The 71,892-nt window shown below is 32.2% G+C and overlaps 7 protein-coding genes and 2 long non-coding RNA genes across 11 annotated transcripts in view; 6 read left to right on the forward strand and 3 right to left on the reverse strand.

The window, feature by feature from the left end:
* The first annotated feature begins 18,836 nt into the window (after positions 1-18,836).
* Positions 18,837-24,670, forward strand: LOC126718786 (glutathione S-transferase U10-like). Of its 2 annotated transcripts, none has more exons than XM_050421138.1 (2): positions 18,837-19,266; positions 24,278-24,670. In XM_050421138.1, the coding sequence occupies exons 1-2, from the start codon at positions 18,943-18,945 to the stop codon at positions 24,653-24,655; spliced, it is 702 nt and encodes a 233-aa protein (XP_050277095.1). In that variant the 5' UTR covers positions 18,837-18,942; the 3' UTR covers positions 24,656-24,670. The 2 variants fall into 2 exon arrangements, with proteins under 2 accessions (XP_050277095.1, XP_050277096.1); XM_050421139.1 differs by lacking the exon at positions 24,278-24,670 and adding an exon at positions 19,549-20,045 and having other exon boundaries at positions 18,843-19,266.
* On the forward strand, positions 21,410-23,791 carry LOC126718792 (glutathione S-transferase U10-like). Its single transcript, XM_050421145.1, has 2 exons — positions 21,410-21,768; positions 22,464-23,791. The coding sequence occupies exons 1-2, from the start codon at positions 21,448-21,450 to the stop codon at positions 22,821-22,823; spliced, it is 681 nt and encodes a 226-aa protein (XP_050277102.1). The 5' UTR covers positions 21,410-21,447; the 3' UTR covers positions 22,824-23,791.
* A 5,038-nt stretch (positions 24,671-29,708) lies between the features above and the next one.
* On the forward strand, positions 29,709-30,896 carry LOC126718788 (glutathione S-transferase U10-like). Its single transcript, XM_050421140.1, has 2 exons — positions 29,709-30,079; positions 30,394-30,896. The coding sequence occupies exons 1-2, from the start codon at positions 29,756-29,758 to the stop codon at positions 30,754-30,756; spliced, it is 687 nt and encodes a 228-aa protein (XP_050277097.1). The 5' UTR covers positions 29,709-29,755; the 3' UTR covers positions 30,757-30,896.
* On the reverse strand, positions 29,766-40,145 carry LOC126718796 (uncharacterized). Its single transcript, XR_007653050.1, has 2 exons — positions 39,999-40,145; positions 29,766-29,927 (listed from the first exon to the last, which is right to left on the reverse strand). It is a non-coding gene; the product is annotated as an uncharacterized LOC126718796 (long non-coding RNA).
* LOC126718790 (glutathione S-transferase U10-like) lies at positions 39,791-40,818 on the forward strand. The gene is made up of 2 exons (XM_050421142.1): positions 39,791-40,150; positions 40,286-40,818. The coding sequence occupies exons 1-2, from the start codon at positions 39,827-39,829 to the stop codon at positions 40,646-40,648; spliced, it is 687 nt and encodes a 228-aa protein (XP_050277099.1). The 5' UTR covers positions 39,791-39,826; the 3' UTR covers positions 40,649-40,818.
* Positions 40,819-42,846: 2,028 nt separating this feature from the next.
* On the reverse strand, positions 42,847-45,453 carry LOC126718795 (60S ribosomal protein L34). Its single transcript, XM_050421147.1, has 4 exons — positions 45,279-45,453; positions 45,022-45,101; positions 43,219-43,328; positions 42,847-43,114 (listed from the first exon to the last, which is right to left on the reverse strand). The coding sequence occupies exons 1-4, from the start codon at positions 45,355-45,357 to the stop codon at positions 43,021-43,023; spliced, it is 363 nt and encodes a 120-aa protein (XP_050277104.1). The 5' UTR covers positions 45,358-45,453; the 3' UTR covers positions 42,847-43,020.
* Positions 45,454-48,125: 2,672 nt separating this feature from the next.
* LOC126718798 (uncharacterized) lies at positions 48,126-52,410 on the reverse strand. The gene is made up of 5 exons (XM_050421149.1): positions 51,883-52,410; positions 50,477-51,768; positions 49,232-49,642; positions 48,743-48,972; positions 48,126-48,648 (listed from the first exon to the last, which is right to left on the reverse strand). The coding sequence occupies exons 1-5, from the start codon at positions 51,975-51,977 to the stop codon at positions 48,394-48,396; spliced, it is 2,283 nt and encodes a 760-aa protein (XP_050277106.1). The 5' UTR covers positions 51,978-52,410; the 3' UTR covers positions 48,126-48,393.
* Positions 52,411-64,360: 11,950 nt separating this feature from the next.
* LOC126718800 (uncharacterized) lies at positions 64,361-66,495 on the forward strand. The gene is made up of 2 exons (XR_007653052.1): positions 64,361-64,903; positions 66,180-66,495. It is a non-coding gene; the product is annotated as an uncharacterized LOC126718800 (long non-coding RNA).
* A 2,590-nt stretch (positions 66,496-69,085) lies between these two features.
* Positions 69,086-71,892, forward strand: part of LOC126718799 (TATA box-binding protein-associated factor RNA polymerase I subunit B) — a 10,399-nt gene continuing 7,592 nt past the window's right edge. For both annotated transcript variants that reach the window (XM_050421151.1, XM_050421150.1), the window contains exon 1: positions 69,086-69,991. In XM_050421151.1, the coding sequence (XP_050277108.1) occupies positions 69,370-69,991 (622 nt within the window). In that variant the 5' untranslated portion in view covers positions 69,086-69,369. The remainder of the gene's footprint in view (positions 69,992-71,892) is intronic.

The following is a 71,892-nucleotide window of genomic DNA, read 5'->3' on the forward strand; positions in this document are numbered from 1 at the left end:
TTTTGCAAACATGGCTACTTCTGTGCATCAATTCTAGATAATACAGAGAAGTTATTTTTTGCTGTTGGAATGAAGCAATTAGTATGGGGATTGTTCAAATTTCTGGTAATGTTTCCATTGTTATAATGCACAATAATGATCCATTAGTGAAAAGTGAAAATTGGAAATAGTAGACACCGATAATGAATCCATTAACTAACTTATTTTGATCATTTACTTCATTAGCTTCATCGAAAACTCTTAGAACAATATTTAAAATTAAAGATTTTTCCTTTAGTTTTTATAAAAATTTCTATTCTGTTTGGTTGTGTGCTAAGTTTTTAATTCAAGTTTTTCATTTAAAATGTGTTTTTGATGTTCAACCTATGATCCTCCAAATTAAGGAGGCGTTATGGAAATTTCTTTGGTTATGATGTTGCTTATGGTCAAAGGAAAAATGAGAGTGACTCTCCCAGCAACTCCCACAAGTCCCATGGTGAGTCACACAAATTCCCACACTGTTTCCACAACATATAGCATAGTGACTCCCTCAATGACTTTGGTGAGTCCAAACAATGACTCCCTCAATGACTGTGATGAGTCCAAACAAGTTCCTGTACATACAATTTGGTGAGATTTTTTATCTTCAAAGAAGCATAACAATTATCATGGAATTTATTATAGCATAGGAACTATAAAGCAATCTGCTATAAATTATTATTGCATAGCCATGAATTTTGATTATATATATATATATATATATTATACCAATCAATAATTGGTGCTTTTGAATGCTTCAGATTCTATCCTCAATTTGTTCGGTTATCATGGATAATCTATTGTTTCAGGTTTAGGTTATTCATGATTCTCAGATTCAAAGTTTGAACTTTTGAATTAAGTTTACTGTAAATGATTGCATCATTGTGGTGTCTTTCATTGCTTTGAGAAGTAAATTTTGACTTGAATGAAATAAGATGAATTGAAGTTTATATGAATGAAATAAGATGCATGTGGTAGCGTTGTCAATTGCCATTACTCTGTATTCTATACTATATATTTACTCTACAAATGAATATAGCTCTTCATTATAATGAATGGTCTTGGTTGCTGAAAGTGGAAAAGCACTACAGACAAAAATCAAAACTACTATCTTTATTTTGAACTCATATGTGCTCAATATGATTGTTTTATATTGGTCATGGTGAGCAAAGAAAACACAACTTATTTTTTATTTTGTATACATGCATGCAATGAATATATGAACAAGATGGCTTCAGTCAGTTTGCTAGATAATGTCTTCTAACTCTTTTTCACATTGCTTCATTGAATTAACATCTCATGTTGATGGTGTTTGATGATGTGTAAAGCTATAAGATGTTGAAACATAAGAAACTCTAGGATCTTTTATTTTTAGTTTTGCATAGTAAGAGCATGCAACTACAAAAGGCAAACCCACCCACACTCTAAAAGGACTACAGTGTAGGGTGAGTTAGGTTGCATAGATTTTTCTTCTCCAAAAAGGAAAAAAAGGGCGCTTAGATTTTGGCCAAATGTGACTCTTATTTACTCGAAATCATTGGCTAAAACTTTTTCACTTAAAATTGTTCATATGCAAGTTTAAAGAAAAGAGATGGGACTCTAGAAGGAGGAAGCTTGGATGAAGATTGTTAGGTGAATGATCTCCAAAATCATATAAGTGTAGAATATATTTATGCAATGAGGTTTATTTGTATGTAATAATTTATAATAAAAAAATTACGTTAATTTATATGTAATATGAAGTTGTATCGATTTGTTGGTGCAAAAGTGAATGCAAATTTTGCATAAAATTCTCTCATTGCCTTGAATTTAAAAAAGAAAAAGAAAAAATTACCGTCTTTATTTTATATTGTATTCTCTTTTTTCTTTAAGTTTATTTTTATTGGGCTAATTAGGCTCTTATTGATATTTGATTTTCTTTAAACTCATATTCCATGTTAATTAGAATTTAAAGGTGCATGTTTAAAAAGAATAAAAAGAATATATGGGATTCTAGAATGATATTTATGTTAAAATTTGAAAATCCATTATTTTTTATGATGGCATAATAGTGTTTTGGGTTTGACTATAGTAGATAGTGATGGTGTTACAAAAAAGCACCATCTCCTAAACTCGTCCATATGGCTCGTCCATTGAAAGACCAATTAGGACGAGTTAAGCACATGAGGTGATCAACCCAAGTGTCCTTAATGACCTCGTTCGTCTTTGGACAGACGAGGTCCCATGAGAAGCTTGTCCATCCTCATAATTGTTTAGATGGACGAGCTCTACACGAAATTTGGAAAAAGTAAATACACAAGGGAAAGTCGTCCCTAATAGCCTCGTCCGTCCTTAATAAAGGATGGATGAGTTCATTGGGTTGGACTACTATGTGCCAAGTTCTACATTAACTACTATGGAACACAAGTCCAACTGAGGTAACTTCCATGGCAGTTATGGAACTTACCCCCAAATCCTCCGGACTCCTCGACAATAGGAACGGTTATTAAACAGATAACCGTTTCACACATGCTATATAAGCATTCTTCGATGAGAAGGTAGGGATTCATTCGAACATTTATTCCAGAAATTACTTTCTTCTTACTGGGAATTACAAATTCATTGACTTCATCGGAGGACTTTTGGCCGGTCCCTACCGGTCTCCTCTGACTTAGTTTTTGTTTTCAGGATCAAGCCCTAAGATCATCAGCGCCCGAGACTTATCAACCTACTAATTTCCAAGGAATCATCAGATAGCATGCTTGATCCTAAGAAATCACGATTGTTATTTTTTAGACCTTAACAGTAACAAATTGGTCTCTTCAATTTTTGGAAAGTTTTTCTAAAAGCATTTCTAAGCATTTAGATTCATTTATATTAATTTATCTTTAATGCAGTCACACATTTGTTTTATCTCTGTTATTATAAATACTAGCTTGTAACCCCATGCATATGCATGGATACACTTAAAGATATACAATAAGATGGATAATATAATTCATATATATATATATATATATATAATTTAAATATTATTGATAGTCATGTTTATATTTTGGTAACTCTTTTAAAAATTTTGTAAGGACATTATTAAGTATAAAATGTAAATTGTCCATGTTATTTATTTATTTATTATTGTGAAGCACTTTTTTTTTTAATGATTCATTTACTCTAAACTCTTTGCCTTTTGTATTTAATAACTCATTGGATGAATATTTATGATGTGATCTCACATTTGATTCTAAAATTAAGAAATAAAACTCTTTAAGAATAAATAATTTAGGACACATGGCGCAAAATTAGAACTCTAATTTGGAATTCTAATTTGAGTTTCTTTCAATTTCACCTATTATTATATATATAGATATGTGATTTTAAATTTATGTATCCCGTGTATCGTACGGGTTAGCGACTAGTATATCTAAAAGTTGAAGCATAAAATTTATTGTTGCTATGCTTTTGTTGAGCCACATTAACGGCCACATTAGCCACCTATTTCCATCTATTTCTCTCTTATTTTTTACTCTTCTTCTTTTATTGATTTCGTACATTACTATTACATTTCCTCTATTCTTTTCTCTTCCTTTTATGTTGGCTCTTTTTATCCTCATCCCCTTAATATAAATTTTCTATTCTCTCTTGCACTCTATACATATTTTTCCCACACAAAAGAGGTTATTACTCTCTCTCTCTCTCTCAAACTTTTTTTCTTTCTTTGATGGATTTGTTTTTTTAATTTTTTATATCTCTACTTTAGGTTGATAATTTTTTGTTTTTTTTTTTTTGAACTCTACTTTGGGCTAATGCAATTTGGTTCCATGTTTTTAAGTTGTTATCTTTTTCTTTTCTTTGATTATTAAATATTATCCTATTGCATTATAAAGATAGTTCATAATAATGTAGCTATTATCCTATTACATAGTATAGCTTGGATAATTTGGTGTTTATGAGTCATGACTATATCTTTTATTTTTACCCTTCTTTTCTTATATTGTTTTCTATAAATTTGTCATTCACTCTAACATTCTCTCCTAAAAAATGTGATTACTCTCTCTCTCTCTCTCTCATTTATTCTTTTTTGCAACTCTACTTTAGGTTGGTGAATCATCGTATCTTTTTATAACACTATTTTGGGTTAATACTTAGTTTGTTAGGGTCATATTTTTTATGTATTAGCTAATCCTTTCACAAAACATACTTTACTTGTAATTGTGTAGATCTAAGTTGGATTTAATACATCAAAAAGTGTGTGAAATTTACTTTACAAGTGGTATTATTAAAGACATGAAAATTGATCCAAGAAACAAGTGTGTTAGGACATATGTGGAACTTGTTAGAACATATGTTATTGTATATTGGCTAATCCTTTGACAAAACGCACTTTACTTTTAATTAGGTAGATCTAGGATGGGTTTAGTACTTCAAGAAACAAGAGTTCAAGTCTAGTATTGAAGCCATGCAAATTTGTCAAAGAAACAAGTGAAGAAGTGTTGTTCATTAAAGCTCGACAGATAAATATCTGTCGAGGTTTAATAAGGAAGCTCGACAGCTGCTCGACAGAAGCAGTATTTATCGAGAATTACGAAATTCAGATTTTTAGATCTGTTTTTCACGCATATCCAAGTTATTTGCGTAGAGTTTCTTTTCTCACAACCCTAGACATATATAAGGATTATTTTAAAGGCCATCTCGTGTGATGCAAAGTGATTATTCAAGCATATTGTGATCGGAGACAATTTACCCTAGTTCATCATCTTCCTTGTAGAAACTGCTGCATCTTTGCACCAAGGGTTTTGTAACCAAGGAGCTTCTTGATCTTCATTGTCTGGATGAACTGAAGAACTTTGCAACCAACATCTTTCTCAAGTTGGTGTGTTAGTGACGTACTTGGATCCGTGCATCGATTTATTAGTCACGTACTTGGAGCTGTGCATTGAAAGGAGAGATTATCACTACATTACAAGTCCAATTGTGTATTGGGGTAAGGGTTCAACTGTAGATTAGTATTAGGTACTAAGATTCATTTTATTTGTAACCATTTGTTTTGATAATAGTGGATTCTCAGGAGTGGTGACCTTAAATTCACCCGATGGGGTTTTGTCTTAGTAGTTTTCACCATTCATAAACAAATCACTTGTGTCAAATTTATTTTTTGTTACATTTAACTTAGTTGGTGATTTGTTTGTGCTACCATGCTTATTGCATATAATTGAACTTAATTAATTCAATTGGCTAATTAATTGGTTAATTTACCAAAGGGGCCAATACATTCTTGGCCTATCAAAGTGAAGAGAAGTTGTTTCATTAAAGATCGACACTCGGCTCGACACTAGCATCTATCAAGGATTAATGAAAAACTCGATCTATCAAGACTCACAACTTCAAAATTCTCAGATCTCAATTTCGGCTCATGATGACTTGAATGATTAGGGTTTCCTCTCTACAACCCTAGTCATATAAAAGGATTATTTAAAAGTCATCAAGTATAGAAACAGAGACATAGAACTCATATACTTTGTGAGAAGCTACTGTGTTTGTGTGCCTTAGGATTTTGTTATTGGAGCAAAGGTTCAACTGTAGATTTATTTTGGGATAGGCCAATGTAGTGCTAAGATTCCTCATACTTATTATTGGTTAGTAGATTCTTGGAAGTGGTGACTAGAAATTCACTCGATAGGGTTTATGCCTTGCGAGAGGTTTTCTCCATTCGTCAACAAATCACCATGTCAATTTAATTTCCGCTGCACTTAGTTTATTTGGTGATTTGTTATTGCCTTTATGATTTGCATGTAATTTGACTTAATTAATCAATTTGGGTAATTGAATTAATTAACTAGGGTCAATCTATAACCCAACATAGTTATTTTGGAATTAAGAATTTGAATTTATATCAAAATACAATTTTGGCTATATATTTAAATGTGTGTGTCAACTATATGAGTAATATTAAATGTAATTTTGTAATGAGTTTTAATTATCATTATAACTTCCTTTAAGAGAATGAGAAATTTGAATAATAATATATTTTATAGCAAAAAATAAAAGTCTATGTCTTTATTTTTTATATATAATTTTTATTTTGAAAATCTAATTTATAAGTGGATAAAACAACTTGAAAATCAATTGAAGAGTGACCCTATTTTTTAGGCAATGTTTTAGTGAGAGTTAGAGTTGTATTTTTACCAGATTGTCCTTTGGTTTTATCTCTACTTAAACATAGGGGTATAGGGGCATTTTTGAACAAAAAAAAAAATGAGGATTCCAAATAGGGAAAACCCCTTAAATAATAGTATAGATAATGCACCATAAAATAATTTAGAAAAATATAGACCACCTCAAAAATGAATAATATCAATCAAACATGTCAAAAATAATTAAATAATATATTTGTAGAGATGGAAAAATGGAAAATAGTTTTAGAAATTGTTTAATTTTTAGGGAGAATAAATTACCTTCCACAAAATTTAGAGAAAAAATCATATATTATATTATAATTATAAAATAATTATTTGTCCCCACGAATCGCACAAGTCTGCAACTACTAAACATAAATAATAATAATAAAATGAACATACCAAAAACAATAATAAGGAGGAGAACTCAACATTTTTCTCTTGTCACCCTATTTGCTTATACAAATGTTTATTTATTTATTTACTTATTTTTTGTATTGTAGTTAAAAACTAAGGTCAAATTTTTTTTTTTTTTTTACTCGATGGATGGTCTCTAATTTGAATTTAAAATATTACAAAAAAATATTTTACATGCTACTAACGGGAAATATAAAGATTGAAAGAATCACTAATATAAATTTGTACCAATAGATGCATAGCTCTCAAACCAACCAGACTCACATCTATTCCATACATACATATTTGAACAATGAAATTATTATATACATATTTTCTTTATTAACCAAATACAAGTTTTAGTCATTTTGCACCATAGTGAGAACTATTAGCGTGTTCCAGTGATATAAGGTGCAAAAGGGTGTAATGATCAACAAGGGTATATGTGAAAATGGTATGTATAGTACTATAGGATGTAATGATCAGCGATAACGATGTGATAATCACCCTGGTGGTTGATTAAGAAGTATAGTCGACAAGGTGTAGCTGGTTTGAGAAAGAAATATATGTACGATTTCATCCTTAATTTCATTGATGTTATTAGTGCTCCATTAAAATATATTTTTAGGGTTAAAGATTACATAAGTACTCCAAAATTCTCAATAGCCTTCAAAGATAGTTTCTTGATTTTTTTTGTTTGATTTGCAATTTTATTTTACCATGTTATATAGGCTTGAGCTATTTTTTTGTAGAACAATAAGACAACTCAATATAGTGGTTTTGTAATTACAAGTTTTGTTGTTTGTACGTTGTATTTTGTATTTAACTTATTAATTTATGTTTTCAATGTGCAATCGTCCATTCGAAATTGTAAATAATAAATAAAATTAATATATGACAAAATAAATTCAAAACATACTTAATAGAAATTTAGCCTTTTGTAGATATGCTTTTCTTTACAATACATTATTAAGCTTGTATTCTATGTATTAAGTTGTATTCTATCTATTACGGATATCAATCTAGTTAAGATATACATGAATAATATGTTTACAAAAAACATAAACATAACAACAACAATAATTAGGGCAGAAACTCGAAAAAAAAAAAAAAAAAAAAATCCCATGATCTTATTGAATTGTAATTTTTTTTTTTTTTTGGTATTGTTTATTAAAAAATAGGATCAATTTTTCTCTCTCTTTTTTTCCCACAGATATCAATCCAGTTAAGATATACATGAATAATATTATGTTTACAAAAAACATAAACATAACAACAACAATAATTAGGGCAAAAACTAAAAAAAAAAAAAAAAATCCCATGATCTTATCGAATTGTAATTTTTTTTTTTTTTTTTTGGTATTGTTTATTAAAAAATAGGATAAATTCTTCTCTCTCTTTTTTTCTAACAGTGGAGGGTCTCTAATTTGAATTTAAAATATCACCAAAAAAAAAAAAAGGTTTTACATACCACTAAATGAGAAAAGTAAAGATTGTGAGAATTACTAATATAAATTAGTATTAATTAACCCAAAAAAAGAAAGATACATAAGCATTAACAAACATGGCGAGGCTTCATAATCATCAATCTTTGTTTTTTAAAGTTTTTAAAGAAAAACTTTTATCAAATGGAACAGTGATGAAGGCAAATGTGAGTTCAAAAGCATCCTACGTTTGGAAGAGAATTCTAAAAGAGACAAAGATGTTATCAAAAGGGGCAAAACTTATTGCACACACTCTGTTGTACACACATTTACACACACATAGAATGTAACTTGAAACTACGATTTCCAAGAAGAGCATCTTACTTAATTGGGAATGACAAATCAGTGTGAATATAGTTCAATAGTTGACTTCCTTTGAAATCTCATCCACGTGTCACTTCTACCGTCTTACATACCATCAAAGGAAAGCTAAGGTTAGTTCTTTGATTGATTCAATTTCTAGGTGTGGGTTGGATGAAAAAATTAATGCCACCTTTCTACATTTTGAAGCTACAATGATCAAACAAATACCACTAAACCTTAGTTGGCAAAAGGATGTCTTGATTTGGGCATTAACCCAAAGCGGTGATTTCTATATAAAAGAGAGTACAAATTCTTGTGAAACAGAGAGCCAATATTCATGTATAAAATAAGAAGTTCTTTCTAAAAAGAAAGTGAATTAAACTCTAATTATCGAGTCCAACCTCTTGAATTTCTTTTTTTTTTTTTTAGAGAATAAAGGACTTTATCGAAGAAGAAAAGAAAACTGCACAAAAGGGTCGGCCTCCTTTACAATCACACCTTTAACAGTAGGAGAACTACCAAAATAAAATTGACTGTGAGACCATTTAGCTAGTTCATGGGCCGCTGTATTCATTTCAAGATAGACCCAGCTAAAGGATACAGAACCAAGATCAACATATGTAGAGCTAACAGCAGATACAGAACCAAGACCAACCTCTTGGATGTCAACAATGTAACTCTCCCCCTTATACATGAATTGATAGCATTTAACCCATGGTATGATTGGTGTCGTGGCCATGCCCAATGAGTTCACTATTATATACTTTTTTTGTGTGGGGGCAAATTAGAAAGATTTATCTAACAGGTAAAACCCCTCTTTAAATTACAATGCTTCTAGGATGTGCTTCTTATGGCTTGAGGCACAGTACAACTGAGAAGAAAACTTCACTTTTTGTTGGGATTTATTGACAAACCAGACATGTACTTGAACTCTTCAAGGCTTGCTGTCACTAATTTAATTGAGGATTATTCAGTAGCAGCGAATATTAAAAGATCATCTGTAAGCTTAGGTGAGTTAACTTCAAATCCTTGCAATAAGGTGCAACTTGAATTAGCTACTCTTCTGAACCTTGTTTTGCATTGTTCTAGTGAAGACCTCCAGGACAATGACAAAGAGAAAGGGGAAAGTGGCCCCCCTTGATTGAGGCCTTTGCCTCCCTTGAAATAGCCAATCATGCCCCCATTTAGGCCAATTAAATAGCTTGTGTTTGTGAAGTACTTCCTCACTTAGATAACAAAATTAATTGGGTAGGCAGCAGCTATCAAATACATCAGGATAAATAGTCACAAAGTGACAAAAAACTTAAGGCTTCCTCAAATCAGCTTTGAAGGCACATCTACTAAGGGAATTATTCTTATGATAACCCATTACAAGTTCATAGGCTAGCAACAAATTTTTTGAGATGTTTCTTCCCTTTATAAAAGCTGTTTGATTAGAGCTTACTGAGAAACCCAAGCAACCTTCGAGTCTATAGAAGGATTTTAGTAATACATTTGTAGACTACATTACAGCATTCAATTAGTCTAAAGTCAGCTATTGTTGAGGGATTTGGGACCTTAGGAACAAAGGCAATAGGGGTTGAGTTTACCTCAAAGGGAAGCTTTCTAGAATTGACAATAGGATGTAATGCCAGCCACCACATCAGGTTTGACAGTCTGCTAGACCTGCTTCAAAATTTTGTGCAATGAAGCCATCTGGTCCAGAGGCTCTATCATCTCCTGTGAAGAATAGAGCCTACTCAATTTCATAGTCAGTAGCCTCTGCTTATAGCCATGAACTCTGATTCTTAGTGATATAGCATTTCCAGTTCCAAGTAGTCCTTGGCAGAAATCCACTACTAACCGCTTAATTTGCTCTGCATCCTCCAATCTTTTTCTTTTATTATCCTGCAAAACTTTGATACAATTCTTTGATTGCTTAATTTTAAGAAGGTGATGAAAATATGGAATTGTTTGGATCACCCGGATTAAGCCATTTGTTCCCAATGGATGTCATACTACATATAAGCTTATTGTCACCTTTTGACAATTACAATAGTTCTCAAAATTACTATTATCTAGGTGATATATGTATACCGTATTATTTACTTACCAAACTAACAATAAATTTCCTTTTCTTCTTTTTTTCCCTCTCATTGATATTTATGATATGAATCCAAATTTTCTGTTCCACTTTTCTGCTCCACTCTATACTCCACCAATAAAAGCTTGTCATGTGTTAACATAATTAATTAAATACTATCATTATTGACTTATTAATATTATCATTATTAATTAATGGTAGTATTTAATTAATTAGGTGAATACGTGGCAAGTTTTTATTGGTGGAGTATAGAGTGGAGCACGAAAAGCGGGACAGAAAATTTGGACTCAATATTTACTACTTATGGTAGGTGATATCTAATCCTAAAATAAAAATAAAAATTTGCTTTTTGGCCCCCTAAAATAAAAATTTTAACACTTTAATCCTAAATTTTTTTAAAACATAGTTGAAATAAGCTTGAATTTAATTATTTTAGTGTTAGTTTCACAATAATTTTACAATAAAGGTTAAGTGACAAGTTGTAACTGGTTTTTATCTAGACACACAACGGACATCACTTTTTTACATACCTTTAGCAACTTGTCATCTAGATTTTGTTGTAGAAGTGTTGTGTCATTTTTAAAATTGCTCCTTCATTAAAATAATTAATTAATTAATTAAACTTCTTTTTGGAATTTGGCTTACTTTGCCATTGACAGATAAATGAAACTATTTTTTCTTGCACTTTCCTTCTTCTTTAGCAAAAAATTACACCACTTTTAACAACAACAAAAAAAAATAAAGAATTACACCCCTTGTACAACCAACCAATCTATATCTACATCTATGATTTTTTTCATCATTTTCTCTATCTCTCTTTCTCCTTTCTCTGTTTTCTTTCTTTCTAATCAAATAATTTGATAAGTGCTCTACAAATTTCCAAGTCCAAGAAATCTTTTTGTGCTTGCTCTATTTCCAAGAGAATAAGCACGTGCATAAAAAGTCATACACTTCAAAAGCAAAAACTTATATCAGTTATTATTTTTTTATTAGTTTCATGTTTGCTCTCAACCCTAATTTTGGGTGTGTTACAATTCTTCTTTATCATATGTTTTTATTTATTTGATATTACATATAAATATAATAAATTATTATTAATTTGACAAAAATGTATGTTCAGTTATTTAATTATATTTATTTATGCATTCAATGATGGTTGTCTTGCTGATCTTTAAACTATTAATAATTTTTTTAGACTATTGTAAAATATAGTTGTATTGTATACTAAATTGCATTTAGAATACTATTTTAGATTAATGTATTGAATATGAAAGTTGTATATACAAGAAAAAAATCATTTTTTTTACACCCCCAACAACAAATTCCTAATTCCAACACTTAGAACCCCTAGAAAAAGAAAGAAAAAAAAAATCTTGGAGCTGCCACTAATTGCAGCATATGAAAAATCAAAGATTAGGAAATACTAGATATATGGCCCTAAAGCTCAATGTGAGCAGCGCATATGAAAAGGTTAAGGGAGTTATGGATAAAATGGGCTTCAATGAAACGTAGGTGGCTCTTAGGAGAGAATTTATTACTTCTATATCATATTCAATTTTGGTCAATAGACAACCACGATGTTTTATAAAACCAACAAGAAGAATCCATCAAGAGACTCCCTCTCTTCCTATTTGTTCTTATTGTGTATGGAAGGGTTGCATGGGCTTGTTAGTAAAACTGATACAGATGGTGACATAAAGGGTGTATCAATTAGTCGTTAGGGCTCTAGATTGACTAACTTTTTTTTTTAAGATGATAGTCTACTATTTTACAGGGCTACCCCAAGTGATTGTTGAAAAATTCAAAACAGTCTATCTTCATATGAAATAGCCTCGAGAGAACAAATAAATCAAGAGAAGACTAATTTGTTTTAATAGTTCAACCCCTAACAAAAAGGAAAATGTTAATTAAAAATTTATTAGGAGTTCCGAATATAAAACAATTTGAGAGGTATTTAGGTCTTCCATCTCATGTGGGAAGGAATAAAAGGGAGAGTTTCACAAATATAAAAGAGTGAGTTTAGAGAAAGTTGCAAGGATGGAAAGAGAAGATCTTGTCACAAGTGAGGAGAGAGGTTTTAATAAAATCTGTTGTGCAGGCAATTCCAACTTTCACAATGAGTTCTTTTAAAGTCCCATTTAGCCTTTGTCAATATTTTAAAGGATTAATCCTAAAATTTTGGTGGGGCAACCTGGTGAGAGGAGAAAAACTCATTGAGTGAAGTGGGAAAATATTTGCAAATCTAAGATGCTTGGTGGTATGGGGTTCAGAGTTTGTCAATGTTCAGTGAGGCACTTTTAGCAAATCAAACATGGCGCCTACTTCCTAATCAGCAATTCTTGTTTTATAGAGTTTCAAATGAAAAAAATTTCCCAAATGGAACAGTAATGTAGGCAAAACAAGTCAAAAGGATCCTATGCTTAGAGGAGCGTTCTCAGAAGTAGAGAGATTATCAAAAGAGGAATATCTTGGCAAATTGGGAATGACAAATTAGTCCGCACATGGTCCATGGTAGCTGGCTCCCTTTGAAATCTCATCCAAAGGGAAACAAAGGTCATTTTTTTGATTGATTTGGTTTCTTGGTGCTGGTTGGTTGAAAAAATTGATGCCACCATTTTTATATTTTGAAACTACAATGATAAAACAAATGCCACTAAGCCTTATTTGGCAAAAGGATTCTTGGTTTGGCCATTAACCCAAAGTTTTGATTACTTGATGAAGAGGGTACAAGTTTTTGCAGGAGAAAAGAGAAAGCCAATATTCTTGAATAAAAATTAAGAATTTCTTAAAAATAAAAGTGGATATATATATATATAAAAAAAAAAAAAAAATTGAAGCACAATATTTATTGTTTCTACTTTTATATTGAGCCACATCAGCAATCACATCATCCACATATTTCAAACCATTTCTCTCTTATTTTTGGACAAAATTTAGCTACAAAATTAATAGTAGCCTAAGGCTACAACTTTACTTTATAAAATAAACATTATTACATATTTTGAAAATCTAACCATCAAATTGTATGTTCTTTACGCTCTTAATACATATGTAAAATTTTGTATTAATCGAATATTATTTACTATATGATTTATAAATAATTTTAAACTATAAAAACTTGCAATTTAAACAATTTATTGATGACATAACTATTGGTCTTTAATTTTCTAGAAAATTTTCAAGCATGGAAGATATAAAAAGAAAATGTAGTTCAATGATGGATTTATCAAAATTCACCTCCAATAGAAAGATATTGAGTAATGTTATAACTTAAAGCTATAACCAATTTTGTAGCTAAACTTTTCCCTTATTTTTTTACCCTTTCTTTTTTATTAATTTTTTACTTTACTGTTACATTTCCTCTAACCTTTCTCCCTCACTTTAACATTTTCATCTATTTACTGCTCTCAACCTTAATGCCACTCTTGCTCTATCCATTTGACTTCATTTTATTTTGGTTCTTCTTATCTTCGTTCTCTTACTATAAATTTTTTATTTTCTCTTGCACTCTATACATATTTTCCCCACACCAAAAATGTTATATCTCTCTCTCTCTCTCTCTCTCTCTCTCTCTCTCTCTCTCTCTCTCTCTCTCTCTCTCATAACTTTTGTTTGATTAATACTTAGTTATTTGGGAAGTTAAAATTTGAATTTATATCCTAATACAATCTTTGCTATGTATTTACATGTGCCTGTCAACAATTTGAGTAATATCAGTTGTAATTTTGTGATGAGTTTGATTATCATGATAATCTCTTTTAAGAGGTTGAGAATTTGGAATAATATATTTGAAACTTGTAAAGATTATTATTTTTTTTTTTAATTTTTTTTGAGAATGTGAAACTTGAAGAGTTTATTTGTACAGCAAAGAAAAAAGAAAAATATAATGCACTATAACATAATTTAGAAAAATATGGACCACTTCAAAAATGAATAATATCAATAAAACATATACAAAATAATAAAATGATATATTTGTACAAATGGATAGATGGAAAATAATTTTAGAAATTTTTTTTATTTTTTATTATCTTCCACAAACTTTAAAGAATAAATTATATATTATACCACAATTATAGAATAATTATCTATTTCAACGCATCACATAGATCTGTGACGACTAAACATAGATAATAATAAAAACATAAACATAAACATAACAACAACAATAATAAGGGCAAAAACTCAACATTTTTTCTCTTCTCATCCTATTTGCTTATATAAATGTTACATTTTTTTTTTTTTGGTATTGTTTATTAAAAAATAAGGTTTTATTTATTATTTTTTTTTTTTTTACTCAATGGAGGATCTCTAATTTAAATTTAAAATATTAAAAAATATATTTTAATTACCACTAACAAGAAAAGTAAAGTTTGTGAGAATCAATAATATAAATTATTACCAATTAAAATAGATATATAGATCTCAAACCAACTAGACCTCATCCCCTAAGCTAGATTCTTCTAAATGCTCGACTCGTATCTATTGTGTGTGTGTGTGTGTATATATATATATATATATATATATATCTGAACCATGGAATTAACATATACATATTCTCTTTATCAACCAAATTGGAGATTCAAGCATCCAAAATATTATTGCATACGTGTACCTTGTAACATTGGAATGCGCTAATATTTATTAACCATAAAGGAAATTCAGGCATTTAATACACTAACATACCAAGTACCACAAATTACTTTGTACCTCTAGAATATGCTAATATTTTTAGCTCTTTAAGTTTTAAATATATTATTCAAAATTCTCAACCTCTTAAAAGAAATTTTCATGATAATCAAAAACTCATCACAAAATTACACTTGATATTATTCAAATTGTTAATAGACACATGTAAATGCATAGTGAAGATTGTATTATGATATGTTATTTGGTTAATGAAGAAGGTATGTATATAATAATTCAATGATTCAAATATGGGTCAGACATCTAAAAAAATCTACTTTAAGGGGGTAAGTCCATTTGGTTTGAGAGAAAAATATATGTAGGATGTCATCCATAATTTCATTGACATTACTATTGCTCCATAATTTCTAGGAATAAAAATTACATAAGTACTCCAAAATTCTCAATAGCCTTGAATGACAACTTCTTGAGTGTTTTTATTTGATTTTCTATTCTATTTTTCTATGTTATATAGGCTTGAGTTATATTGTTTTGTAGAACAATAAAACTACTCTATATGGTGGTCTTGTAATTAAAAGTTTTGCTAATTTATGTACTTTGTATTTAACTTGTTAATTTATGTCTTCATCATGCATTCATCCAATCAAAATTGTAAATAAATAAACAAACATTAATATATGAGAATATAAAATTCAAAATAAACTTAGTAGATCTTCATCCTTTTTGTAGATGTGATTTTCTTAATAATACATTACTAAGCTTGCTCTATGTATTAAATTATATTATATCTATTATGGATATCATTTCATTTATGCTACACATAAATATAAATAATAAACAAAACATAAACATAACAAGAATAATAAGGGCATAAAATCAAAACACAATCTCATGATCCTATTAACTTATACAAATGTTATGTTTTTTTTTAATTAAAAAATATGGTCAAACTTTTATTTATATTTTATTTCCTTGATGGAGGGCTTCTAATTTAAATTTTAAAATATCACAAAAATAAACTTTTTACATACCACTAAATATCACAAAATGCAAATTACTAAATATGAATTAGTATCAACTAATTCCAAAAGAAAAAACATAGAAGCATTAACAAACATGGTGAGGCTACTTAAAAATCAACAATCCCTGTTTAGTAGAACTTTTAAAGAAAAATTTTTCTCAAATATAACGGTGATGGAGGCAAAGAAAGATGAGTTCAAAAGCATCCTATGCTTAGAGGAGCATTCTAAATGAGGCAAAAATGTTATCAAAGGGGAAAAACTTATTCACACACTTTGTTGTACACACATTTATTTAGGAATGACAAATTAGTCTGTATAAGCTATCTATATTTGTTATTTGAAAGTGGTTTAAATTTAGTATTTTATTTCTTAAAGAAACATAATGTATTTTACATTCAATTATTATATAAGATGGAATATTTTGTAAACAATATAATGTGTTGTTGAAATTTGTTCTAGTACTCTTTACAAACAATTCATTCTCCATACGTCTTGAATGACCTAAAAAAGAAATCAAATTAATATAACTAAATTCATCATCTATATTAGAAAAATAAAATAAAATACTTAAATAACATAAGAAAAATGTAATTATATCAAGAACTTACCTATATTGTGCTAAGAATGTGACATAATTGTCAATGAACAAAGTGGACCGAAATAGACCAAACTAGACCGAATAGACCAAAATAAACTATAAACCAAACTAGATAGAAATGAAGCAAAGTAGACTGAATGAACAAAAGTGGACCAAAATGGACCAAATGAACCAAAGTAGACTGAAATGGACCATAGTAAACCAAATAGACTGAAATGGACTGTAATAGACTAAATGGACCAAAATGGACTAAAGCGGACCAAAATAGACCAAAAATGGACCAAATAGACAAAAATAAACCTAGTTGGACAAAGATAAACCAAAATAGGCTGAAATAGACTGAAGTTGACCAAAATGCTATGATGATGTGGGTCAACTGAAGCGTGATAATAATAGATGTAAGGTTGAATTTTATCAACCATCTTGTTAGTTTTATTCCGTGCCAAATTTGCTTGTATTTTAGCAATTAGTAACCGTGTATTTAGGTGGGAATCATGTAAAGGTAGTGTGTGAGAGAGTGTGAAGAAATGCTCAAGATTGTGCAAAGAAGCAGGGACTCGCAACTAGATCTCGTGGGTGGCTCGCAGCTTGCAAGCCGCCAGAAAGTTGCACACGTGCCAAGCATGCCAGAAGCTGAAGAGTCGCGCCAGCAATTGCACTACAGGACAAAAGTCCCAGGCTGGCCAGGCCATTAGCTCACAACTTGAACTTGCGACTCAATCCAGTCACGAGGTCAAGTTGCCAGAACACCTTGTTTGGGAAAAACTGACTTTTCACATTTCTTCTCACCCTACTATATATTTACCCTTATACTCACGATATTGAGAGAGCTTCTAAAGAGAATTTTGAGAGAGAAAACCTAAAGAAAAACAAGATTGATTCATCCACAATCTTTACATAGAGACTCTTCAAATTCCTTTACTCTCTTCCCCTCTATTGTCAAATTCTTGAGAGGTACATTACCAAAACATTTTCTCACCATACCCATATCTGTGAGGAGGACATTTGGTGTTTGGGAAGCAGTTAAGAAGGGACCAATTTCATATTGGTAGATGCTATGGTCAAATAGCGGAATTTGGCAAGCTAAAGAAGAAATAGGTTCAGTGTAACCTCGTTGGAGTAGGAGCTTGGAGGGCTTAGGTACATTGGGTAGATTAGGCTTGGAAGGTCTTCTGCTGTTCATGTATCCCAACTACATTCTTTAGTGGATTGTTTACCGCTTGGAGGTCGGCGGAGAGGTTTTACGCCGAGGGTTTCGGTTTCTTCTTCGATAACACATCAAGTGTTGTCCTTGTGTTTGCATCTCTCTTCCCTTAATCTTTTCCATTTAATTTCTGCTGTAAATGTAATTTTATTTGGTTTAGATTGTTCATCAATTCTGTTTTAAGCTTATATTTATATTCCGCATATTAATTGTTTGACATTAAGCTTGAATTGGTAATTTGTAATTTGGGGGTCTAAACATTCATAGTGTTTTATACACTAATTGAACTTTCAATAGATACTACACTTCAAAAACATATACATAAATGAGCATAGCCAAGAGCCTTATAGCTCAACTGACACCACTCAATATATCTAACAAAGATGCTCATGATTTGAATCTCTCTTCCTAACTATCAAATTAAAAAGATATATTAATTATTTATTTATTTAATTTATTAAAAAAAAAAAAAAAAAAAGAAGCAAACAAACACACCAATATGAGCGTGCATGATCACTCAAAAACAAATGGTAAAAATTCCTTCGACTACAAGAGCACTCTCCATGGCTGATTTTTCCATGTGGACTCAATAGAAATGCTTTTTTTTTTTTCCTGAAATTGGACGAAGGCCAAAAAATATAGGAGGTTTTTACTCAATGTGACCTTTACAATGACTTATTAGCTGCCTGGGCTCTCTGTAAGTTCATTTCCACTGTATACACATTTGGCTTATCTTTACTAAAAACCATTATAATAATGAAGGTCAATGATCTCGCGTAAGCCTTTACCTGCTTCTTTATCCAATTAAAAAAAAAAAAAAAAAAACATAATCATGTAAACACATGGACCTGAGATCCCAAATGGGGGGTCAATCTTATCCATTTCCTTGTCAGCTTCCTCAACCACATATGAAAAGACCAAATAAAAAAAATTTGTTGACTGACCAATATGATGAAGATGATTGGAAGAAATTTCTCATATGAGCTCAATAATTAAGGCTTCACGGTCTAATAGAAAGCCAACTGAGAGAGAGGAATGGAGGAGAAGAAAGGTGAAGTTGTCCTGTTTAGAACATGGTCCAGCCCAATCTGCACTAGAGTTGAGATAGCCCTCAAACTAAAAGGCATATCCTATGAGTATGTGGAGGAAGATTTGACAAACAAAAGTGAGTTGTTCCTTAGCCTCAATCCAGTCCATAAGAAAGTACCTGTGCTTGTTCACAATGGGAAATCCATTGCTGAGTCCCTCGTTATCCTTGAATACATAGAAGAGTGCTGGAATACCACCCCAAAACTATTGCCTGAGGATCCTTACCAAAGGGCAAAACTACGCTTTTGGGCCAACTATTATGATCAAAAGGTGAGTTCTCTCTCTCTCAACTCTAGTGTTCTAGTACGCTAAACCCGATATGAACACGAGATATGTTCAAAATCGAGCAAGTATTGATCTTGTATCCTGTCCAGTGCACTAAAACATTGGACAGAAGCGCTTTGACTCTTGGTTAACTAATTCAATAAAAATTAAATTTAATTTAAAACAAAAACAAAAACAAAAAATTGTATCCCCCTATTTGTTGATTTGCTACTGCCAATTATGTAGCTTTTGTGTTCAAACACTAATAAAAGCATTTTGTGTCATCAGATTGTGCCAAGCTTCTACATCATCATCGTGTCCAAAGACAAGGAGAGAGAGAAAGCCATTGAAGACTTGAGCCAATTGCTTAAGGTGTTTGAAGAAGGTATTGAAAAGGATTTTCCAGGGCAGTCTCCATTCTTCAATGGCGAGATCCTAGGTTATCTTGGTATCGTTATTGGCTCACATGCATGCAACTACCAAGCTTTTGATGACGCCATTGGTGTGGTACTCATATCAGAAAAGAATCCAGAGTTTCTCTCGTGGATCAATGCTCTGAAGAACTGCCCTCTGATGAGGGAGACACTACCACCTCATGACAAATTGGTTGCCAAGTTGAGTGCTAGACTTAAGTCTACTTAAGTTTAATATTGAAGATGGTTGCACCTTTTAATTGTTTGGAATAAATCCTTGTCTCTTAGCCAAATAAAAAAAATTAAGTGTAAGCAGAACTATGATCCTACTGTTTGGTTTCTATAAAGGGTTGCCTATGTTTTTTGTTTCTACTGCATGTTCACTTCTTAACACTAGATTTGGCTCAAATGTAAACTAGAGCAAATGAAAAAGGTTGGCTAAAATGCCTTTTACACTTAAATTCGTGGTTGCATCTAAATCCACAGAGTTTGATGTATGTTTAATTGGAAGAAAACAACCTAGCTGACCAATATGGTAGGTGATATCTAATAAGGATAGTTAACTAATTGTAAGTTTAACTGAAAGAAAACAACCTAGGTGACCATTATATAGGTAATACTTAATAAGGAAAGTTAACTAGTTGTTAGATAATTTCTCATCACAACACTAGAAGATTGAAGATGAGACATGGAATTGTGTGGAAGGGTTCAAGCAAGCCCATGTATATTATCAAAATATGTTGGACATGTACTTGGAGCCTTTGTTTTAAGTCAAGTATAAACTGGACTCAAGCCCACTCCAAGACATTGCAATTCGAGTTTAATCATGGATAACTTTTGATTGTTAGCCCAGTTAAGGTGTAAGCCCAGTTTTTTTTTTTTTTTTTTCTTTTTCGTTTTTAGCTAATGTAATCCCCTCAATCTTTGTCCTACAAAAACTAGGTAATTATAAAAAGATATCATAGTCTGAACTGTTCAAAATATGTTGGGCATGTACTTGGAGCCTTTGTTTTAAGTCAAGGATAACCTGGATGCAAGCCCACTCCAAGACATTGCAATTTGAGTTTAATCATGGATAACTTTGGATTGTTAGCCAGTTAAGGTGTAAGCCTAGATTTTTTTTTTTTTTTTTTTTCTTTTTCATTTTTAGCGAGTGTAATCCCCTCAATCCTTGTCCTACACAAACTAGGTAATTATAAAAAGATATCATGGTCTAAACTGTTTAATAAGGACTCGGCTTAGATGCACTGGACCTATTAGGTTGATAACATATGGCTAAAAATGGACACATTTCACTATTGTGATAGGTCCAATGTAATTGAACATTAGACTCAAATTTTGCCCATCAGATAATAAACTAAAATCTAAGATCTCATGTAATACATAAACCTAAAAACCATTTTATCAATCATTTAATAATATGAGCATATAACAATCTTCTTTTGCTCTTTCTTAATTTCTTGTCACCCAAGATGACGAAGGCTGCTATGCCACTTTTCTTATCCCCTATTTGACTAATAAAATCTAGAACTAAATACAAATTCTTAGGACTTCTTCTCCAAGATTTTGTTCTAGGAACATCTAGTCCAACTCTAATAAAATTTTAAATCTTTCTATTGTCACCATTGACTATAGTGCTCTCTGACCCACCAAACACCACAATTGCAAAAGATCTCACAAAAGTAACTCTATAAATCAATGCCTCAAACAGCCATACATGCATTACACACCAATATTTAAGATACAAGACAGAGAGAGAGAGAGAGAGATCATAATGGAGAAGCAAAATGAAGTTGTTCTGTTTGGCACATGGGCCAGCGCCTTCTGCAAGAGAGTTGAGTTAGCCCTTAAAATCAAGGGCATACCTTATGAGTACGTAGAAGAAGATCTAACAAATAAGAGTGAGTCACTCCTCCACTACAACCCTGTACACAAGAAGGTACCTGTACTTGTTCACAATGGCAAACCCAATTCTGAGTCACTTGTAATCCTCGAATACATAGATGAGTGCTGGAATAACACACCAAAACTACTGCCAGAGGATCCTTACCAAAGGGCTAAAGTTCGCTTTTGGGTCAACTTTGTTGATCACCAGGTGGGTAGTACCTAATTACTTATGCTATTACTTTTTTTTATAAAAAATAATAAGTAGCACTAGAGTCTATATATTTGTCATTTAAAAAAAATTGTAAAATCATTTGTTTAAACTTCAATTTGTCCATATAGAAGTTTAGAACTATATATTAATAGACTTAACAAATAGGAAATTATCAACAAAAGAAAAAATTGTATCCCACCGCATGCCTAATTAATTATGATACCTTATCTAGGTATGAATATGGTGATAATAACTCTACTTTAAAAATAAAAAAATAAAAACAAACAAACAAACAAAAAATAAACAAATATCTAAAAAAAAAAGGGAAGTGAACGAAATTTATAAATAATATATATTCCAATCATTTTCCTCTTTCAACCCTCCTCCTCTCTGTTCCCTACCTCTCCTTCTGTTCCAAACATATTCTGAATAAGAATAAAAAGTCTCAAGTCCTCCTTAAAAGAAGAAAGTATTTCACATATCAAATATATGCATCATTTCTCACATAATGTGTAGGTCCTACTCCTACACACTTGTATAACTGTGGGATTTGCACGCAATAAGAGGATAAATGCACGTATATCATTACTCTGAAGGAGCCTAGCTTGTATAACTTCAACTATTATTTATTGAAAAATTGGGCTCTCTTTATGATTTTAAGTAAATGCTAATTACATGCACCCTGTTAGCAGATTATGGCAAGACTCTTACCCATCATCATGTCTAGAGGCGAAGAGAGAGAGAAAGCAATCAAAGAATTCAACGAGTTGCTAAAGGTGTTTGAAGAAGGAATCAAAAAGGATTTTCCAGAAGAATTTCCTTTCTTTGAACGCAAGTCCTTGGGATATCTTGATATTGTTGTGGGCTCTCATTTTTGCAACTACGAAGCTTTTCATGAGGTTGTTGCTGTGGTTTTTAGCCCTGAAAAGAACCCAGCAATTATGGCATGGTTGGAAGCTCTAAAAAACCATCCATTGATGAAGGAAATGCTCCCACCTCATGACAAGTTGGTTGCTGAGATGAGAGGAAAGTATTTGGGCCAATCTCCTTGAGTTTGATCCTTAGGCTAAAGGAAATCCTAAATATACTAGCTACTTAAATAAAAGGGTTATGAATATCCTATGGTGTTTATCGAATAATGGATATGTAAAAAAACCACTTCTTATTGTATAATTTTTTTTTAATGAATAAAAGACATTATTAACAAGTGAAAAAGTAAAACACTATAGAGGATCAAGCCTCAATCTTGATAACAAACTCAAAACAAGAGGGATAGCTACCCAAATCAAAAGAGCCAAAAACATTACACTTAAGAGACCATTTAGCTAAAGTATGAGCTGCTACATTTGCTAAATTCTTGACATCGGCATTTCATTGTTACGATATAGTTTAAGTTTTAACTATACGAGCTTGTGGTGTATTTCAATTGAAAGTTTAGTAATAATGACATTTTTTTTTTTTTGGTAGTACTCCATATCTGTCCCCCTCCCCTACTAAATACCTATATGAACGTGTGTGATCCAAAAATAAATAAACATTCCTAGTCAAGAGAACTCCATATGGCTGAGTGGAAATTGTGGAATCAGTTAATAGCTTGGACGAAGGCCTTGGTTTACTTCCACTGCATTCACATTAGATCTTGGCTCATCTTTACTACTATAACAATTGTAATGCTGAAGCCTATACATTTTTCCTGCTTCTTTATCTAATTATAAAAACTGTATAACACATGGATCCTAGATCTCTAATGGGTCAACCTCATCAATTTCCTGGTCAGCTTCCTCAACCAAATAGAAAAAACTAGTTGACCTAAAAGATAAAGATGATTGAAAGATATTTCTCATATGAACTCTTTAAATTAAGGCTTTTCAGAATCTAAAAGAAAGCCAACTGAGAGAGAGAGAATGGAGGAGAAGAAAGGTGAAGTTGTCCTGTTTGGAACATGGGCCAACGCATTCTGCACTAGAGTTGAGCTAGCCCTCAAACTAAAAGGCATACCCTATGAGTATGTAGAGAAAGATTTGACAAACAAAAGTGAGTTGTTCCTTAGCCTCAATCCAGTCCACAAGAAAGTACCTGTGCTTGTTCACAATGGGAAATCCATTGCTGAGTAACTCGTTATCCTCGAATACATAGAAGAGTGCTGGGACACTACCCCAAAACTATTGCCTGAGGATCCTTACCAAAGGGCGAAACTCTGCTTTTGGGCCAACTATTATGATCGAAAGGTGAGTTCTCTCTCTCAATTCTAATGCTCCAATGCACTACTCGCGATATGAACATGACATATGTTCAAAATCAATAGTCAAGTATTGATTTTATATCCAGTCCAGTGCACTAAAACATTGGACAAAAGCCTTGCCTCTTGGTTAACTAATTCAATAAAAATTAAATTAAATTTAAAAAAAAAAAAAAATTGTATCCTCCTCTCTGTTGATTTGCTATACTCATACCAATAATGTAGCTTTTGTGTGCAAACACTAACAAAATCATTTTGTGTCATCAGATTGTGCCAAGCTTCTACATCATCTTCGGGTCCGAAGACAAGGAAAGAGAGAGAGCCATTGAAGAGTCGAGCCAATTGCTTAAGGTGTTTGAAGAAGGTATCGAAAAGTATTTTCCAGGGCAGTCCCCATTCTTCAATGGGGAGATCCTAGGGTATCTTGGTGTCGTTATTGGCTCACTTGCATGCAACTACCAAGCTGTTGATGAGGCCATTGGTGTGGTACTCATATCAGAAAAGAACCAAAAGTTTCTCTCATGGGTCAATGCTTTGGAGAACTACCCTCTGTTGGAGGAAACACTACCACCTCATGACAAATTGGTAGCCAGGTTGAGTGTCTGGCTTAAGTTGTTAACGTGTATTAGGGTATGTGGGTTTTAGGCCCACCTTGTTTACTTGTATAGCACACTTACTTGTACTGCACATTCTGCCTCCTATATAAAGGCACTTATGTATATTTTATTACTTGAGAAATACAATACAATCATTCAGTATTTCTAACATGGTTCGCACTTTGGTTGACAACCTCAAGTTGGTCTCACATCCACCTTGAGTTTGAGGGGGGCTATTAACGTGTATTAGGTTATGTGGGCTTTAGGCCCACCTTGTTTACTTGTATAGCACATTTACTTGTACTGCACACTTTGCCTCCTATATAAAGGCACTTATGTATATTCTATTACTTGAGAAATACAATACAATCATTCAGTATTTCTAACATAAGTCTACTCAATTTTAATATTGAAGTTGAAAGAAAGGGTTATCATGCATTAAGCTCTGATTGAAGATGGTTGCACCTTTTAATTCTCTCTTAGCAAAATAAAAATTTTAAGTGTAAGCAGAAATATGATGCTACTGTTTGGTTTCTATAAAGGGTTGCCTGTGTGTTTTGTTTCTATTGTATACTTCTTAAAACTAGAGTTGGCTAAAATGTAAACTAGAGCAAATGAAAAAAAGTTGGCTAAAATGCGTTTTACACTCCAAATTTGTGGTTGCTTCTAAATCCACAAAGTTTGATGTATGTTTAATAGGAAGAAAACAAGCTAGCCGACCAATATGATAGGTGATATCTAATAAGGAAAGTTAACTAATTGTAAGTTTAACTGAAAGAAAACAACCTAGATGACCATTATATTGGTGATAATAAGGGAAGTTAACTAGTTAGAAAAATTCTCATCACAACACTAGAAGATTGAATATGAGACATGGAACAAAGGAAGGGTTCAAGCAAAACCATGTATATTGTCAAAATAAGTTGGGCATCTACTTGGGTCCTTTCTTTTAAGTCAAGTATAACCCAGGTGCAAGCCCACTCCAAGACATTGCAATTTGAGTTTAATCATGGATAACCTCGGATTATTAGCCCAGTTAAAGTGGAGGCCCAGATTTTTTTTTTTTTTTTTTCTTTCTTTTGTTTTTAGTGAGTGGAATTCCCACTATCATTGTCCTACACAAACTGGATAATTATATATAGAAAGATATCACGGTCCAATCGGTTGAATAAGGACTTAGTTTGAGTACACTAGACCAATTGGGTAAATGATATGTGGCCAAAAATAAACATGTGTCACCATTGTGATGGGTCTAATGCAACTGGACACTTGACTCAAGCTTTGCCCATTAAATAATAGATTAAAATCTAAGATCTTATGGAGTACCTAAACCTAAAAACTATTTGATCAATCCTTTAAGGATGCGGGCCAAAAGTGTTTGATACGAAACATGTAAGTCATTGTACATGTAACATAGTTCTTATGCTCTTTCTTAATTTCTTGTCACCCAAGAAGACAAAGGTTGCTATCATGCTAGACCAATTTTCTTATTCCATATTTTACCATTAAAATCTTGAAGTATGTACAAATTCTTTGACTTCTTCTCTAGTCCAACTCTAATAAAATTTCAAATCTTTCCATTATCACCATTGACTAAAGTGTTCTCTGACCCACCAAACACCACAATACAGTGCAAAAGATCTCATAAAAGGAACTCTATAAATCAATGCCTCAAACAGCCATACATGCAATTCTTGAAATATGAAATTTTCAACCACAAAAAAGAAAATTGTTACTTAAAAAATGTTGAAGCAAGATTTATTAAAGAATATAAATTTTGGGCAAGTTTGTAGGACCAAAAAAATGCCCTCCAAGATTAAAAAATTCAATTATAAGAACAAATAGTGCAAACAAAAAAAAATATATATATATATATATATATAAGGATGATATATATGAAAAAAAATACTAAATAAATCCCACACTCACATCACGTGCAAAAGATGTGGGGTTGTTTATGGCAGCCTAAGCTTACAGTCCACACCAAAAAGAAAAAAGAGATACATAGGCAGAGCATTTGCAAGAAGAAAAAAGAAAAGAAAAGAAGAGAGCGAAAAAAGAAAAGAAAAGGAGAGAGCAAGTGAAGAGGAGGAGCACGTACGCAGCAATAGGTTTATATATGAGATTTTATTAGTCCCTTTCTTCTCTAAATTTCTCTCTATACCTCTTCCTTAAAACTAAATTTTTGTTTGGTAAAACAAATAGAGTGAAGTTTCATGAGAAGTTCTTAACTCCATATATGAAACTTGAAGTTCTACCAATCAAACAAACAAATAAAGTTTTTGACTTTACTACTTTGAATCAAATTTATGGAATCCTTGATTCTACCATTATATGGAGTCCTTGATTTTACCAATTTAAAAATTGGAGTCTTCGACTCTCCTCCATTTAAACAAGTTGATGGAATCTTTGGCTCCACCATTATACTTAGTAATTCCACCAATTAAACAATTTGGAATTATTGATTCTACCCATTTAAAATAATACACTTAATGGAGTCCTTGACTCCTAAAATTATTTTAAATAAAGTGGGGTTTTTAATTCCTTCAAAATCCAATATGACTAATTCTTAAGATTCCTAATTCCTTAAACAAAATTGGAGTTTCCAGTTCACAAAATAAAAGGAACATAAAATTGATGTGAGGAAATTTTTCGATTCCCAATTTCTAAAACATGTTCATAAAATTAAAATTGCTTCAAAGGAGTTTTCTTTCCCTTAATTAAATTTGGAAACTTCAATCAAAATATCATTGCTTGTTAAAATTCCTACAAAGAAGCAAATGAAAGAAAGGGAAATTTACTCAGACATTCAATTTCTCAAAAAGAGAATCCTTGGTTCAAAATCCATAAAAACATGGGTCCTTGATTTATCTTTGAGATTAAAATAAATTATCTCACCCAAAACAAAATTAAGTCAATACTTAATTAAATACCAAGTCTTTGACTTAAACATCCATCATTAATATCGGAAAAATCATATTTGAGGATTTTAAATCTAAAACCTCAATTTAAGAACTACGAATTAGCTTCTTCCCCACCACCAAGGGTACATAAGCAACCTAAATAAATTATTAGGTGCAACCACAAATGAATAAAAACACATATTCCTCCAAACATAAAAATAAATAAACTTATGTACAAACGCAATGTGGTTTGAATCAAAAAATTTTTCCTTGAAACAAAAGATTGTAACTAAGAGATACGTTGTCTTAAATGGTCACAACTTTATGGAACTACGAAGCTTTTCATGAAGTTGTTGCTGTGGTTTTTAGCCCTGAAAAGAACCCAGCAATTTTGGTATGGTTGAAAGCTCTAAAAAACCATCCATTGATGAAGGAAATGCTCCCACCTAATGACAAGTTGGTTGCTGAGATGAGAGGAAAGTATTTGGGCCAATCTCTTTGAGGTTGATGCTTAGGCTAAAGAAAATCCAATCATATACTAGCTACTTAAATAAAAGCAGGGGCAATTGTACGTTATCTTCAAGGATTCAAATGAACCTCCTGACTTGGAAATTAAAAAATATTATATAAAAAAAAATTTATTAGTTTGATTTACATTTAAAAGTATTTTTCACCTTTGATCATAGCTCAATCCAAAATCAAGTAACAACACAGATCAGCCAATCCCAAAACCCAAAACAATACAAAATGCTATCACTTTCTCTCTTCGATTTGATTTCTAATCTCATTCTCATGAATCTCATCTCATCTTTTTTTTTTTAACTATCTAAATCAGTATCTCTCTTTATTATAAATTTATATTATATATGTGTGTAATATTGATTGTATACACTATTTATTTATTTTGTCATAATATTATTTGTGTGAATTGTAATGTGTGTGAATGTGTGTGTGTTATAAAAATAATATAACTTTATATAATTTATTAATTAGAAAATACAGAAAGTTTGTTACATGTGTGCATATTGTTAAAAAAAACAAATGATGTTTCAAATATTTGATTGGTTAAGTAGACACTTAGTATATTATTTATGTATAAATGAATGTGGCAATATGGATCAATAATTAATACAATGCCAATGGATTTAGTTTTGTCATTTAGTTTAAATATTTTTTATAAAAACAATGAAATATTTTTTATAAAAAAAATGATAAATAGGAAATAACAATTGAATAAAAATAAAAATGTTGTACAAACTTAAGAAAATAAAATGGTCACAGTTATCCATATTAATAATAAATAATGACAATTAATAATGAACTATCATATAACTATTTCAGAACATGAAAAGTCTTAAAAGGAAATTGTAAAACTTCATATATTTCTTTAAAAAAAAAAATTCATGTATTTGCATTTTTTTTTTTTTTTGTCCATAATTCAATAAATTCAAATTCTATTTTTATTAAATTATTATTAATTTAAGTTTCTTAATGACACCCCCGAAAAACAATTCTAGAGCCGCCACTGAATAAAAGGGATATGACTATCCTATGGTGTTTATCGAATAATGGATATATAAAAAAGCCACTTCTTATTGTATAATTTTTTTTAATGAATAAAAAATTTTATTTAAAAGAGAAAAGATAAAACTATATATACAAAAGAACATACTTCACTTCTAATAACAAACTCAAGACAAGAAAGACAGCTACCCAAATCAAAAGAGCCAAAAACATTACACTTAAGAAACCATTTAGCTAAAGTATGAGATGCTACATCAGCTAAATTCTTAGCATCATCATTTCATTGTTACGATGTAGTTTAAGTTTTAACTATATCAACTTGCAGTGTAGTTCAATTGATAGTTTAGTAATAATGACTTCTTCTTCTTCTTTTTGGGTAGTACTTCATATTTGTGACATGAATTCACGTCCCCTCCCCTACTAAATATCTATATGAACATGTGTGGTCCAAAAAAATAAATAAACATTCCTACTTCAGGAGCACACTATATGGCTGAGTGGAAATAGTGGACTCAATTAATAGCTTGGACAAAGGGCCGAAGGTCAATAATCTTGCGTAAGCCCATACGTTTTTCCTGCTTCTTTATCTAATTATTAAAACTGTATAACACATGGATCCTAGATCTTTAATGGGTCAACCTCATCAATTTCCGGGTCAGCTTCCTCTTTAAATTAAGGCTTTTCAGTCTAAAAGAAAGCCAACTGCGAGAGAGAGAGAGAGAATGGAGGAGAAGCATGGTGAAGTTGTCTTGATTGGAACATGGGCCAGCAGTGCCTGCACTAGAGTTGAGCTAGCCCTCAAACTAAAAGGCATACCCTATGAGTATGTGGAGGAAGATTTGAAAAACAAAAGTGAGTTGCTCCTCAGCCACAATCCAGTCCACAAGAAAGTACCTGTACTTGTTCACAATGGGAAATCCATTGCTGAGTCACTAATTATTCTTGAATACATAGAAGAGTGCTGGAATAGCACCCCAAAACTATTGCCTGAGGATCCTCACCAAAGGGCAAAAGTCCGTTTTTGGGCCAACTATTACGATCAAAAGGTGGGTTTTCTCTCTCTCTCTCTCACAATTTCGATGCTATAGTTTTTTTTTTTTTTTTTTTTGAGGAAAAACGGCAGATTATGTGTATTGAACACGATATGAACATGATATATATTCAAAATTGGTTTAGTGTTGATCTTGTATCTCATCCAGTACACTAAAACATTAGATGGAGACCTTGCCCCTTAGGATAACTAATTCTATAAAAATAAAATAAACAAACATTTGTACTCTCCTTTTTGTTGATTTGCTACTTCAACCAATTATGTAGCATTTGTGTGCAAACACTAATAAAAGCATTTTGGTGTCATCAGGTTGTGCCAATCTTCCACATCATCTTCAGGGCCAAAGGCAAGGAGGAAAGAGAGAAAGCCATTGAAGACTTGAGCCAAGTGCTTAAGGTGCTTGAAGAAGGTATTGAAAAGGATTTTCCAGGGCAGAACCCATTCTTCAATGGCGAGAGCTTAGGGTATCTTGGTATCGCTATTGGCTCAAATGGATGCAACTACAAAGCTGTTAATGAGGTCATGCATGCGGTACTCATATCAGAAAAGAACCCAAAGTTTCTCTCATGGGTCAATGCAATGAAGAACTGCCCTCTGGTGGAGGAGACACTACCGCCTCATGACAAATTGGTTGCCAGGCTCAGAGTCTATCTCGCATCTACTCAAGCTTAATATTGAAGAGGAAAGACAGGCTTACCATGTATCAAGCTCTGATTGATGATGGTTGTACCTTTTAATGGTTAGAAATAAATCATGTCTCTTTGCCAAAAAAAATTAATGTAAGCAGAACTATGGTGCTACTGTTTGGTTTCTATGGGTGTTTTGTTTCTACTGTTCAATGCTTAAAACTATATATGTTAGAAAGATTTCCATTAAAGTTAGAAGTTGCAGCTTGTTAAAATTGCAGAGAGAGAAGAGACTTTTCACAAGGATGCCTTTCAATAGTCATTGTGATTGTATGGCTGTAGGTTTTTTCTTAAGCTAGAAATCAGTGTATATCCAGCATGTAGCCCTTCTTAACATTCCAATCAATTATCAACTCACAATGTTCCCAGACTTTAAGGGCTGACCAAGGAAACAATCCAAGGAAGTCAATCTCACAAGAGGCTGTACAGATTTAGCCAGCAGAACGATATATTTCAATATCGGTGTACCGTTTCGGGTTTATCGCTATTTAAAATATATATATATTATTTGTATATATTTTAAAAATAAATAAATTATTATTATTTTTTTATTTATAACTTTAATTATTTGGTCAAAGTTAATTTGTTAAGCTATTAAACTTGTTAAGCTTATAAGAGCACTAGCATTGAGGTGTGTAAACACCTTTCAGATGCTATTTTACAACCTAAGCCACTCATAATCCACTCCATCCGAGTTTGAAAACTTAAAAAAAATATGCAACCTTACTATTCATAGATTGTAAAAAAATATATATTATTTTAATATGTGGTGTGTGAAGAGAAAAAGTGAGTGAGGGAAAAAGAGAGAGAATAATACTTTTTATTATTTTATTAGATAATTTATATTATTTTATTAGGTTATATGTAAAAATAAAACTGAGATGTAAAGTGAGTTGTAAAATGGGTTGGTAAAATAGATAAAGTAGTATTTGAAAATGTAAAATAGGCTTTTTTTTTTTTTTTTTTTTTTTGCATTCCCGAATGCTAGAGATGTAAGTTTAATATAAAAAATATGAACAAAGATAAAAGTATAAGACAAAAAAAGAAAATAAAAAAGGAGTAGTAGGTGAGAAATGAGATATTACGCGAGAGGGAGTTGGTAGAAAAAGATTAAATGATTAGAAAAACTAAAATGGTGGGTGATAAAACCAAAGAACACAAAATTTTTTCCATCTTTCAAGTACCTTTTGTTAGCTTTTTACTCTACACACGTTAACTTACTGACTAGCCCAACTTCCCATTTCACACAATTTAGAGGCCGTTTGGTAACGTTATTTTAGTAACGTTATTTGTATTTTTTAGAAATATATATGAGTGAAAAAGCGTGTGAAAATACGTGTAATATTTTTTAAATACTAAAAAGTATTAGTTAAAATGCCACACCAAACAGCCCCTTAAACTTCCAAGACTCTCTCTATCGCACGTGAATTGCTATATTTCTTTTCCCACCGCATAAACTTTCAGATTTTTCTCTCCAACATGGGACTATTTCCCTTCCATTAGCCAAAACATGTTTTCAGATTTGATCTCTCTCCCTCTTTCTAAGATCAGGCATTCAACTTTGTTTCACTGCTTCAATGTCGGTGCCGCTATTCATTGTCAACCAGATTCGCTATCACTCGTGCCAGATTCGCTATCACCAGTGTGAGGCCAAGATGAAGAGATCCCAAATTGGTGTGAGGAGGAGAATTTCTGGGTTACTGTGTGTGTTAAATCGACCTCTTTTTCTTTCTTTTTTTTTTTCGGGTCTTTTATCTAATTTTTGGCCGAAACCCAGTATACATCCCGGTATAGTCGAAACAGGTCTTATACAGCCGGTATTTAAACTGGTACAAAATACCAACATTTCTATACTAGTGTACGCACCGATACAAGATATACCGGCCAATACGGTATGAAATCATCTCCCTTGAGGCCACCCCAACAGATATTAAGGACGACGAAGTGCTTGCTAAAATGATCAAGAATGCTAAATAAAATTCCTTTTTTTTTTCTTTTATTGCCCAAAATTCCAAAGTTTACAAAAATAGCTTCTACAGTTCTACTAGTCCTCTACAACTAAAATTCATTGTCATCTTTTACACACCTAATTACGATTGAATTTGTACTTCAAAACCAAGCACCACTCATTGAAAATTTGCAACATAACTCACATCAGTGAGGAATTGTACCTAAAATAAATAATCGTTTGAGTGAGCGGAGAGATAGCCTTTGGGAGTAGGGTTGTGGCATCACACATTGGAAATCATCAGGCAGAGGTGATTGAAAAACATTAACTGTAAATGGCAAATCAATGCCTATGAGGCATCTGAGCCAGACATATTAAAAAATTTTAAGTGTAAGCAGAACTATGATGCTACTGTTTGGTTTCTATAAAGGGTTGCCTATGTGTTTTGTTTCTACTGTTTACTTCTTAAAACTAGAGTTGGCTAAAATGTAAACTAGAGCAAATGAAAAAAGTAGGCTAAAATGCGTTTTACACTCTAAATTTGTGGTTGCTTCTAAATCCACAGAGTTTGATGTAGGTTTTATTGGAAGAAAACAAGCTAGCCGACCAATATGATAGGTGATATCTAATAAGGAAAGTTAACTAATTGTAAGTTTAACTGAAAGAAAACAACCTAGGTGACCATTATATTGGTGATACTTAATAAGGGAAGTTAACTCGTTGTTAGAAAAATTCTCATCACAACACTAGAAGATTGAAGATGAGACATGGAACAAAGGAAGGGTTCAAGCAAACCCATGTATATTGTCAAAATATGTTGGGCATCTACTTGGGTCCTTTCTTTTAAGTCAAGTATAAACCAGGTGCAAGCCCACTCCAGGACATTGCAGTTTGAATTTAATCATGGATAACCTCGGATTGTTAACCCAGTTAAAGTGGATGCCCAAATTTTTTTTTTTTTTTCTTTCTTTTGTTTTTAGTGAGTGGAATTCCCTCTATCATTGTCCTACACAAACTAGATAATTACAAATAAGAAGATATCACCGTCCGAACGGTTGGATAAGGACTTAGTTTGGGTACACTAGACCAGTTGGGTTAATTAATGATACGTGGTCAAAAATAAGCACATGTCACCATTATGATGGGTCTAATGCAATAGGACACTTGACTCAAGCTTTGCCCATTAAATAATAGATTAAAATCTAAGATCTTATGGATTACCTAAACCTAAAAACTATTTGATCAATCCTTTAAGGATACAGGCCAAAAGTGTTTGTTATGAAACATGTAAGTCATTGTACATGTAACATAGTTCTTATGCTCTTTCTTAATTTCATGTCGCCAGAAGACAAAGGTTGCTATCATGCTAGGCCAATTTTCTTATCCCATATTTTACCATTAAAATCTTGAACTATGTACAAATTCTTTGACTTCTTCTCCAAGATTTTGATCAAGAAACATTTAGTCCAACTCTAATAAAATTTCAAATCTTTCCATTATCACCATTGACTAAAGTGCTCTCTGGCCCACCAAACACCACAATACAATGCAAAAGATCTCACAAAAGGAAATCTATAAATCAATGCCTCAAACAGCCATACATGCAATTCTAGAAATATTATTTCAACAAAATAAAGAAAATGGTTACTTAAAAAATGTTGAAGCAAGATTTATTAAAGAATATAAATTTTGGACAAGTTTGTAGGACCAAAAAAATGCCCTCCAAAATTAAAAAATTCAATTATAAAAACAAATAGTGCAAACAAAAAAAATATAAGGATGATATAAAAAGAAAAAAAAATTACTAAATAAATCCCACACTCACATCACGTGCAAAAGATGTGGGGTTGTTTATGGCAGCCTAAGCTTACAGTCCACACCAAAAAGAAAAAAGAGATACACGGACAAAGCATTTTCAAGCAGAAAAAAGAAAAGAAAAGAAGAGAGTGAAAAGAGAAAAGAAAAGGAGAGAGTAAGTGAAGAGGGGGAGCACGAAGCAATAGGTTTATATATGAGATTTTATTAGTCCATTTCTTCTCTAAATTTCTCTCTATCCCTCTTCCTTAAAACTGAATTCTTTTTGGTAAAACAAATAGAGTGAAGTTTCATGAGAAGTTCTTAACTCCATATATGAAACTTGAAGTTCTACAAATCAAACAAACAAATAAAGTCTTTGACGTTACCACTTTGAATCAAATTTATGGAATCCTTGATTCTACCATTATATGGAGTCCTTGACTTTACCAATTTAAAAATTGGAGTCTTCGACTCTCCTCCATTTAAACAAGTTGATGGAATCTTTGGTTCCACTATTATACTTAGTAATTCCACCAATTAAACAATTTGGAATTATTGATTTTACCAATTTAAAATAATTCACTTAATGGAGTCCTTGACTCCTAAAATTATTTTAAATAAAGTGGGGTTTTTAATTCCTTCAAAATCCAATATGACTAATTCTTAAGATTCCTGATTCCTTAAACAAAATTTGAGTTTCCAATTCACAAAATAAAATGACTATAAAATTGATGTGAGGAAATTTTTCGATTCCCAATTTCTAAAACATGTTCATAAAAATAAAATTGCTACAAAGGAATTTTCTTTCCCTTAATTAAATTTGGAAACTTCAATCAAAATATCATTGCTTGTTAAAATTCCTACAAAGAAGCAAATGAAAGAAAGGGAAATTTACTCGGACATTCAATTTCTCAAAAAGAGAATCCTTGGTTCAAAATCCATAAAAACATGGGTCCTTGATTTATCTTTGAGATTAAAATAAATTTTCTCACCCAAAACAAAATTAAGTCAATACTTAATTAAATACCAAGTCTTTGACTTAAATGTCCATCATTTATATCGGACAAAATCATATTTGAGGATTTTAAATCTAAAACCTCAATATAAGAACTACGAATTAGCTTCATCCCCACCAAGGGGATGTAGGCAATCTAAATAAATAATTAGGTGCAACCACAAATGAATAAAAACATATATCCCTCCAAACATAAAATAAAATATTAGGACATATGTGAATCACTTGTTAGGAATATATGTCACTATTTTATGTAATTAGCTTTTTCTTTAACAAAACGCATTTTACTTGTATTTGGGTAGATTTAGGATGTGTTTAATACTTCAAAAAACCGTGTTTCAAGATCAAGTGTTGAAGACATGCAAGTCTGTCCAAGATTCAAGCTGAAGAAGTGTTGTTCATTAAATCTCAACAGCTAACTATCTATCGAGCTTAAGAAGCTGTTTCAGCCCCGTGGCTCGACAGCTGCTCGACAGCATCTCAACAGACAGGTATCTATCGAGCTTTATGAAAAACAAAATTTCAGTTCTGTTTTAACTCTAATCCGTGATTATGTGTTTGGGTTTTCTTTTCTCACAACCCTAAACATATAAAAAGATTATTTTTAGGGTCGTCAAAGAGTTCACAAGTTGCACAAGTGTTGAGCAAAGTTTGTTCAAGCCATTTATAACCGGAGACAGAGTTTGCTTTAGTTCATCATTCTTGTGAAGAAGTTACTGTGTTTGTGCACCGTAGGGTTTTGTGACCAAGCATCTTCTTGATCTTCATCGTTGGGATGAACTGAAGAACTTTGCAGCCAACAACCTTCTCTAGTTGGTGATTAAAGTCGCGTACTGGGATCCGCACAATTGGTTAGTCACGTACTTGGGAGCCGTGCATCAAAAGGGGAAATTGTCATTACAGAACAAGTCCAATTGGGTATTGGGTAAGAGTTCAACTGTAGGTTGGTATAAGGGGTACTGGGATTTCTTTACTTGTAACCATTATGATAATAGTGCAATTTTGGGAATGGTGACCTGAAAATCACCCAGTAGGGTTTTTGCCGTTAGGTTTTCCCCATTCGTAAACAAATCACCATGTCAAATTTATTTTCCGTTGTATTTATTTATTGGTAATTTGTTTATGCTACCACACGCTTTGCATGTTAATTTGATTAATTAATAAACTTGGCTAATTAATCAATTAATTTATCACAATGGGTTAATTTTTTTTTTGGCCTATCATAAAATAAGATGAACTTATGTACAAAAGCAACACAGTTGAAATCAAAAGATCTTCCCTTGAAACAAAAGATTGTAACAAAGAGATACATTTATCTTAAATGGGCACAACTTTATGGAACTACGAAGCTTTTCATGAGGTTGTTGCTGTGGTTTTTAGCCCCGAAAAGAACCCAACAATTATGGCATTGTTGAAAGCTCTAAAAAACCATCCATTGATGAAGGAAATGCTCCCACCTCATGACAAGTTGGTTGTTGAGATGAGAGGAAAGTATTTGGGCCAATCTCCTTGAGGTTGATGCTTAGGCTAAAGGAAATCCAATCATATACTAGCTACTTAAATAATAGCAAGGGCAATTGTACATTATCTTCAAGGTTCAAATGAACCTCTTGACTTGGAAATTAAAAAATATTATTTATATATATATATATAATATTTGTTTTATTAGTTTGATTTACACTTAAAAGTATTTTTCACCTCCGATCATAGCTCAATCCAAAATCAAGTAACAACACAGATCGGCCAATCTCAAAACCCAAAATAATACAAAATACTCTCACTTTCTCTCTTTGATTTGATTTCTAATCTCAATCTCATGAATATCATCTCATCTTTCTTTTTTTTAATCTAAATCAGTATCTCTCTTTATTATAAATTTATATTATATATGCATGTAATATTGATTGTATGCGTTATTTATTAATTTTTTCATAATATTATTTGTGTGAATTGTAATCTCTGTGTGTGTATTATAAATATAATATAACTTTATATAATTTAATAATTAAAAAATACAAAGAGTTTGTTACATGTGTGTATATTGTTAAAAAAACAAATGATGTATCAAGTATTTGATTGGTTAAGTAAACACCTGAGGTCCATTTAGATACCGCTTATTTTGCGAAAACTAAAAATTGAAAACTAAAAACACTGTAACAAAATAATTTTTAAATGTATGAATAGTGTCGTATGACCCATTTTTAATATTTTTTTAAATAAAGTGGTTGTGAGTCCCGTGAACAGTACATAAATCATGCATAATGTCTCCTGAACAGTGTAATCTGCATGCATCCAAAAAAAATAGAAGGAAACGCCAAATGCAGACGCTGGCTTTTCGTCCGTATCCAAATGCCACCTTAATATATTATTTATGTATGAGAAATACTAACGAGTGCCCTTAGGGCACTTATTAACAATCCAATTAAAGAAAGTTTTTATGGGAAAAGAAAAAAAAACAATTAATGTTTTGACAGCTTTTTTTATTTCCCATAAATGTAATGTAAAAATTTTCCTAAAATTGATTGTTAACGAGTACCCTAAGGGCACTCGTTAGCATGATCCTTTATGTATAAATGAATGTGGCTATATGGGTCAATAATTAATACAATGCCAATGGATTTAGTTTTGTCATTTAGTTTAAATATTTTTTTATAAAAAAATGACAAATAGGAAATAACAATTGAATAAAATTAAAAATGTTGTACAAACTTAAGAAAATAAAATGGTCACACTTATCCATATTAATAATAAATAATGACAATTAATAATGAACTATCATGTAACTATTTCAGAATATGAAAACTCTTAAAAGGAAATTGTAAAACTTCATATATTTCTTTTTCTTTTTCAAACTTCTTGTATTTGCATTTTTTTTGTCCATAATTCGATAAATTCAAATACTATTTTTATTAAATTATTATTAATTTAAGTTTCTTAATGACACCCCTGAAAAAAAAATTCTGGAGCCGTCACTGAATAAAATGGATATGAATATCCTATGTTGTTTATCGAATAATGGATATATAAAAAAGCCACTTCTTGTTGTATAATTTTTTTTAATGAATAAAAACTTTATTTACAAGAGAAAAGGTAAAGCTATATATACAGAAGAACATAATTCACTTTTGATAACAAACTCAAAACAAGAGGAACAGCTATCCAAATCAAAAGAGCCAAAAGCATTACACTTAAGAAACTATTTAGCTAAAGTATGAGCTGCACATCAGCTAAATTCTTGGCATCATCATTTCATTGTTACGATATAGTTTAACTTTTAACTATATGAGCTTGCAATGTATTTCAATTGATAGTTTAGTAATAATGACAATTTTTTTTTTTTTTTGGTAATAATCCATATTTGTGACTTGAATTCACGTCCCCCTCCCCTACTTGAACACATGGACGGAGCCATGGTTGGAATCCCACCCCCCCCCCCCCCCCCCATCCCCCAATTTTTTTTAAAAAAAAATATTATTATATACATGGGTGCTAATTTTAGCAATATTGTTTTAGAAAATTACACTTTTTGATCTCTTAAAAATATTATTGATTCTTTTAAGAGTTTTGGTTCTTATTTGGGCTCACCACTTACATTATCAACAATTTGTAAAAAAGTTTGTAGTTCAAACCATTTTCCACATTTTAAAGACCATTAAAAAATGTTTATAAGTCTAAAATCTAAAAAAGAAATATACAAACCCAAAAAAATTAGTACAACAACAAAAATTATCAACGATAAACTAAAAAAAAAAAATATATATATATATATATATATTAATCATAATCAACCAATTTTACTTAAAACAAACAATTTGACTCTTTAAAATTTTTTAAACAACTAGCAGCTAAGCGACTAAGTAACAATAAAGTTGAAGGCCGAAGTCATTGCACACAACCAACAGCAAAACCATCCCCCTAACTCTAAGTTCTGGCTCCGTCTCTGCTTGAACATGTGTGGTCCAAAAAAATAAATAGACATTCCTACTTCAAGAGCACTCCATACGGCTGAGTGGAAATAGTGGGCTCAATTAATAGCTTGGACAAAGGGCCGAAGGCCAATAATCTTGCGTAAGCCAATACGTTTTTCCTGCTTCTTTATCTGATTATAAAAACTGTATAACACATGGATCCTAGATCTCTAATCGGTCAACCTCATTAATTTCCTGGTCAGCTTCCTCAACCAAACAGACAAAACTTGTTGACCAAAAAGATGAAGATGATTGGAAGAAATTTCTCATATGAACTCTATAAATTAAGGCTTTTCAGTCTAAAAGAAAGCTAACTGAGAGAGAGAGAATGGAGGAGAAGCAAGGTGAAGTTGTCTTGTTTGGAACATGGGCCAGCAATCCCTGCACTAGAGTTGAGCTAGCCCTCAAACTAAAAGGCATACCCTATGAGTATGTGGAGGAAGATTTGAAAAACAAAAGTGAGTTGCTCCTTCGCCACAATCCAGTCTACAAGAAAGTACCTGTACTTGTTCACAATGGGAAATCCATTGCTGAGTCACTAATTATTCTTGAATACATAGAAGAGTGCTGGAATACCACCCCAAAACTATTGCCTGAGGATCCTCACCAAAGGGCAAAAGTCCGTTTTTGGGCCAACTATTATGATCAAAAGGTGGGTTTTTTCTCTCTCACACACAATTTCGATGCTATAGTGTTTTTTTTTTTTTTTTTTTTTTTTTTTTTTTTAGGATAAACGGCAGATGCAATGGTGTATTGAACACTAATAAAAGCATTTTGGTATCATCAGGTTGTGCCAATCTTCTACATCATCTTCGGGGCCAAAGGCAAGGAGGAAAGAGAGAAAGCCATTGAAGACTTGAGCCAACTGCTTAAGGTGTTTGAAGAAGGTATTGAAAAGGATTTTCCGGGGCAGAACCCATTCTTCAATGGCGAGAGCTTAGGGTATCTTGGTATCTCTATTGGCTCACATGGATGCAACTACAAAGCTGGTGATGAGGCCATGGATGTGGTACTCTTATCAGAAAAGAACCCAAAGTTTCTCTCATGGGTCAATGCTCTGAAGAACTGCCCTCTGATGGAGGAGACACTACCGCCTCATGACAAAGTGGTTGCCATGCTCAGAGTCTGGCTTAATTCTACTCAAGCTTAATATTGAAGCGGAAAGACAGGTTTACCATGTATCAAGCTCTGATTGATGATGGTTGTACCTTTTAGTTGTTAGAAATAAATCCTGTCTCTTAGCCAAAAAAATAAATGTAAGCAGAACTATGGTGCTACTGTTTGGTTTCTATAAAGGGTTGGCTGAGTGTTTTGTTTCTACTGTTCAATGCTTACAACTCGCATATGCTAGAAAGATTTCCATTAAAGTTAGAAATTGCAGCTTGTTAAAATTACAGAGAGAGAAGGTAGACTTTTCTCAAGGATGCTTCTTAATAGTCATTGTCATTGTATGGCTGTATGATTTTTCTTAAAGCTAGAAATCAGTGTATATCCAGCATGTAGCCCTTAGAGTGTTCACATCATTTGTGTAAAAATTTCTATCTATTTTAATATAAAAATCTATTTTTTCTATTTTACACAACTAGTTTTTTAGAACACCCACATTGGTCAATTTATTTTAGAAGATATTTCAATAAAATATTTATTCTTTATTAATTTTTTTATTATTTTCTCTAATGGTTATACTTTTTTAATTTAAACTTATATTTCAAGTAAACTACCAAAATTGGTAGCTCGGCCAATGGAGCCACCTGTGCCGGAGGTCCATTGGTCAAATCGTCGGAATAGTAGTTTCGACGACTGCTACCGGATTGGTGCCTCCACCCACCATACCACCAACACCGATGGCTAGACCACCAAAATAGTGGCTCCGACAATTGCTGACAGATTGGTGTCTCCGACCATCATACCACCATCAATGAAATATTTCAATGTGTCGTTTCAAGGTTACGCACTGAATATATATTTATTTACAATTAATATAGTGAATGACATAAAACTTTTGTTAAAAAAAAAGTACTGATTTGAATTAAAAATTTTAATATAGACTTAAATAAAATTCCAAATAAAATCATCAGCTTTGTTTGGGGGAAAAAAAAACTCAATTATGATTCTTTGGTAATTAAATCATATTGTAGAGATATTTGCAAACTAGGAAGCTTCAAAGAAGTTTCCTTTCCCACTCAGTTTTAACCCCCACCACATAATCACAAAATCACAGCTCATCTCTACTTCCTCTCCCATGATCTTTTCTCTTCATTTTTTTTTTTTTTTTTTTTTGATCTTTTCCTTCGCTGCAGCTCCCAAGCACTTGGGTTTGGGTTGATGGGTTTTTTGTTAAAAGTTTGATTTTTGGTTCTAAGTTGTTGAGTTTTCCATTGAAGGTTGATTTTGGGTTTGGATTGATTTTTGATTTGATTTTCCTTTGTTTTTGGTTGATTTTGTGATTGGAATATCATGTGTTGTGATGAGTTGTGGTGGCGGTGATTGAGCGGTGTTGGGTGGATTTGAAGCAAACTAGGATGGACATAGTTGGGTGGATTTGTAGCAACCTAATGTATTTTGCACAATTTTACAACAATGTAGTTCTTCTCAACATTCCAATTATGAACTCACAATGTTCCCAGACTTCAAGGGCTGACCAAGGAAACCGTCCATCCAAGACATCACTGCAAGAGAACCCAAATAGGAGGAAGAACGCAAGTCTACAAATGAGGCCAACCCTACAGATATTAAGGGGGCTTGCTAAAATGAACAAGTATGCTAAATAAAATTACTTTTTTCTTCTCCTTTATTGCCCAAAATTCCAAAGTTTAAATAGCTTATCTCTGGTACTTTTTTTTTTTTAAGTGAAATCTCTTTTTGTTGTAATGAAAAACTACTACATCACCCACTAACTAATTAAAAAGTGAAGATTAAAACCCACTACTATTTGCTATTGTGTATTTAAAACAAAAGAACACTTTCAAATAAAAAAATACTAAAGGTACGCCAAACTCTCCAGAAGTAGTTTACAGTTCTACCAGTCTTCTACAACTAAAATCCATCATGATCTCTTATACACCTGATTATGATTGACTTGTGTACTTCAAAACCATGCACAACTCATTGAAAATTGGCAACATAAAATAAACAAACGTTTGAGTGGGCGGAGAGAGCATTTGGGAGTTAGGGTTGGGGCATCATATATTGGAAAACATCAGGCAGAGGTGATCGAAAAACATTAACTGTAAATGGCAAATCAATGCCTATGAAGCATCTGAGCCAGACTTTCTTTAAAAAAATGCTTGCAATAGAAAGCTAAAAAGACATCACATAGCAACAACAATATATTTACCAAGAGACAAATTATAGAAACAAGCAAAATCTTAGCATAATGGATTTGTCAACAAATACATGGTTCAAACCAAAACAAAAGACGGAACCAAATCAGAAAACCTCAAATTACTTTCCATGTTTCTCCACGCGCTGCAATAGCCAAAATTACACTAAAGCTGCTAGAAGCTCGCTAAGATCTTGAACTTAACTCTTTGAGGCTTGCTTTTCCTTGGTCTTCTGAATCTTCAAGACCTTTTTCACAATTTTTTGCTCTTCCACCAAAAAGGCACGAATGATCCTAACAAAAAATTAGAACCACTTTAGAATACTTTCCCCAAGCACATGAAAACAAAAAATTCAAGGAGAAAAAACTGATAATACTAGGGTCTAACAAGAACAAACCTTTCCCTGACAGCACTTCCAGAGAGTACTCCACCATAAGCCCTGTTAACAGTCCTCCGATTCCTAGGTAACCTAGACCTCTTATATTCAGCAGGTCTCAAATGAGGAATCTGCAAACACAGCCAAAATTGTATTATAGCTGAAAGTGTAAAAATAATTTAGATGGGAGTAGAAAAAATATCACACATTATAGCCACAATTGTGCAAATAACAATAATACAATATCCATCATAATTTTGAATAAAACAAAACTCAATGGATATTATCAACAATCAAGCTACAAGCTTTTCTGACTATGAAAATCAATCTAACATCTAAAAAAATCTTATATTCAGGAAAGAGAAAGATGTAAACAGCTACTGCAACAATTTAAAACACAGCTCTAGTAGAATCGTGAAGAGTAAACTCATAAAAATAATTCACTAAATTGTCATTGAACATACAATTGAACCATAATTTTCATCTATTGGGTTTTTTAATTATCACTACAAAATCCTTGAACTACCATGGACCCAAGCACAAGGTATATCTCAACATGAATCATCATCATCGTCATCAGGTGCCACACACACATTTATCATAGGCAACTAGCACATACAGTTTCCCTTGAAACCATAACCTCATCCACCACTTTCCTCTTGCAAGGGCGGTAGGCACCATTTGACCTAGAGTTGATCAGCCATACTAAAACAAATGACAAAGTTGACTAAATCTGTCAGTCTCACGGCCAAAGATAAAAGGAACAAGAAAACTGAAACCATGATAGGCAACTTGCTTTTGCTTTGTCGAGCTATGCTATTGCCATTAACTCAACTAATAACTGAAAATGGATTGAGATTCTAAATGAACTAAAACCTAACAGGGTCTCGCTAATGAGTGCCTAAAGCACATCTCTTTAAAAAAATTATTGTGGATCTATAAAATGGACAAGAATACACAGAAAGACGTGCATAAGGCACTCATTAGTCATTAGCAGAATCCTATTAAGTTTTAGTTCATTTAGCATCTCAATCCATGTTCAGTTATTAGTTGAATTAATGACAATAGCATAGCAAATCAAACCAAAAGCAATTTGCCCCAATCAGATGAGCATAACAGAGATATCTCAACATCCATGCACTTGAGCTACAATTTCCTTGTAACTTACAGTGGCTAGAATTGCTGAAAATTTCAGCCACCAATCCACACCCGGTATAAAACTGAGTAAATATGGTCATGCAAAAGTGCTCACACCACTTTGTAACCGCTTAATGTTCAACAACAATAGCAAATACAATGTTTATAAACACATGGTAATATCAAAAACCCCATTTGCCAAAATCACCGCAAGAGAGACCAATTCTACTCAAATACCCAAAATATCAGTATCAGTTATAAACCCGACTCCACAACAATATCAATTAATGTTCTTTGCCATTAGATCTATCTTATACCCTACATTCATCAAAACAAAATTAATAAAAGAAATACCATTCCCATTCCCATTCCCATTCCCAATCACTCCAATCCACTACTGTTTCCTCACAAATAACTTAACCATTCCTACTTAACCATCTCCAAATCCACTCAACAATGCTCATAAACACTAATTGACAACAAAAAATCAACTGGGTCTCAATAATTTTTTTATATTTACCAATAATTATCAATAACACCAATCAGATTCCTCTCAAAAACTCAACATTTCCAACTATTTCCACACATTCAATCACATCATTAAAGCCACAACACAGGCTCAGATCTCTACATATTAAAGAAAACCCAATACCCAAAATTGAAAAACTAAAACAAAAAACAACATACCCCTTGGATCCTCTTGCCAGTTACAGGACACTTGGGTCCACTTGCCCTCTTCTTTGTGGTCTGGTACACTAGCTTCCCTCCTAATACACACCAAAATCATAACAACAATAAAACCAATCAGAAAAAACAAAAACAAACCCAAAAACCAAATCTTTCACATATACACACTACAATCATTATATTCAAAAAAAATAAAAAATAAAAAATTCATAACCCAATAAAATTGAACACATATTAGAGTTAAAATGGGTTTTTACCAGGGGTTTTGACGACGCGGTGTTGATTGGATTTGGTGGCGTAGCTGTGCCGCTTGCGGTATGTGAGACGCTGCACCATTTTTGCGAAGCTCTGAGCTCTCTCTCTCTCTCTCTCTCTCTCTCTTAGGGTTTTGGGGGATTAGAGAGGGAGGCTTTGGAATTGTTGAGAGAGAGAAAGAGGAAGATAGATATATTGAGGGTTTCGGAAGTGTTTATTGCCCTAGATCGGACGGTTGTGAGGAGATCTTGACTTTGATTGGTTTTAGGACGGTCTAGATCTGGACACCGTGGATGGGTTTTCTTTAAAAGTTCCACACGTGCAAACAAAAACCGTCGTCGTTTTGTTTTTGTTAAATTTCAGCCATCTATCCAAAATATCTTTCATACATATCCTCCTATCTCTAAACTAATCTAATCAAATTGTTTATAAATAGCTTCGGTTTCACTCGTGAAAATTTTATTAATCCACTTTTGTGAGGGTCTAAAATATTATATATAAAAAAATTAATGAAAATTTTGAAACATAAGGGGTCAAATAAAGAATTAAATTAAATATAAAAGGTTAAAATGAAAATTTTGAAACATAAAGATCTAAATCTAATATGAAAATGAATCGAACACAAGGAGCCAAAATGAAAATTATAAAACATAAAAAACCAAAATGAAAATAACCATAAACTTTAATGACCAAAAGTGTACTTTAGTCATAATAAAACTATTCAAGAAAATAAACGATGACATATATATATATATATATATATATTCTAATGTTATAATATAAGTTGTGGCTGTACGGCCACAATGATGTATGAATTGTTGGGCCTAAACCCCCGATTAATTTATATAATGCTTTGAGTATAGCCCACAATAAGAAGTCTCAAGAAGATTTTAGCTAGTAGCCAATGGCTAAGAACCGTTGTGAGGTAATTTTTTTCTTACAAGTCTAACTACTAGAGGAGGATCTTAGACAGTCAAGGTATCCCTTAGGTGTCCTGAGCTATATCACTTCTTCCCAAATTCAAGTTAATAATCTTTCCTTCACTCATGTTTCTCACCCTTGAAAATGCTCTAAACACCAGTTCTCACCTGTCTCTTGCCTTTATACTCTTTCGTTAGTGGAATTGCAATGATAAGAAGATTCCACTCGAATGTTGGTCCCACCATTTGCAATATCTGGGTGGCTCTTAGGGTCTAGGCTACTATTTTAGTGTGTCCAATCCCACCTCAGGGAATGGGTCATATGACTTTGTCACTACAATGATTCCCTAATAACTTGAACTCGATATCAAATCTTGTGCTCGGATGATGGACATCCCTAAGGCATTATCTTCCTTCCTCGGCGAGTAAGTGCGGCCTACTTAGGTCTTAATGTGGTCACCTAGTCATTTATGTGATAACCTAGCTCCGCCCCATATTTGTGGGCTAAACAATGGGTCTGTGGCTCTTGGGCTAGTCTCGACCTAGGCCGAACTTTGTCTACCTACATAAGTATTTGAAAGCTTACATTATTTTTTCATATCATCATTTTAACATTTATTTATTTAAATATATCAATTTAAACTAATTAAAATTATACCTCTATTTCAAAATACACCTTGATTAATAACTCACATTAAAAACCTTTTTCAACTTTAGATTTTTGTAAACACTATATAGTGATGCAAACCTTCTATATTTGTCTTTTTGAATGAAACAATTTAGTACAAAATAATTATAATTAAATTAAGTTTCATATTTTTCAAAAAATAATAATTCTAATTAGATTACCTAAGTTTTTAATTTGAGCTTTGAACAATTTTTTAATGATTGCATGGAATAACAACTAAAATCTAAAAATTTTGAATTCTCTCTCTAAAGGTAAAACTAATAACATTATTGTTCAACTTGGTATAGAAATAGAATATCCAATACGTTATGTGCACTTTATGAAAATTTTATTTTTCTTGCAAAAGTCCATGTACTTAAATATTACAGATGGGTGTTTCTCAAAAAAAAAATATTACAGATGGGCCGAATTCCGAACCCAACCTATAAGTTGGTCTACGCACTACAATAATTAAGAAAGTGCAACACCTTTTGAGTTGGGCTAGGAGATTCGCATTTGAAGATATGGAGTGCCCAATATGCAACAGTGATCCAGATACAATGATCTATATTTAAATTTTATGCACCCTAGCTCAAATTATCAAATTATCTGGGATACTATCAGAATGGACTCATAATCTAACTCAAAGCATCTTGGGCCACCCTAATAGGATTTTTCCATTAAATAACTTGGGGTGTGTGGAACAAAAAGACTACAAACAGTCAAAAGAATAATCAGATACTTAAAGACATCTGGATATTCTTGTTTATCAAAATATAAATAAATAATCTAAATCAAAAGCTTTCTAGATTCGGGTGATTTCGGTTAGCGCAAGAAATAAGAAAGCTAGGAGAGGGGTTCCCTAGGATTATTTTGCAAGGGGATGCATTAAATATTGTTGATCCCATTTGTAGCTCTCTCTCTTTTTTGTTTTACTTTTCTGTTTTTTCTTTTTTCTTTCTTTTAATGGAACCATTTGTTGCTCTCTAGTACTCCCACTGGGCTATAGCTTCTGCTGTAGATGATACTAGAGATATTAAAGTTCTACTGTTTTTTGGTCATCTAACCATGTAGCCAGAGAACCATGTAGCCAAACTGGGCTTGGGACTCATGAGTCATGCCTATAAAATCTTTTACCACTCTTTGAGAAATTAATTAACACCAAAAAAAAACCCATAAAATCAAAGGAACGTTGCTCTTTCAAAGGGTTATCAGTGATGAATCAGACTGATCCAAAATCCATATATAAGGGACAAAAAGAATAGAAAAAAAAATCCAAATAGTTTATAAAACTTCACTAGTGAAATAAGCAATTTATTGTATGTATACAGTATCGTAGAATTTCTCCATCAAGGAAGTTTATAAAACTTCACTAGTGAAATAAGCAATTTATTGTATGTATACAGTATCGTAGAATTTATCTATCAAGGAAATCTAATCCCATTCTGCTTTCTTTTATCTATTGCTATAAACCTGTAACCAACATTGAATGTACATAGTTCAAGAAAAATCGTGGCACTGCACGCCATTTCAGCATGGAAAAAGTAAAAATGTAGGTTCCATGTGAATCTTTCTGTTAACAATGTTAATTTGGTCTAGTTTTCCATGACACCATGCTAATTGGTCCCTTGTTAATCTTGACATATTTAGCACTCTTGAAACCAATTTCAGTTCAACCTGAGCAACGAGTTGCAAATGATCCAACTGATCATTATTCTGATGTTTTTGGAACCTTTTTACAATGCAATTTCCACTTCTCAGTATGTCCTTGAGCTTTTTCTCCTTCTGCAAGACATGAGATTAGAAGGTTTAACATTTTGAAATACAAACCAAAGTAGAAGTCCCAACAATTAGTTATATAGAAACTAAGTAAGCAAACCTTTTGAAGATCAGATCGAGTGTTCATCAAAACCTCTAAGTCTGCAGCATGTTGGAGATTGATATGATTTTGGTGAGGACTATTTAGGATCACATTCTTTTCATCTTTATCAGCACGAACAAATTCCCAAAAGACCCGCAGTGAATCCTCAATGATCTTTGCTAACATGCTGCTTGAAATTGCATCTTCCTCCTCATCTCTTCTTACCTTCTTCTCCTTAAAGCAATCATCTAGCAATGCAAATATACATTATTTTATGAAAAGATGCAAGGTGCTCAAATGACAGGGTCATTCTAAGATACAATTTTTTATATTTAATGTACTATACCTACCTAATCTTAATTTTACATCTTTTATTGTTAAATATAGATTATATAAGGGAATATCCTATATTAACAATTAAAATTTAAGTATGGTAGGTATACAAGAAAAAGTGTGCAACTTAGAATTCTAGAGAAATGTCATTGTTCACTTCATAACTTTGATTACCTCTGATGGCTGGAATTTGAAGAAGATTACGAAGGACACATCGATTGTTGACATAGTTTTGCACTCTGGGACCTTGAAATGGCTCGTTCTCCATAAATCTATGCATGAGTACTTGAAAGAGTTGAAACTCACCGGCAACTTGATTATACCTTTGAAAACCTTGAGAATTGGAATTTTGAAGTTCTTGGACTTTCCCATACTGCCAATGGAGTATTTCCCAAGAAAGGCAAACATGTCCAACATAAACCAATTCCAAGTTGCTTTGCAATTCTCCAGTGAATTTCTGCATTGGATCAGCTGTGACCCTTCGTTGTTTACGCAGCCATATGTTATGTGGAAGAGACTTAGCAGCTGAGGCTGAAGAATTTAGCATTGAATTTGATTTAACTGGGTCTTTCAGCTGAAGAAATCCTATGGATGATCATAAAGCAGATCAGTAAAGTTATTCAAAACAAAAACAAAAAGAAATTGATTTTTTTGTTTTGAAAGGAAACTAATCATAAATATTAATAAAAACATTCGTTTTCACTTTTATTAATCAAATATTTGACATGAAACTTGTCTCATCAGTCCAATACGACTTTTCAGGCTTACTCTGTGTTGGATACCTTTAGAACCACAAGAGCAATGGAAGTGGGGTATAAAGTCATTATTGATGTTCTTATGCCTTTAAAGTATTGGTAGTAATGAAGGGAAGGGGAAAGGTCGGTTATATGATAATAAACACCTTGGATATTGATTGCCATTAGTTGTACCATTCTTAATTTAAGATATCAGAGGATTACGTGCCCATAATTAGCTCAAATTTAAATATGATGGAGACCCACCATGTAAAACAATTCTCTTAAAGAAACTTTCATCAAAAAAAAAAATCTCTTAAAGAATCCTTTTAGAAAAAAATCTTCAACAGAATCAGATGGTACAACCAAATAGTATATTCAACTGTTTATAGTAATGGAAAAAAAGATGTAATTTATGTCATGAAACTGTATATAGAAGAGAATTCTTTTTATTACTATTAGTATCAACAAAAACAGAATATTGTGGTAAGAAATTGGAGTATAATCCTTTAAAAAAGTGCATACTAATACAAATATGTTCACTAACACTGCAAATTGAAAGTCAACAGACGTGCCACTAACACAAACAAAGTTTAGCAACCTCAGATTTGGTTTTAATCATACACTACTGCTTTAACAAATGAGAAATCAAATTAAATGAGAGATAAGTAATTAAAAAACTCACCGATTGCATGCATGGTCTGGCTATTCAACATGTCTAGTTTTCGCATTTTTTCTGCATAGCTCTTGTAGACCTTTTGAATCTCTTCCATTCGATCTTTGAACTCGAACTTTACATCGATCTTCAGTGGCTTTAGACCTTCAACAATGGTTGGAGACTCTGGCTCTTCTTCTTCTAAAATAGTGGGAAGTCCACCAGTTCTTGCATTTCTGAGTTCCAATTTCAGCTGTTCTATTACATCCTCGTGCTCCCACATGTAATCCAAGTCATTTTGATCATCAGAATTCGATTTGGATGGTTTCTCCCCCAAGTTAGTTCCTTCAATTTTTTCCAAATTATTTTCGGGTTCCTTCTCATCTTGGACTAAATCTTCCTCTTCATGTTTGTTCACAACTTCACCAGACAAAATTTTGGCTTCCAAGCTGCTCAAATTCTTGAAATGGGGTTCGAATTCTATATATTCTTCATCAGAATCATTTGAATCATCATCGGCATCAGTTTCTTCAGGATCAGAAAGACTTATTTCACAGCTTGAAATTTCTTCAACAATCTCACTTTCTTCTTCAATAATCTCACTTTCTTCCTCAATAATCTCATTTTCTTCCTCAATATCTTCTACCACTTTTTCAGCAACATTGGCCAAAAGGCCTACAGGTTCCAATGCTTTATCAACATTTCTATAGGCGAAAAACTCATAGGCAATTGAATCAACTATGTACTTGTTCATTGACAATTCACCACTTGAACTAATTGACTCAGGTTCTGAACCAAACCTTAGTGAGCAATCTTCTGAAACCGATTCAACTTCATCCACAGAGTCTTCCTTACACAAACTGATTATTTCTAAGCCATCAATGTCTCCCTTCTCAGAAACCACATGTTCAGTGAACATTTTCTGCTCTGCTTTCTCTAAAACCATTGCAACACCAAAGCTTTCAACAGAGTCCTCTGTTTTATCTAAACCGACAACCTCTTCTTCTAAATTAACCTTTACAATATCTTTGTTTTCTGTATTGTTGCAAACAGTGTAATCTTTTGAACCCAGATACAATTCTTGGACACTGAGGCTCATACTTTTTGGTTGTTCCACGAAGCCACTAATACCTTTCCCAATCATAAACTCATACTTACTAGCACTAGTGGCAGCCATGGCAGACATAGAATTTTCACTTTCTCCATTGCCTTTATTGCCACTCTCACTTTTCTCTAACCAAACACCATCCTCCTCCTCTCTAAAATCCTCCATATCCAAGTACCTTGAACCATAGTCCTTTTTGCAATAATTTTCCAGAGATCTGTAAAAAGAAACGAGTAAAAAAAAATTAAAACTCTCAGTTTTAAACAAGTAAAAACCTTGAAAAAAAAAAAAAAAACAATAACCCAGAACATAAAAATGTAAACTTTATTACCTGCATATGAGTTTGAATACTAATCCAAAAACATACAACAAGTAGTTGCAGATAAAACCCAATACAGAAGCCATAAAAGCCATGAATTGAACCATCTTCTAGTACACAAACTCATTTGCAAAACACGTTTAATATCACCGCCAAATCTATATGGCCTTTAAGCGTAAGCAAGTTTTTGGTACCCATCATTTCAATCAAGATCAAAACTTTTTTTTTTTTAAAAATTCCCCTCAATTCTAAGCAAAGTTAAAGGAAGGTGGAGAGTGACATGGGCACAGAAAATTTCTCAATCAACGTTCATATAAGATAGTGGACATTCCACTTGTAGAAAATGAAGTTTGAAAGTTGAAACAAGGGAATTGGAACAAAAAATTTAGGCCATTGTTTTTTGTTTGTTTGAGACCAAATTGGCGAGATTAAAGGGGAAGAGATTCATAGAGAAAATTCCGCAGAGAGAGAAAGAAAGCAACGTTAAGAGGAATATTAAGTGGGAAAGAAACTTTCTTTTTCTGGTTCACTTTGATTGTCCGAGTGTAACAGTTTTCTAGAGTTTCGGTTTTTTTTACACGTTTCAGAACTGAGACAACGGAGAGTCAAAATTGATAGATGACACGGACACTTTGTCTGCTTTTGTGACTTTGTGTGCGTTGAGGATTTTCTTTTATTTTAATAAAAACTAAAATTTATTGTTTTTTTTTTTTTTTTTTTTTTTTACCTGTCCGAAGGATTTTTGGTCGGTGGTGGTTTTGGTTAGGTGCATGTCAATGTTAAGGGATCACCCAAGAGACCCTTTTCAGGGAGTCGTTGAGGAAAGGTGTGATTCATAGGATTCCTGAATGAAAAAAAATGTAAAAACATGTGTTACTTGTAAATTGAATTTCGAGTAGTTTTTGTATCAATGTTCATCCACCATTTCTAAGGGTGGTTGAGGAGGAAGGTATGGTTATAGGATTCTTGAATGTCAAACACATGTCTCTATTTGTGTTTGTTTTGTTAAAAACCTAATGTAAAGACAATTTTTTCCTGTTTTTATGTGTTTAGAAATATTAGAAAATATTGGTAGAAGGAAAATCATCTTTAATTAATGAAAAACCCTATTAAAAAAATAAGTTGTCTTTCGGCTCTGCTAAATTTTTTCGGAAAATAAGGTTGTCTCACTAATAAATGTTTTTAGTTCATTTGTAATGTTGCTACCAAACATAAGAAAACGAAATAGCTTTCCAAAAAAAAAAAAAAAGGATAATGACACTTTTTTTAGAAAATTTTAATGTTGAAACAAACAGAATGTTACTGATTCATTTGTTTCGATGGAAAATCTTATGTGAAAATAGTTTTCCGCATTTTCCTATGTTAGGTAGTAAATGAATTTTTTTTTTAAAATAAGGTAAACTATTTATGGTCAATGGAAAAAGTGTGACATATTTTTTAAAAGTTGTTTTTCTCTAAAATAAACAATTTTATCTCACGTCAAGCTAGATAAAAAAAGCTAAATAACAAAAATCAAGAAATAATTTTCCAACTCATTTATAAAATCACTACCAAACATAGGAGAATACAATAATTTTTTATAAAATAATTTTAAAAATGACTCATTTTTTAGAAAAATGATAACGCTAAGACAAACATGGTAGTACATTCTAAGTAATTTTTTTGACCAATGTTAAGCATCATCCAAGTAATCTATATGTATAAGTATATATTTATATCTATATTCAATAATATAATTTTTTTTTACCTTTTATTAAGTTGTCCTAACATGAAAAAGATTTTAAAATAAATATTTTATCGCTTTATCATTATAATATATATATATATATATATATATATTTTCTTATTTTTAGAGTTTCAACTAATGTTAAATTAGGTAGAACTCTAATTAAAACTCAACGTCTTTATTTATTAATTAATACTTTTTTTTAGATAAATGCTATTAATATTTATAAATAATATAAATGAAATTGATAATTTTTTGTTAACTAATATTGTCACATAACTTTTAAAAGTTTAAATTTTTCATTTTTCTACATTATCATTTTAATATATACTTTAAATTTGGCTTTTAGAGTTACAAATAGTGTTAAACAATGTCAGTATAAACTAATTAGAACTCAACCTCTTTATGGATAAAGCAGTCCAACACTAAAAAAATCTTATAAAATTAGGTTTGATCTTCTATAAATGAATTCTAAATATGCAGGTTCTTTTCTACAAATTCTTGAATTTAAATTTTTACTGATTACTTAGTGCCTAAAAATCAAATAATTATTACATATAAATATCTTTTGTCAAAATTTTCTATGTACTATGCAAGAAAGTATATAACATATCAGATCTCTCGCAGTCTGTGGGTCACATATTCATGATTATAAGAGAAATGTGATGCCCCAATTTGATTTATTGTGTGAGTATGTGATGAATTCTACCTTGGACAGTTGGACATATACTAGGTTGAACTGAGCTTTATTAACAACTACATAGATCTTTAATTGTGACTAGTCCTTCTATATCACAAATGTGACAAACCTTTTTTCTTGAGTCGTTACAAGATACACGAGATGATCATTATAGTATTAAGCTATTAGTAACTAGTTCGGTGATAAATATTGTACTAATTTGCAGATGAATTCAGGCTCATTCTGTGTCGGTGTTTTCTCGTGGATCAATCAAATCAAAAGAGAAAACTAGTCGCAATTGGGTTGCAAAGTAAGACATCAGTGTACACGCACTATGTTTTTACTGTTTTTCACTTTCACAGTCAGTGGTAGAAAACCAAACCTTTAAATAAATAAGACTTGGAAAAACAGGGCATACCAATTATACCTGGCAGTCTGGCACCATCTCAGGTGTGAAGTAGATGAATTGTATCTTTGTAATGACGTACACATCAGTTTTAGTCTTGTAGATACCATTTTATATGTATCCAACCAAGTGGAACTACTAGCACTCTCTAGCATAAATTCTACACAGATATTTGAGGCAGTGGATTTCTTAAAGTTTGTCTCCTTCCTTTTGGAACCAATGGAAAAAAAATAATTATGCCATTGGATAGAAACAACATCTGCAGAGTATTTCTTGGTGCCTATCTAGTGTAATATAGCACTGATTCTTAAATAAAAAAAATTAATTTAATACTAAAAGATTTTAAAAACTAACTAAACTTTTTAAGTGCTAACATGCCTAATGCACCAGCAATTATCTTATATAAGTACTGGCATACCTAATGCTCCAATAATTATCTTATTATAAGTCTGTCCCATGAAGTGGGCATAGTAGTAGATCTTGTTGTTTATTTCTTATTTTATTTTTTATTTGGAGAAGTAGGCATAGGAGTTACCTTCTCCTAATATATAGATTAATTACAAATCATATGTTAAATAAATCAAATATTTCATGAGATAATAAATTTAAAAAAAAAAAAACTATGAATTTCAATTAATTTAATTGGTAAAGTTTCTTATTGTTAAATAAATAATATGAGTTCTATTCCTGTCTATATTAAAATTCAATTAGCATCATGGCCTTGCCTAATAATAAAGGGTATATTTCATGAGGCAAGATGCGATGCGCGCCCTAGTTCATTATTTAAAAACTACAAACAGTATGATAATCTAAAAATAATTAAACTTCTTATAATATCTTGAATTTTTTTTTTTTTTTTGTCTATTTTAAATTTTTTGGAACTTTGATAATAGAATTTTACTTAAAAAGACATTAATATTCTCATGGCGATCATATGACCTAAGCACGGCCCAAAAGAACCAGTTTTTTATATGGCTTTCAAAAAAAATATTACTCCTAGATTTGGTATCAAATGATGTGAACATTTAAACTTTGTGTTTTCCTATAATTCTATGTAGTATAATGAAATTAGAGACTAAGGCAACTTCGATTCCGGTTTTCAATTCAATCATCACATGATTCATGTTTGTGTGAGTGAATTTGATCTAAAAATTAATGATTTAGGGCGGCGATTCATTTCATTGTCACGCAATTAGAACGTCTTTATAGCCTCAAAATCATAACATTTAAGAAAATATAAATTATTCATGACCTCATGTTTGTATTGTGCGAGAGAGTCTTGAGACTTGAGAGGGACGTGCGCGCAATTATATTACAAGGACACATTGTCCAGTGTAGTCACTTAGTGAAATTTTTTTTTTTTTTTTTTTTTTTGTGTGTGTGTGTGTAGAATCCACATCAATTAGAATTTAGATGCTTAAGGAAGGTGTCGAGTTTAACTTCTTCTTCTTAATACAAGAAAGTGGTGTTTTAATTTTATATCAAACTATACTTTTTTTTGCGCATGAGACAGTATGGAAATCTTATGGACCAATACTACAATAACTTACATATGTGATCTCTAGATTTATGTTACATCCAGAATAATGAGCTCACCACCCAGATATTCCATCCTCTTTTTGAGCACAAACTGGAAATGAGAGACCTACCTAGAAATTTCGTGAACAGATAGTATGAGTTTAAACCCCCCCCCCCTCCCCTCTTCTTTTTTTTAATACAATAAAGCGATGTTTTAGTCATTGGTTAAACTATCAATCTTTTTGCACATGGGGCATCCTAAAAATCCTATGGACCGATATTATGATAAATTCCACCTATGATCTCTAGATTTACATACATCCAGAGTAATAAACTCATCACCCAAACATTCCGTGAAGTTTTTTTTTTTTTTTTTTTTAATAATTCAATAATTGATGGACAGAGAATTTAAAATATTAAGAGGTGCCAATTACTCGAACTATTACATGACACTTGCCTCGCTTTCCTTAATTTATTTGTTGGCTATTTGTAAATAGTTGAACGCAAAGGCAGACAAGATCTTCTTGGCCACTTTAGTGTAAGTCCAAAAACCCTGAAATACGGCAATGAACCTGCCGGGATTGCCACTACATTCAAAAGTGACTGATTATTGCTTCAACCGCACAAGTCACAACGCTCACGTTGACGCCTAGTCCACCATTACAACTTTTCTTGGCCCAGAGTGATTATTTGTAATTGACAACGTGTGAGATGTGCCGACTGACTTTGTCCTTATGAAATAGTCAATTTGAGATTATAGGAGTGAAAAATAATGTAGCAGCTTCCATGCAAAGAAAGTAATAGATCTCTCTTGGAACTTGGAAAACCTTTTCTTCTTAAATTTCTTTTCCATATTAAAGGAGTTCAGTATCTAACTCCACTACATATATGTGGAAAGGAGGCAGATACTGGTAGCACATAATTCAGTCAGCAAGAATTTACTTTTAGATATAGAGGTAATAACATAACCTATTTATTATTTTGCAAAAGGCAAAAAAAAGAAGAAAAAAAGAAAAGGCTCACCCATTGGTGAGCAAAAGTTCTTCAAAGCTGTAGCAGACGACCTAAAGTCTAATACTTTATACTGGGTTGGTCTAATACTGATTGAGACCTAAGAAAAAAAAGCTTAAGCTAGTAAGGCTTTTTATTTTTTTATTTTTTTTATATATATTTAAATATAAATTAAATATTATTTATTTAACTTTCTATAAATATATATAATTAATAATTTTGCATTTCAAAAACAAGAAGAGATGTTTATAATGTGTGTATATATATGTGTTTTTATTTCTTTGTAGATTTCTTCTTATATATATATATACAGTATTGCTTTTGTCTATCAAATCTATTTGTGTTATTGCTTATATTTAGATCTGTATGTTGTTCCCTTTTGCTTAATCACAAAGTAAATGTTGAAATATATCCAACAATCTTAAAGCAGAATTTGCTGTTTTCATTATTTATTTTTGTGATGATTGGAAAAGTTTTTGCGTGCATCTGAATTAATCGCTGGTGCTTGCATTTAATTCTGTAAGAGAATTTTTTGAATTCGACTTGGATTTATGATTCTGATATGGTGTTTATAAATTTTCATGATTTGCCCAATACGATGTTTTGTATTTCGGCGTAATACGGTTCAATCATCTTGTTACGTTCAACTTTGTTAATTGTATTAGATGTTATTGATTTTAAGAATCAGTGTAACTGTTGAATCCTATGCAACTTAATCGTCTTGGGCATATCGACTATATAGTTAGGACTTTGGATTGTACTAATTTTGAAAGTACTTTTGTTGACATTGTTTTATCACGAAAATTGTGCCTTTCGGTGATGTTGGATTACAGGAATTTATTTTGGAAGGTGACTCTCTTAATGTGATTCGTGCCCTTCAAGGTTTATCGTTTCTGTCTGTTTCGATAATGCCTATTATTTATGGGATTCAAAGTTCTACCCATGATGTTAGGAAAGTGTTATTTTCTCATGTATGTAGAAATGGGAATAAACCTGCCTATATGTTAGCAAAACATGCTATTTGTATTAGTGAATTGATGGTGTGGATGGAAGAGAATCCTTATTTCTTGGAACAAGCTCTCCATCATGATGTAATGTTTTCTTTTGTTTAAGTTTTCAAGTTTGCTATCAAAAAAAAAAAAGCATCCAGATAGTTTCTTGGCTAATTTGGATTCGTTGGTTTGTAATATAAATCAAAGTTAGTGATTTACATATATTACTTTAACCTTTAATGGACGTGATGATCTGGATTGGCATAATTTGTATTCATTGTTTTGTGAAATAGTTTATTTGCAATATCTATTTGTTGACCCAATGTTATATTATGCTTTTAATAAACGTATGTGATTATGATCATTGATAACATCCATTATGATGTAATGTTTTCTTCTGTTTAATGAAAGTTTTCAAGTTTGCTATCAAAAAAAAAAAAAAAGCATCCAGATAGTTTCTTGGCTAATTTGGATTCGTTGGTTTGTAATATAAATCAAAGTTAGTGATTTACATATATTACTTTAACCTTTAATGGACGTGATGAACTGGATTGGCCATAATTTGTATTCACTGTTTTGTGAAATAGTTTATTTGCAATATCTATTTGTTGACCCAATGTTATATTATGCTTTTAATAAACGTATGTGATTATGATCATTGATAACATTGAGGGGAATTGAAATGGTTCTGCAAAACGGTGATGTGTGGAGCGAATGGCGCAATCCATTTGGACAAAACAAAAGAGGAATGAAAGAAGTTAAGAGCATGACAGTACTCCTATGCTAATGTCAAGGTTATATGTAAATGGAAATTAAAATGTCTTTAATGCTAATAACAAAACTTTGGTTGTTTATGTGCAATGGTGTATGGGTTTGATGAATAAAGAAAATTTGGTCAATATAATAGAGTCAAATTTTTTTGAATCTATTTTATTAGACTCAATTTTGGCGTGGCTGCCACTTTTGTTATTGGTTAGCCTTTTTATTAATTCATCAAGGACTCATTAATTGATAATTAAAATAGCATTATAAGAGCTATTTGTGATAATTTCAAAAGTGAGGATATAAGCCCAATATTTGATAGTGTCAAACTTGAAAAAGAGAGACAAATTGCACACTAATGGGGCTATAATTATGGGGTTTTACTCTTAGTTAGATACTGTACCTTTCACCCCTAGACCAGATGTGTTATTTATTTATAAAGTTTAAGGGACAATTTTATGTATTGATATGGAGGATACATGATAGTTGTATTTAAGCATGTATAGCCTTATTTGATTGCATACATGTATATATATTTTGGGCATGTGTGAACTTTTTTTTTTTTTTTGGAGAAACGGGCATGTGTGAACTTGATTGGATATTAATGTGTTTAAACCCAATATATGTTTTGTAATCTTTCTTTGGATGATATATATGTTACATGCCTTAGTTGACATACTTGAATTGTCAAAAATTTGGAATGCACAAGAGTTTGTTATGAGTGCCTATTAAGTAAGAAAGGGTGAGACATTAGAGATGTTCATTCATTATAAGAATGAAGTTGATAAATAACTCAATGAATGCAATAAGTTCTTGATTACCATAGAACTTGTGAGGGGAATCTTTTATTTCCATTGTTTTTTTTTTTTTCTTCTTTTTTCATTGAGATGCCTTAAAAGAAAACCACCAAGACACTTGTGAATTATGGAAAGAGTGATCGTCTTTCTATAAATTCTTTAAATGTGGGGGTGTTTGATGAAGGTTGTGGTTCCTATTCCTAAATGATAAAGAACCAATGATTGTATTTTCATTGGTTATGGTCATAACAATAGTGCATAGTGCTTTTCTAATTTATGAATCTATTATTCTTATATGCATGAAAATTAATTAAAATATATTTCAAGTGTTAAACTTTCTTAAAAGAAAGTTTGAGTCTATGTTTAGTATCTCTCATGATCAAGAGTTGATGGAAGAGAGGTTGAACCTACGCGTAGTAAAAGGACAAACATCATATTCGTTTAGACTAGATTTTCTAATTTATATGTTAGAAGATGAACTTAAAGCTTCAAAGAAGCGATATCCTGAGGTGCTTTCTTAAAAAAGAGATTGTCAATAGCGCAATAAATCCATCTTAGAAATCTATCCATCTTTAAGCAAAAATTTCAACATGAGTTTAGATTTCGATAATTTAATCTCGATGTAATTGTAATTTAATTCTACTAAAGTTTCAACATAAATAAATATGTATATATATAAAAATAAATAAAACTTTTTAATTGATCCGTGTACTACTAGGCTACTAGCTAGTTTGAAACTTTGAATACCAAATTGGAGTCATGAAAAAAAACAAAAACCTAGTCACATGGTTCCCCTTGATTATTGGTGACTGGTTGTTCAGGAATCATTTTTGTGTGGGTCTAGCTCAACCCAAGCCCAATATAGCAATAATGGACAAAATTGCATGACATTTAGACAACTACGCCCAATAACATCTAATGTAAATGCCCAATAAGGGGGGTAAAGTACAACACACACAGTAATGGTCCCCAAAGCTCGACAAAGTACCAAGTCTCCATTATAATTATGGTGAGTTGGGTTCAACATTTTGCTTTTCTCAATTTCGAAAAGGATTTGGTTTGGGTTGAGTGCATTTAATACATTGAACCCGTTGAGACGATGACACATGACTAATGGCCTGTTTGGATGTTAAAAAAAGGAGGGGGAATAGAGTAGAGGGAAGGAGAATAATTCATTTACTTTGTTTGGAAGTTTTTTAAGAAAGGAGGGAGAGGGATTTGGAGGGGTTTGAAGAGGTTTCAACTACCTCTAACCCCTCATTTTTAATTCCCCCAAATTGGAGAGATTTGGAGGGAGAGTAAAGCACATAAATTATTAAATATATAAATTACCTAATTTACCCTTATTATATTAAAAAAATTACAAGGCATTTTAACGTTAAAAAAAAAAACACTGTAACCCTCAAGGTCTCAGTTCTCTCAAGCTCTCTCGGCGCTCAAGCTCTCTCGGCTCTCTCAGCTTACACTGGCTCTCTCTCTCTCACAACTTCTTCACTGTTCTCTCTCACGCCTACCATTCTCTCACAAAGGTAAACTCTATTTTTAATTTCTGTTTCATGGGTTTCTTTTAAGTTGAATCAAATAACTATGTTCTTAAAATTGTGATTTTATTGGGTAATTTCTTATTAATTGTGATTTTATGGGGTAATAACATGTTATTTGTGGGTGGGTTTCGGATTTGAGGGCTTTTTTTTTTTAAGTTTTAAAGTTTCAAAGTATTGCTCATAACGTGTTTGATAAAGTGCTTGAGTGAGTCTAGATTATGAACTTGCATAAATAATAGCTTAGAATAGCTTAGTGTTTATAGCTTAGTGTATCCGAGTATGACCAAGAAGTACAAGATCGAGTTCTCTGGGTGTGGGTGCAATGGAATCATCAATCACCAAATTGGTTTCGTGAGAGCTGGGTCTTTCTTGCTCTTTGCTTTCTTGCTTTGGCTTTTGCAGTAATAGAACAAAAATCGATTGCATTTTCTTGATGCTGATTCTTGTAAAGATGAGACAATTCTTTGTGTCTATAATCAGAATCTGGTTTTAGGGTTAAAGTGCTTGATAAAAAGATTTCAATGAAAATACAGGTTTATGTTTCACAGAAAAAGGTTTGTTAATGATTTGTTGAGTGTATATGGTCATATGGTTGAGTTTGGCTACCCAAAGATTTGAATGGTTCTGTCTAATATTTGGTCTCTGGCACATTTGTTCTAATGCATGTGATATTTGATTTGATAAGTGTGTGTGTGTGTGTGTGTGTGTGATTAGCATTTCAACAAACCAATTATGGTAATCCAAAATTCCAATTATCCAGGCTTTCAACTGTTATTGCGTGCTTATATTGGGAATAGTAAATCCTAAAGATCAGATTGAAACGAAAGCTATGAGCATGAGGTGCATATAACCATTAACAGTACTCATAAAATGGGAAGCTCCCTATTTGTAGTTTTCTGCCCAAATTGCTAGTTTGTGAGCTGCAAAATTTCCATCATGGTGACTTGAAGGAACTTTGCCATTAGTAAAATGTTATGTCTCAAATCTGATACCAACTATGTGCCTTTTATAAGTAATTTAGTGAGCCAGTGATGAAACAGAAGTAGAGGAGCTATTGAATGCTCTTACAGGAGTCTTCAAGGTCACTGTCAGAGTGTCAGTCTAGCTCCTAAACTTCCTTCTCAAACAGTCCATGAGTTTGATGTTAATTCAATGTTTTTGTTTGCATTTTATAAAAAAAAAAGTGTTTGTTTGCAATTTCAGAACAATTGTATTATGCTGAAAGATTTGTGTACGCGTATGGTTTTGTGTTGGTATTGTAATTGTGAGCCTTTTTTATGATTTTTTTTTTTTTTTTTTTTGGTTGTTGATAATGTATTGAAATTATTATTATTTTTTTAATTTCTTGTCCCGAAACCAGAAAGAAAAAAAAATTAGTGGCAAGAATTGGTATTGGTGGACCAAGTTTGGATACAGAGCTTGTCAATTTGAAAACTTTGTCTACTTACATTGTCATAGCTCATTGTAACAGTGTTTTTGTTAATTCAATGTTTTTGTTTGCATTTTATAAAAAAAAAAAATATGGTCATAGCTCATTGTAACAGTGTCCTTTTTTCAGTGGCTTGAAAACTTTGTCTGCTTACATTCATTTTTATGCTTTTCACTTCTTAGTTGTCAGGCATGATACAATGTCATATGAGGCCTTTGATTCAAAAATTGGCTGTACTGCCAATGCTCACAATCTCTTGAGCTTGCCTTCATTATTGCTGAGCGCCTAAGGAGGAGGATCACATCACCGCAAGCTCTTGCCCTCTAGGCTTCTACAGTGAGGCTTTAAGAGCCCACCAATGTGCTCTTTTTCTTACGTTAATAGCAGTTATATTAACATTAGCACTATTGGATTTTTAGTTATTTATGTTGTGTATTGTGTGTATACTAAAAGGAAGAGTGATGGTTTGAGACACTATGAAAACACAGGGGAATAAATGGATAACAATTTATTTATTCCATAAGGATATAAGATATGATTGCATTTTATTCTTGGTTGTGTGGTCCAGATAGTACAGTTAAAAGTAATTTCAAAGCTTATTATTTCAGATTTTTCTTATTTGAGATACCATTCAATTGATTCTAAAAATAAAGAATAGATATTTTTTATTAACCAAAACTCTTATGCTTCAATGTCATAGTAAGCCCTTGTCGTAATATTCAACCTGGTGGGATGGCTATGATTATTGAAATAGTCAAAATTCAATATTTTGTTGATTTTTTCAGTAAACAAACAAACCAAACATTTTTTTTTCTTATTTTAATTATTATCAATTAAAGATGGTTTTTTTTTTAATATAATAAAAAAGTAGAAAAAATATTTAATCATATACTAATATTGATTATTTAATTCACATAAAAAAATTATCAAAAAAAAAAAAATACTAACAAATTAATCATAAATCAATGTTGCAAGTTCATTTTCAAATAGGGGTAAATTTGTCTATTTTAATCATTTCCTCTCCTCTCCATCCTAATTTTTAAAACATCCAAACAAGGTGGAGGGGAATCATTCCCCTCTACTCTCCTCCCCACTACTCTCCTCCCCTCTACTCCCCTCTACTCTCCTTCCTCTCAAAACTTCCAAACAGGCCATAAAAATAGAAATATGTCACTATCGTGACGGGTCTATTATAATCGGACACTGAACCCAAGCTTTGCCTTTTTGAAAAAGTGACGATTTGTAATTGCTTCCCAAGGAATACAACTAGAAAAAAAAAATGCATTTTTTCATGTTTATAAGACTCAAAAAGCATGATTTTAAGCCTCCTAGGAGCGTGGTGCATTGGTAGAAATCCCGAACTAGATCACATTTGCATATTTAAGAGTTGCCTAATTCGAGTCGTGTGCTTCACAAAAATATTGTATCACAACTTAGATAGCCCTAATACATCCAAGGGTGTCTCACGACATGAGTAGTGCGACTTCAAGTGGGCCATGTCAATAATCACTAGCATTGGTTTCAAAAAATTTACCAAACTTTGTGGACAAGTTTTCAAACTCATGATTTAGGCCCAAAAAGCTCGAACAAAACGGGTAATAAGAAACTGACCCAGCCCAACGAAAAAACAAACCAGCCTTTACCTATAAAGAACACAAACCGGCCTTTAACCAAAACGTCCCTCAAAACACACATCTCACAAACTTCTCTCTCTTCTTTCTAAAGAGGCCGCCGCTTCATTCCGTGTGAGGATTCGATCAAACCTCGCTCTCTACCAATTACGTTTCCCAAGAACATTGATTTTCACCATCTGGGTCTCTTTCAATTTCATCAAAATCCAATCTTGGCATCATATTATTTCGTTTTTGGGTAATTTATCTTTCTGGGTTCTTCAATTTTTTTGAAAAAAAATTAGTGCCTAGTGTTGGTTTAAGCTTTTGGTAATGGCGGAGACAAAGAACTGGGCCTGCCAAGCCTGCGGCTTCGTCGGCCTATCCGACGACTCCGACGGCTATTTCTACTGCGACCGCTGCGGCGCCCAAGCCGAAGACTTGCCAACATATCTCCAGTACTGTAAGGATGTGGTCTTTGCTGTATTAAAACCGTTTTTTTCTGGATCATGATGAGAAGTTAATAGAAGAATTCTGGGATTTTTATCAGAATGAGAAGGTAGTTTATCAGAATTCTGGGATTTTTATTTCTCCCTCAATTGTGTGCTTGTGATTCATAAATCTTGGAATTACTTTTAGGCTTCCAATCAGCTGAAACTGGATAGTACTTTACACTAGCCAATTTAAGTTTATAGTCCTTTGGAAGTTGAATTGTGAATAGTCTTCACTACATACTTTTACAAGGCAATAACTCTTGGTAGTACAATTGATATCCTCAAATTAAGTTTTAAGACCTCAAAAACTGAGGAAGAGATATGGAAATTGCATGGACAGAATTGATAAATTACCATTTGTCCCAAAATCTTAACCTGTTTAGGAAGAGTGAATTTAAGTCATTTAATCATTATTCTAACAAGAATCACCTGTCAAAAGTCATATAAGAGTCATCTATTCTACTTTTGGGGTTCTAAATTTAGACTCGAACGGTAGGGGTTTGCTTCATATGTGGATGAATTCTGCTTTTTGCCATTGGTCATTTATTGTTCTAACTTCCACTATTATACACAACCCCCTACTGCTTATTTGAAGCTTCATATGTTTCAGTTCAATTGAGTGATGGTGATACACACATATGACTGGAAAAATTTCCAGCATATATGGAAACCTCTCTCTTTAGCTCATTATATAGAGTCCTGTGAGTCACACATCATGAAGATATATTGGGGAGTTACATTATTTGTATTCTCTTCCACTTGTCCTGTATAAAGGACAGCCATGTATCCTATACTTGGAACAGAATATTTTACTTGTATCTCTCTTTTGTTATTTGAAGGTTGCAAAAAAAAAAAAAAGGTTATTTTGTGCGTATAATTAATAATTGTGGTTGTTTCTCTCGGTTGTGGATACCACCGAGCAATTATGTATATCTTTATGGTTCAGTGAACTTGTGATAGCTACCTCATATAGTTGTTTCTGAACTCTTAGTCCCTTTACATGACGTGTACTGTAGAGATGATATAGTAAGAGCTCCACTGATGTCTGTTTCTCTACGTTCAGTAGGCCCTGCATAATGGGATAGATGTCTAATCTGATCCTTGTTGAACATTGTTCTGCATTTGTACTTCTTATCACTTCAAAAGGTTGAGAAGGCAAGATTTGTTATCAAATTTCACATTAAAGTTTAATTGAGGACCATCAGTCCAGTGGTTCATTTTATGCATTTTCTGTAGAGTTGAATTTCTGGATTTTGGATAGGAATGGCGTATATAATAGTTTGATCTAGGAAATAACACCATTTACTGTTATTTTTTTTTTAAATATTTCATTGATTTCAGGATTCTGAGCCGTCAGAGGATTTTGAAGAGGGACATCGTGCTTTAACCAGAAGAGATTGAGGGATGAAGGATTGGCTAGCCATATTTCTATAGATAATAAGAGGATCAGGATGAAGGGTGTGTTAGTGGCCCATCCTTTGATGATGGAACTTCTCATGCAGATGAGTCACAGTCGGGCTAGCCATATTTCTATAGAAAATTTTGATAATAGGCTTTTAGTTGGAGTTGAATTTCAAATTTATTTTAATTATTGTTAAATCTTATCCCTTAGTCAAAACATGAGTTTTTTTTTTATAATAGACTTTTGGTTTCAATAGGATTTAAATTTGTTGAAATTTAAATGATATTTACCTAAATTAAACCGTTATTAAATATTTTCCCTTAATTGAGGAAATATATCCTAACCAAAAATATTTAATTAATTTACCAATTAATGAGAGTAGCTACTTGGTGCAGTTTTTAAGCTCAACTTTTATTATAAGTTCTGAAATTTTTGATAATAGACTTTTGGTTGGAGTTGAATTTAAAATTTTAAAACATAGATGATAATGCTTTATCTAAATTAAATTGTTGTTAAATTTTATCTCTTAGTCAAAGAGTTTTGTAGCTTAATATCCTAATAAAATATTAATTTAATAAGTTGCCACTTGAGGAAAAAAACAGAAACAAAAACTTGGGTTGTGTCATGTGTGGGATTTAAGTTTAGAAATTTTTTATAATAGACTTTAAGTTTGAATAGAATTTAAATTTGTTTTAAATTATTGGTAAATCATGTAACTTGAGGAGAAAAAAAAAATGTGGGTTATGTAGGATTTAAGTTTAGAAAATTTTGATAGTAGACTTTTAGTTTAATAGAATTTAAATTTTTTTAAAAGTACTGTTAAATCTTATCCCTTTGTCAAAATATGGGTTTTTATTTATTTATTTTCTTTTTTAAGAAAGAAAATGTAGGTAGTTGTTTGAAATTTAAGTTTAGAATTTTTAATAATAGACTTTTAGTTTAAATAGGATTTAAATTTGTTAAAATTTAAAAGATAAAATTTTACAGTTGTTAAATACTATGATTATTATCCGTTAATTGAGGAAATATATCTGGGGCGGCCCAACATTATTTGGGACCTAAGGCAAAAAATTTATGCATGGCTTTTAATATGTAAATATCATTAAACAAAATTATTTAATACTAAGCAGCTCAAAGTTAATTTAATACATTAAGTACATAATTTGATGAATAATTCCAACTAAATTAATGTTAAATAGAGAATCGAATATTATAGTCAAATCATAAATATTAATAAAAAATAAAATTTATTACAATTAAAAAAATACTTTATTTTGTATATACAACGATATATTGTTAAGTAAAGTTAAAATCTAATTTTTTATTTTATATCTTATTTTTAAGAGAGGAAGATAGATATTATTTGGTGTGTGGCTTTGTAGGATATTAGTTTACAAAAATTAAAGTCTCAAACTATTGGGGAAGATTAATCTATAATTTATGATTTAACACATTTGCAACATTTTTTTGAAACATTTTAGAGTTTCAATTGGGTTAGGGTTCTATTGGTCTCGTACATTGAGAGTCTTAATAAAAATGAAAAGGAAAAATGTGATCAAAGCACTATAAAATGTTTATTATATAATGTGATATTGACTCTCATTGATGAAATTTATCAATTTAACTAATGAATGTTTAAATAACTTTGTTGTGATTAGTAACATGGCAATTTGTAAGCTAATAATAATATTTGTAGTATCCTTAACATCATTAATATATAAAAAAAAAAATGCACAACCTTTAAAAAGTATATATAATTTTATAAATATTTAAACTTTTAACCATTACCTAGGCCTTAGGTCGGCCCTGAATATATCCTAACAAAAAATATATAATTAATTTACTAATCAATGAGAGTAGCCACTTGGCGCAATCATGGCTTTTAAGCTCAACTTCTATATATATATAACTTCTTAATTGATCCGTGTACTACTAGTTTGAAACTTTGAATACCAAATTGGAGTTATGAAAAAAAAACGAAAACCTAGTCATATGGTTTCCATTGTTCAGGATTCATTTTGTGTGGGTCTAAATCAACCTAAGCCCAATATAGCAATAATGGTCAAAACTGCATGGCATTTAGACAACTACGCCCAATAACATCTTATGGAAAAGCCCAATAAGGGGGGTAAAGTGCAACACACAGTAATGGTCCTCAAAGCTCGTTAAGTCCTAGGTCTCCATTATAATTATGGTGAGTTTGGTTCAACATTTTGCTTTTCTCATTTTTGAAAAGGATTTAGTTTGGATCGAGTGCATCTAATACATTAAACCTGTTGAAATGATGACATGTGACTAAATGTGGAAATGTGTCACCATCATGATAGGTCCGTTGTAACTAAACACTGGACCTAAGCTTTGCCCTTTTAAAAAAGTGACGATTTGTAATTGCTTTTTAGGGAATATAACAAGAAAAAAAAATGCACTTTTTCATGTTTATAAGACTTAAAAAGCATAATTTTAAGCTTCTAGGAGCGTGGTGCGTTAATAGAAGTCCCGAATTAGATCAAATCTGCATGTCTAAGAGCTGCCTGATTCGAGTTGTGCGCTTCACAAAAATATTGTGCCACGACTTAAATAACCTTAATGCACCCAAGAGTGTCCCACGACATGATTAATGTGGGTTCAAGTGGGTCAGGTCAATAATCACAAGCAAGATTTCAAAAAATTTACAAAACTTTGTGGTCAAGTTTTCAAACTCATGTTCATCAAAAAAAAGTTTTCAAACTCATGATTTTGGCCCAAAAGCTCAAACAAAACGGGTAATAAGAAACTGACCCAGCCGGGCCAGCCCAACTAAAAAACAATCCAGGCTTTATCCAAAAAAAAAAAACACACCGCCAAAAATCAAAACGTTTCTCAAAACACACATCCCACAAGCTTCTCTCTCTCTCTCTCTCTCTCTCTCTCTGCTTTCTAAAGTGGCCGCCGCTTCATTCCATGTGAGGATTCGATCAAACCTCGCTCTCTACCAATGACGCTTCCCAAGAATATCGATTTTCACCATCTGGGTCTCTTTCAATTTTCATCAAAATCCAATCTTGGCTTCGTTTTTGGGCAATTAAACTTTCTGGGTTCTTCAAATTTTTTGAAAAATTAGCGCCTAGTTATTGCTTTAAGCTTTTGGTAATGGCGGACCCAAAGAACTTAGCCTGCCAATCCTGTGGCTTCGTCGGCCTATCCAGCGACTCCGACGGCTATTTCTACTGCGATCGCTGTGGCGCCCAAGCCGAAGACTTCATCGAAACCGGCGTAGCAGACGAAGACTTCGTCGACAAAGGCTTCGGCGGCGGCGCCGTCTACGTCGCCAGCTTGAGCCGCCGCGTCGGCGGCAGCCAAACCAACATCAAACCCGAGCCGCTTTCCCAACCCGAATTTGCCACCCCCAATTCCAACCTCTTCTGGAACTCTCTGACCCAAAACATTGACAACGAAACCACACCCATCAAAAAAGAGGAAGAGTTTTACGAAGCCGACGTTGATGGGCCCACGGGTCCTGAGGATTTCGGGGGTTCGGTGAAGGTGAAGCCTACCTTTGAAGACTATTACAATGAGATTAGGATTCGGTATGTGTTGGGTTTGCAGTATATGATACAGTTTCAGTGTGAGGCTTTGGTGAGAGAGTTCAAGGTGAGCCCTTTGATTTGTGGGCTCGCTGGGACCATTTGGATGAGGTTTGTGGCTTGCTCTGCGGTTTTTGATGATGACTGGGCTGATCAAACCATTCAGAACTCCGAAATGGAGCGAACAGGTGAATCCAGTGTCACGTCATTTAAAATTAGTTTTGGTTATGCTTTTGATGGAATGATATAGAAATAAAAGTAGGTGAATATGGTGTCACATCATTTAAATTCAAATTTGGTTATTGTTTCGTTAGCATGGTATAGAAAATGGAGCGAATAATTGAATATGGTGTCACGTAGGTGAATCCAGTGTCACTTCATTTAAAATTAGTTTTGGTTATGCTTTTGATGGAATGATATAGAAATAAAAGTGGGTGAATATGGTGTCACATCATTTAAATTCATTTGGTTATTGTTTCGTTAGCATGGTATAGAAAATGAAGCGAATAATTGAATATGGTGTCACGTCATTTAAAATTAGTCTTGGTTATGCTTTTGATGGAATGCTATAGAAATAAAGTAGGTAAGTATGGTGTCACATAATTTAAATTCAATTTCAGTTATTGTTTTGTTAGCATGGTATAGAGATGGAGGGAATAATTGAATATGGTGTCACGTCGTTCAAAATTAGCATTAGTTTAAGTTATTGATAGGATGGTATAGAAATGGAGTGACTATGGTGTCACATTATTTAAAATTAGATTTAGTTTAAGTCATTGTTTCGATAGAATGGTATAGAAATTGAGCAAACAGGTGAACAGACTGTCATGCCATTTAAAATTAGTTTCAGTTTAAGCTATAGTTTAGATAAAATGGTATAGAAATTGAGGGAATGGGTGATGTGGTGCCATGTTATTTAAAATTCAGTTGTCAGTTATCTTTTTGATAGACTGGTATAGAAATGGAACGAATGGGTGAATATGTTGCCATGCCGTTTAATATCAGTTTTAGTTATTAGTATTTCAATAAAATGGTGTTGAAATGGAGCAAATAGGTGAATATGGTGTAACCTGTCAAGTCATTTAAAATTAGTCTAAGTTTCTGTTATGGTTTTGATAGAATGGGAGACAAATTGAGTGAAATAGGTGAATATGGTGTGATGTCATTTGAAATCAGTTTTATTTTAGGTTATGGTTTTGATAGTATGATATGGAAATGGAGAAAGACGGTGAATCTGGTGCCACCTCGTTTAATATCAGTTTCAGTAATTGTTTTGATAGGATGGTATAGAAACGGAGTGAACAGGTGAACTAATCTATTGAGGACTTATAGTCTACCCCAAAAAATTTGGGATTAAGGCTTGATTGTTGTTGTTTTCATTTAAAATCAGTTTTAGTTATCATTTTGATAGAGAGTTAGGTGGTAACATGTATGCTATAAAAAATTCATTATTTATTGTGAACTGGACTGGCTTTGATTTAAAGCGAATGGCTAGGATCCTGGTAGAACTTAATTGTTGGATATAAAGGATAAGAAACAGAGGTTTAATAGAGTATCATGTGGCCTAATTGGAAATAGTCGTGTAAGTAGTTTGTAAGTGATTATTTGAATTAAATTTCATGGTCTGATGATGTTGTTTGTGAAATTGTGATATTAGTTTGAGTCAGGCATGATATGGATATTAAGAGGGAATTGACTCTCCAAATATGTTGGATATTATGAACTTTAGTATCCATATATCATATATGATATAATGTGCCATAACTTTTTAGTGTTCCTGTCCTTTTGAAGCTTGGCTGTGACCCTAGTTTCTTGACTTGGTTGCATTATGAATTGGATCAATGTTCTATGTAAGTTCATTCTTTATAATTTTATGCGAGTGCTTGACTCACTTTTATTTATTTTTTTGCCAACATTCTTTTTAGGCTAAATTACAAATTGCACCCTTTAACTTTGCCTAAAATTCAATTCAGTCCTATAACTTCACTTTTGTTCATTTCATTCCTCTAAATTTCAACTTAATTCAATTCAGTCATCTTGTTAATCTCTATTAGAATTGCGCCATTAGTAAGCCCTACAACGATGCTGT

This window comes from Quercus robur, chromosome 3 (assembly GCF_932294415.1).
Source record: "Quercus robur chromosome 3, dhQueRobu3.1, whole genome shotgun sequence".
NCBI lineage: Eukaryota > Viridiplantae > Streptophyta > Magnoliopsida > Fagales > Fagaceae > Quercus > Quercus robur.

Bases quoted from the DNA above. Each gene is read 5' to 3' on its own strand.
- LOC126718798 (XM_050421149.1), bottom strand. From the start codon at position 51,977: ATGGTTCAATTCATGGCTTTTATGGCTTCTGTATTGGGTTTTATCTGC. The intron at 49,643-50,476 runs GTGAGTTTTTTA...GATCATCCATAG, and splicing joins CCAGACCATGCATGCAATCG to GATTTCTTCAGCTGAAAGAC. The intron at 48,973-49,231 runs GTAATCAAAGTT...TTGCATTGCTAG, and splicing joins TCAAATTCCAGCCATCAGAG to ATGATTGCTTTAAGGAGAAG.
- LOC126718786 (XM_050421138.1), top strand. From the start codon at position 18,943: ATGGAGGAGAAGAAAGGTGAAGTTGTCCTGTTTAGAACATGGTCCAGC. The intron at 19,267-24,277 runs GTGAGTTCTCTC...TTGTGTCATCAG, and splicing joins CCAACTATTATGATCAAAAG to ATTGTGCCAAGCTTCTACAT.
- LOC126718790 (XM_050421142.1), top strand. From the start codon at position 39,827: ATGGAGGAGAAGCAAGGTGAAGTTGTCTTGTTTGGAACATGGGCCAGC. The intron at 40,151-40,285 runs GTGGGTTTTTTC...TGGTATCATCAG, and splicing joins CCAACTATTATGATCAAAAG to GTTGTGCCAATCTTCTACAT.
- LOC126718795 (XM_050421147.1), bottom strand. From the start codon at position 45,357: ATGGTGCAGCGTCTCACATACCGCAAGCGGCACAGCTACGCCACCAAA. The intron at 45,102-45,278 runs GTAAAAACCCAT...GGTGTGTATTAG, and splicing joins CCGCGTCGTCAAAACCCCTG to GAGGGAAGCTAGTGTACCAG. The intron at 43,329-45,021 runs GTATGTTGTTTT...CTGTGTTTGCAG, and splicing joins CTGGCAAGAGGATCCAAGGG to ATTCCTCATTTGAGACCTGC.
- LOC126718788 (XM_050421140.1), top strand. From the start codon at position 29,756: ATGGAGGAGAAGCATGGTGAAGTTGTCTTGATTGGAACATGGGCCAGC. The intron at 30,080-30,393 runs GTGGGTTTTCTC...TGGTGTCATCAG, and splicing joins CCAACTATTACGATCAAAAG to GTTGTGCCAATCTTCCACAT.
- LOC126718792 (XM_050421145.1), top strand. From the start codon at position 21,448: ATGGAGAAGCAAAATGAAGTTGTTCTGTTTGGCACATGGGCCAGCGCC. The intron at 21,769-22,463 runs GTGGGTAGTACC...CCCTGTTAGCAG, and splicing joins TCAACTTTGTTGATCACCAG to ATTATGGCAAGACTCTTACC.